The sequence below is a fragment of the Nerophis lumbriciformis genome, linkage group LG13, assembly GCF_033978685.3.
Source record: "Nerophis lumbriciformis linkage group LG13, RoL_Nlum_v2.1, whole genome shotgun sequence".
Classification (NCBI taxonomy): Eukaryota; Metazoa; Chordata; class Actinopteri; order Syngnathiformes; family Syngnathidae; genus Nerophis; species Nerophis lumbriciformis.
In genome coordinates, this window is record NC_084560.2 from 15341048 (window position 1) to 15413136 (window position 72089).

Consider the following 72089-nt stretch of genomic DNA (forward strand, 5'->3'; position numbering starts at 1 on the left):
TGAATGCTAAAAGCGTTATGGAGTTTTACGTTTTTTTACTGAATGAGACACCCAGAATGTACATGAAAATAAAGGATGTGGGATTTACGATATTAACTATGAAGGATAAAACACTGAATATTGACAACATATGAACGTCACACCCCCTCTCTATCTACATATATCTACATATATCAAGCGAAACGCAACAAAAATGCAACAAACAGCGAAATATGAACGTGAAGGGTTAAAAAAAACAAAAAAACACATACAATCTGATATATGTGATACATCACTAAGCTTTAGAACATGGGTGTCAAAATTTGGCCCACTGTGTAATTTCACTTGGCCCTTGAGGCGATATCAAATTAACGCAAGAACTGGCCCGCCGATTATATTCAGCGGCGGTGCCGCGGTAACACCGCATTCACTGCTAATTCTAATACTTGCCAACCCTCCTGGGAGACTCTCAAATTTCAGTGCCCCTCCCAAAAATCGTCACGTTCGCTTTTCGCCCAGCACAGCGAATGCTGGCCCAATCACATAATATGTGCGGCTTCAACACGCACACACACGTGAATGCAACGCATACTTGGCCAACAGCGATACAGGTTACACTGACGGTGCCCGTATAAATAACTTTAACACTGTTAGAAATATGCGCCACACTGTGAATCCACACCAAACAAGAATGACAAACACATTTTGGGAGAACATCCGCACAGTGACACAACATAAACACAACAAAACAAATACCCAGAATCCCATGCAGCCCTAACTCTCCCGGGCTGCAATATACACCCCCTACCTCCAATACCCCCCAAACCTGCCCGCCTCAACCGACGCACGGAGGGGGGGTTTGGTGGTAGGGGGTGTATATTGCAGACCGGATTCACAGTGTAGCGCATATTTCTAACAGTGTTAAAGTTATTTATACGGGCACCGTCAGTGTAACCTGTATCGCTGTTGCATTCACGTGTGTGTGCGGGCTGAAGTTGCACATTTTTTGTGATCGGGCCGGCACGTTGTTAGAAGGGATGAAAAGCAGACGTGACGACAGCTCGTGGAGGACGGTAAACGCAGTGCCTTTAAAGCTTTAAGGCACGCCTCCAAGACTGTGGTCCGGGTGGACGAGATATAATGACTGATGAACAACTTCGTTCGATAATGAAAGATGCTTCAGCTCAAAGCCTGAGCCCCAAGAAAATATGTCAGGTATCTGGCTTGGGCACATCAGATTAGATCAGTGTGTTGCAAACTGAGCAGTTTAAAGTCCTGAATGGTTTTATTCATTGTTATTTTATTTTCTAATTTATTAGCCTGTGGAAAAAGTTAATGTTGATATTTACCTCAGAAGGCTGCAAATAGAAAAGAGGCATTACATTTTTATCTAAATTGTATTTGATATGCCATTGATATTTTTTAATTATTATTATTATTATTTGAAACTCGATTTTGCATGTCACTATAAAGTTATACAAGCCTTGCTTGTTCAATATTCAATGCAAAACTTGTTTGGGTCCCTATTAAAAGGTTAATTTGTTCAACCTTGGCCCGCGGCTTTGTTCAGTTTTACATTTTGGCCCACTCTGTATTTGAGTTTGACACCCCTGCTTTAGAACTTTGCTGTAAAAATCTCCTTCCACGTCTGTCCCTGACATCCACATTTCAGGCTCTGGAAACACTCTGTGGAAACGCACCCCACCCACACTGCTTGGTGCCTCGTCTGAGCTGCTGTGACTTACATTACCATAGTAACTAATTAGATTACCATAGTAACTAATTAGATTACCATAGTAACTAGTATATCATGCAAAAGCGCAGATTCCAAGCATTGAAAGACTTAGTATAGTTGAAGACGTACAGTCATTAGAAAACATCACTGCACAATGCATCATAATGGCAGCTACACTTTACATCTTAAACATCTAAAAAAAAATTGGGGGAATGTCCGGCGGGCCAGATTGAAAAGCTCAACGGGCCGCATGCGGCCCCTAATTTGCCCAGGTCTGCCCTAAAGGGACATGGAGGGGAAAAATATGTTTAGCGAGATCTCGCAAAAAGTTTTTTTTCCTATGTCAGTGAACCGGAAGTAAAACAGACAAAGCGATGGAGGAGCCTCCCCATCATCCATGGGAGAAGTTTATTGATTTCTGTTTTGGTATTGGCCAAACATATAAAGACATCAAATCGTATGATGGTCCCACAACAGCACACAGATGATGGGTAGGCTACCGCATGCCCCCGCTCCTCCATCACTGTGTCTGTTATACTTCCGGTTCACTGACATAGGAAAAAAAAACTTTTGCGAGATCTCGCAAAAAGTATTGAGAGATCTCGCAAAACATCCATGTCCCTTTAGGGCAGTGATTCTTAACCTGGGTTCGATCGAACCCTAGGGGTTTGGTGAGTCGGCCTCAGGGGTTCGGCGGAGGTCAAAACACACCCGACTCATCGTGTAAATACCAACTTCTCCCTATCGGCGTAATACGGATACGGCAACAGCAGAAGTCAGACTGGTTTGCAAGTGTGTAATTTGTTGGGTGTTTATGCACTGTGTTGGTTTTGTTGTTTGAACAAGGTGATGTTCATGCACGGTTCATTTTGTGCACCAGTAAAAAAAACCTGATAACACTTTAGTATGGGGAACATATTCACCATTAATTAGTTGCTTATTAACATGCAAATTAGTAACATATTGGCTCTTAACTAGTCATTATTAAGTACTTATTAATGCCTTATTATAAGCCTAACCCTCTAACCCTGACCCGGACCCGTACCAAATAACTCTAAATTAAGTATTTGTTATTTAGAACATGTTCCCCATACTAAAGTGTTACCAAAAACATACAACTTTGTCTTGAATTTGAAAAAAAACAACATTTTTTTCACTAAAGAAGGGTTCGGTGAATGCGCATATGAAACTGGTGGGGTTCGGTACCTCCAACAAGGTTAAGAACCACTGCTTTAGGGGCTCTGTACATAAGTAATAACAATAAAAATAAATAATAATGAGTGAAGTAAGCTATATTTCATATGGTGAGATGAGTAAGATGATCTAGAAAATGAATGGATGGAAGAAATAAATTCAGAATGTTTATCATGGTTCTTCTTCTTTGTACTTTGTAAACACTAAGTTTGAAGAGTTTCTTGAAGTGCATCATATTAGTACATTGTTTCATTTCTTTGCTTAATCATTTAATTCCACATACTGATATACTGAAGGTTTTAAGTGTTGTACGTGCGTACAAATGTTTTAAATTAGATTTTCCTCTAAGATTATATTTCTCCTCTTTTTCTTGAGAAAAATTGTTGTACATAGTTGTCGTTGTGGCTTGTGCAGCCCTTTGAGACACTCGTGATATAGGGCTATATAAGTAAACATTGATTGATTGTTGGCTATCAGGTTATAGTTTGCTTTGTACCTGCACCTACTCAGTGGCCAAGTAGTTAGAGTGTCTGGTATGTTGTGAGTTCAAACCCCGGCCGGGTCATACCAATGACTATAAAAATGGGACCCATTACCTCCCTGCTTGGCACTCAGCATCAAGGGTTGGAATTAGGGGTTAAATCACCAAAAATGATTCCTGGGCGCGGCCACCGCTGCTGCTCACTGCTCTCCTCACCTCCCAGGGGGTGAACAAGGGGATGGGTCAAATGCAGAGGACAAATTTCACCGCACCTAGTGTGTGTGACAATCATTGGTACTTTAACTTTACTTTGTACATCATTTTATCTTTTTTCAATTTTACTAAATCATTGAACTTCAATATTTTTGACTCAATAAATAAAGTGTTTGTATGTTCTCTATACCCAACATTATGTATTATTGTAACTGATATTTTTTGTAACACAGTTAATGAATGAAGTGTACTTTTGTAGTTATTTCCCCATATTTCTACACAATAACTCAGATATGTAACACTAGTGAGCAGTAGAGAATATGAAGTGATTTTTGGTCGAGAACAGTGGTTCTTAATCTGGGTTTGATCGAACCCAAGCGGTTCGGTGAGTCGGCCTCAGGGGTTCGGCAGAGCCTCCGCCGCAGAGGTCAAGACACGCCCGACTCATCGTGTAAATAAAAACTTCTCCCTGTCGGCGTATTATGGATACCCGCAAACAATGTTCCCTCTAATTTTCCATATGCGTGAGAAAACGCAAAAACTCCTTGGGCATTCAGTGGAGCACATGTGCCAAACCTGACTAAATAACAAGTTCAATGTTTTTAATTGCCCTGCGATGAGGTGGCGACTTGTCCAGGGTGTACCCCGCCTTCCGCCCGATTGTAGCTGAGATAGGCTCCAGCGCCCCCCGACACCCCAAAAGGGAATAAGCGGTAGAAAATGGATGGATGGATGTTTGTAATTATTGTAATCAAATGACAGCAGTCATTTCCATGAGATTATTTTCTAATATAAGTGTTTTGGCCCACTTACAATGACTATAACATATTGTTTTTCATGAGCTGTGTACTAGTATTATATGTCTGGGTGGGGGGTCCTACTTTGGAAATAATCTGTACCCCTTTCAGATATCGCATTTAGTTCCCACTAAAACGTTCACATGTGGCACAATGTGTCATGACGCGGAGTCGAACCCACGTTTCCTCTGCAGCTTGAGCTGCAGGCACCTCTCTTAACCCCTCTGCTGGCAGCACACTCAGACAAGCTTCTGCTCGCGCTGAGCACAACACGCCCACACAGCAACAAGCCTGCAGACAATTAATTATCAGCGCACCTGGACTTGACGAGGGGGAGCATCATAAAGACCAGTTTATTGGTGTTGGAAGCCCCGGTAGCGCCACTGGTACTTGGAAGATCTTGGCTCCGTCACCACAACCCCCATATCTCTTGGTCTTCCGGCAGAATTTTGGCTTGGAGCACAACCTGCATGGCCAACTGTCTTGGGTCAGCATCTCATCCGGTCTACCACTCCACTACCACGACTCCCCAGGCCGATCTATCTCTGGTTCCAGCTTGCTACCATGACTTAGCCGAGGTCTTTAGCAAGGTACGTGCCATGGGACTACCCCCTCATAGACCTTATGATTGTGCCATCGAGTTGCTCCCTAACGCCACCTTGCCATCTAGCCGTCTATATAACTTGTCTCTTCCTGAGAAGGAAGCCATGAGAAACTACATCACCGAGGGCCTTGCCTCGGGCATCATTACACCATCCAAGTCTCCTGTGGCGGCGGGATTCTTTTTCGTGGCCAAGAAGGACGGATCCCTTCGTCCCTGCATTGACTACCGTCACCTTAACAACATCACCATTAAGAATAAGTACCCTCTTCCACTACTTAACTCATCTTTTGAACCGTTGGCACCTGCCACCATATTTACCAAACTGGATCTCCGTAACGCCTATCACCTGGTCCGGATCAAAGAAGGAGACGAGTGGAAGACTGCTTTCAACACTCATATGGGGCATTATGAGTACCGGGTGATGCCTTTTGGACTCACCAACGCACCTGCTGTTTTCCAAACGCTCGTCAACGACATCCTCCGGGACATGCTGGATCAATTCGTGGTGGTATACTTGGATGATATTCTAATTTTCTCCCGTAACCTCTCTGATCACCAGAAACATGTCCGACTTGTTCTGCAACGTTTATTGGAAAATTGTCTTTTTGTGAAGGCTGAAAAATGCTGCTTCCATTCTTCTTCGGTGGAGTTCCTGGGATTCGTGGTCGAAAGGGGTCACATAAAGCCTGACCCGAGGAAGGTGGAGGCCGTGGTAAAGTGGCCGCAACCTACTTCTAGGACTGAACTTCGGAGGTTCCTTGGTTTCGCCGGCTTCTACCGTCGGTTCATTCAAGACTTTAGTAGAGTTGCTGCTCCACTCCATTCGCTTACATCCACTAATATACCTTTTGCTTGGACTCTTGTAGCAAGGAAGGTCTTTGAGGAGTTAAAGGAGCGTTTTGTTTCTGCACCCATACTAGTTCACCCCGACCTAGACACTGCCTTTTTGGTGGAAGTTGACGCCTCAGACTCAGGGATTGGGGCTATTCTATCTCAACGATCCAAGAATGACAATTTGGTTCACCCTGTTGCCTTTTTCTCCAGGCGCCTGACACCAGCCGAACAGAACTATGATGCTGGGAACAGAGAGTTATTGGCGATCCATGAGGCCCTGGGGGAATGGAGACACTGGTTGGAAGGAGCTAAACACCAATTTCAGATTCTTACTGACCACAGCAACATTCGTGCTGCCAAGAGAATCAACAATCGCCAGGCAAGGTGGCAGCAGTTTTTCTCTCGCTTTGATTACGTGCTCTCTTTCAGACCAGGATCCAAGAACACTAAGGCTGACGCACTGTCTCGGTTATTCCTGAAGGAGTCCACCAGTCCGGCAGTGGCGGAACCCATCCTTCCTTCCACTCGCATCGTTGGGATGGTTACTTGGAAAGTGGAGGACCTGGTTAAGTCCGCGCTGCGTTCCAATCCAGGACCGGGAGGTGGACCTCCCAACAAACTGTTTGTCCATCGGGAGCTACGACCCAGGGTCCTGGATTGGGGACACTCCAGTTTGTTTTCATGCCATCCTGGTTTTCAACGAACACTGTCACTACTACGAAGACGTTTTTGGTAGCCATCCATGGCCAAGGACACTCGTGAGTTCATTGCTGCTTGTTCAACTTGTGCCCGTAGTAAGATGTCACATAGGCCTCCTGCTGGTCTTCTTCACCCTCTCACCATTCCTGCCCGTCCTTGGTCGCACATCGCCCTGGATTTTGTCACCGGATTTCCAGCCTCAAGAGGTAACACCACAATCCTTACTATTGTTGACCGTTTCTCTAAGGCAGCCCACTTTATTCCACTGCGAAAGTTACCTTCTGCCTCAGAAACTTCTGACCTCCTTACTCTTCACGTCGTTAAACAACATGGAATTCCGGTGGATATCGTTTCTGACTGAGGTCCTCAATTTACATCGCAAATATGGAGAGCCTTCTGCAAGGGTATCGGGGCCTCGGTCAGCCTCACATCAGGATACCATCCCCAGAGCAACGGGCAGGCTGCAAGAGCAAATCAAAGCTTGGAGACCATGCTCCGATGTGTCGCCAGTCATCAACCCACGTCCTGGAGCAAGTTTCTGCCATGGGTGGAGTTTTCTTATAACTCCTTGAAGAGCTCCGCTACCGGTATGTCCCCTTTTGAGTGCTCATTAGGTTATCAACCCCCTTTATTTCCCCAACAGGAACTGGAGATCGCTGTTCCTTCAACTAGAGCTCACATTAGACGGTGTCAGAGGGTGTGGAGAGCCGCCCGTGCTGTGTTGGAAAGAGCATCCGAGAAAATGTGTCGCAACGCCAACCGTCATCGCATTCCAGCCCCGTCTTATAAACCAGGACAACAAGTTATGCTTCTCACTAAGGACCTCAGTCTCCAGGTACCATCAAGAAAATTGGCTCCACGTTATGTTGGTCCGTTCTCCATCATTTCTATCATAAACCCTGTATCTGTCAAATTGGCTCTTCCACCCTCAGTCAAGCGGCACCCAGTGGTCCATGTGTCTCAGATTAAACCGGTAGCGGAGAGCGCTCTGTCCCCTCCTGCCCCTTTCCCCCCACCCTCGAGGTTCTTGGCGAACGGAGATCAGGTTTGGACGGTCAAGGAAATCCTCAGGGTCCGTCGACAAGGTAGGGGGCTCGTTTATCTGGTCGACTGGGAGGGATATGGGCCAGAGGACAGATCTTGGGTTCCTGCCTCCTATCTTGCCGATCCCTCTCTTCTGGAGGATTTCTACCGTGCCAATCCTGATGCTCCCCGGCGCTCGTCGGGGGCCTCGCATAAGGGGGGGGTACTGTCATGACACGGAGTCGAACCCACGTTTCCTCTGCAGCTGGAGCTGCAGGCACCTCTCAACCCCTCTGCTGGCAGCACACTCAGACAAGCTTCTGCTCGCGCTGAGCACAACACGCCCACACAGCAACAAGCCTGCAAACAATTAATTATCAGCGCACCTGGACTTGACGAGGGGGAGCAGCATAAAGACCAGCGGACCCGAGGAACCTTTGCCAGAACGTCGCTAACCTTCCAGTAAGCATCACGTCTGGCATCCCTTGTTTTCCCCGTGATTTCCTCGCCGTTGTTATGATCTCTCTCTCTCCGTGTTTTCCCTTGGTTCATGCCCTTTTGTATTTTCCACAGTGACTCTCCTGTCCTCCGTGATTATGCATTGTCACTCGACACCCATCCGGATTCCTGACTGCTCTCCCCGATCCACGACCTCCCTGCTCGGACCCAGACCACGCTGCCCTGCTCTTGCCCACGACCTTTTGCCTGTCCACGAACTGCCTCTTCGCCTTCCCCCTTGGATAACGACGAAAGATACAACCAACATTTGCTGACAACAACCCTTGGTAACATTTACATTATTAATATTACACATAGTCAACACTCATTCACTTTGAGTAGCATACACACGCCACGTATTCATCAAAGGTTTAAAATAAACCTTCTAAACCGCAGTCCTGCCCTGGTTGTCACCTCCTTCCCTTCTCTGTTACATAACAGTACGTTTTGGCCAACAACATGTCGAAACCAGACGACAGCGGCAAGTCCCAGGCCCAGATAGCCATATCTTCCGACCTAGCTATCCTTAGCTCCGTCGTTAGCGAACATCAGGTTCGGTTTACTGCCCTTGAGGATCATCTTGAGAGAGACTTCACCAGACTATATTCCAGGCTGGACAACTTGTGCCCCGGGGCCAGTCCTGGACCGGTGGTACCTCCGCGTGTTTCTCCAGTCCGTGAACCTGAACACAGCAATTTGGAACAAGAGCCCAGGATTGCCAGCCCTAAACCCTTTGAAGGGGACTTTGAACTTTGTAGGGGGTTTTTGGTACAATGTGACCTCATTTTTCGTCACCAGCCCTCCCGTTATTCATCCGACGGCGCTAAGATAGCATTTATATTTTCCCTACTTTCCGGCCCGGCTCTCAAGTGGGCTACAGCTGCAGTCGACAGGACCATTGGGCTTAACTCTGACTATTCTGCCTTCCGTGCTGAATTTCGGGCTGTTTTTGATCACCCCAAGGATGGGGGGGACGCGGCCGGACGTCTGCACTCCATTTCACAGGGATCACGCTCCGTGGCAGCCTACACCTTGGAGTTCCGGACTTTGGCGGCAGACAGCGGTTGGGATGACCGGGCGCTCCAAAGTGCATTCCGTCGCGGTCTTTCTGATGAAATCAAGGACGGTCTACTGAGGGACAGACCCACGTCCTGTAAAGACCTCATTGAACTGGCCCTCCAATTTGACATTCGACTTTGTGAACGAGCAGCTGAGCGAGGCCAGAGAGGTGCCTCTAGGAACCAAACACTGCCTATCTTCAAGACAGAAGGGGACCCGTACCGGTCCACAACTACTTCTATGGCAGCCCCGGAGCCCATGCAGTTGGGTAGGACACGGTTACCCATTGAAGAAAGGGAGAGAAGATACAGACAGCGCCTCTGCCTCTACTGCGGTCTAGCCGGACACGTCCGGTATAATTGTCCTGCAAGACCAAAAAGATCAGGCTCACCAGCAGAGGGGATCCTGGTGAGCCATACTTTATTTCCCCGTAAAGAAGATAATCCTGACATACTGCTACCCGCTACTTTGGCCTGGGACAAGAGGAGCATTCAAGTGAAGGCATTTGTGGACTCTGGAGCTGATGAGAGTTTGTTGGACTACATGTTCGCCCGACAGATGGGCATTCCACTGATATCCCTGGACAAGACGCTGCCTGCACAGGCTCTAGATGGCCGACCATTGGGCCCCATCAAGTACCGCACGGAGCCCCTTTCCATGACCATTTCTGGTAATCACAGAGAGATCATTAGTTTATTGGTGTTGGAAGCCCCGGTAGCTCCACTGGTACTTGGAAGATCTTGGCTCCGTCACCACAACCCCCATATCTCTTGGTCTTCCGGCAGAATTTTGGCTTGGAGCACAACCTGCATGGCCAACTGTCTTGGGTCAGCATCTCATCCAGTCTACCACTCCACTACCACGACTCCCCAGGCCGATCTATCTCTGGTTCCAGCTTGCTACCATGACTTAGCCGAGGTCTTCAGCAAGGTACGTGCCATGGGACTACCCCCTCATAGACCTTATGATTGTGCCATCGAGTTGCTCCCTAACACCACCTTGCCATCTAGCCGTCTATATAACTTGTCTCTTTCTGAGAAGGAAGCCATGAGAAACTACATCACCGAGGGCCTTGCCTCGGGCATCATTACACCATCCAAGTCTCCTCTGGCGGCGGGATTCTTTTTCGTGGCCAAGAAGGACGGATCCCTTCGTCCCTGCATTGACTACCGTCACCTTAACAACATCACCATTAAGAATAAGTACCCTCTTCCACTACTTAACTCATCTTTTGAACCGTTGGCACCTGCTACCATATTTACCAAACTGGATCTCTGTAACGCCTATCACCTGGTCCGGATCAAAGAAGGAGACGAGTGGAAGACTGCTTTCAACACTCATATGGGGCATTATGAGTACCGGGTGATGCCTTTTGGACTCACCAACGCACCTGCTGTTTTCCAAACGCTCGTCAACAACATCCTCCGGGACATGCTGGATCAATTCGTGGTGGTATGCTTGGATGATATTCTAATTTTCTCCCGTAACCTCTCTGATCACCAGAAACATGACCGACTTGTTCTGCAACGTTTATTGGAAAATTGTCTTTTTGTGAAGACTGAAAAATGCTGCTTCCATTCTTCTTCGGTGGAGTTCCTGGGATTCGTGGTCGAAAGGGGTCACATAAAGCCTGACCCGAGGAAGGTGGAGGCCGTGGTAAAGTGGCCGCAACCTACTTCTAGGACTGAACTTCGGAGGTTCCTTGGTTTCGCCGGCTTCTACCGTCGGTTCATTCAAGACTTTAGTAGAGTTGCTGCTCCACTCCATTCGCTTACATCCACTAATGTACCTTTTGCTTGGACTCTTGTGGCAAGGAAGGCCTTTGAGGAGTTAAAGGAGCGTTTTGTTTCTGCACCCATACTAGTTCACCCCGACCTAGACACGGCCTTTTTGGTGGAAGTTGACGCCTCAGACTCAGGGATTGGGGCTATTCTATCTCAACGATCCAAGAATGACAATTTGGTTTACCCTGTTGCCTTTTTCTCCAGGCACCTGACACCAGCCGAACAGAACTATGATGCTGGGAACAGAGAGTTATTGGCGATCCATGAGGCCCTGGGGGAATGGAGACACTGGTTGGAAGGAGCTAAACACCAATTTCAGATTCTTACTGACCACAGCAACATTCGTGCTGCCAAGAGAATCAACAATCGCCAGGCAAGGTGGCAGCAGTTTTTCTCTCGCTTTGATTACGTGCTCTCTTTCAGACCAGGATCCAAGAACACTAAGGCTGACGCACTGTCCCGGTTATTCCTGAAGGAGTCCACCAGTCCGGCAGTGGCGGAACGCATCCTTCCTTCTACTCGCATCGTTGGGATGGTTACTTGGAAAGTGGAGGACCTGGTTAAGTCCGCACTGCGTTCCAATCCAGGACCGGGAGGTGGACCTCCCAACAAACTGTTTGTCCATCGGGAGCTACGACCCAGGGTCCTGGATTGGGGACACTCCAGTTTGTTTTTATGCCATCCTGGTTTTCAACGAACACTATCACTACTACGAAGACGTTTTTGGTAGCCATCCATGGCCAAGGACACTCGTGAGTTCATTGCTGCTTGTTCAACTTGTGCCCGTAGTAAGATGTCACATAGGCCTCCTGCTGGTCTTCTTCACCCTCTCACCATTCCTGCCCGTCCTTGGTCGCACATCGCCCTGGATTTTTTCACCGGATTTCCAGCCTCAAGAGGTAACACCACAATCCTTACTATTGTTGACCGTTTCTCTAAGGCAGCCCACTTTATTCCACTGCGAAAGTTACCTTCTGCCTCAGAGACTTCTGACCTCCTCACTCTTCACGTCGTTAAACAACATGGAATTCCGGTGGATATCGTTTCTGACCGAGGTCCTCAGTTTACATCGCAAATATGGAGAGCCTTCTGCAAGGGTATCGGGGCCTCGGTCAGCCTCACATCAGGATACCATCCCCAGAGCAACGGGCAGGCTGAAAGAGCAAATCAAAGCTTGGAGACCATGCTCCGATGTGTCGCCAGTCATCAACCCACGTCCTGGAGCAAGTTTCTGCCATGGGTGGAGTTTTCTTATAACTCGAAGAGCTCCGCTACCGGTATGTCCCCTTTTGAGTGCTCATTAGGTTATCAACCCCCTTTATTTCCCCAACAGGAACTGGAGATCGCTGTTCCTTCAACTAGAGCCCACATTAGACGGTGTCAGAGGGTGTGGAGAGCCGCCCGTGCTGCGTTGGAAAGAGCATCCGAGAAAATGTGTCGCAACGCCAACCGTCATCGCATTCCAGCCCCGTCTTATAAACCAGAACAACAAGTTATGCTTCTCACTAAGGACCTCAGTCTCCAGGTACCATCAAGAAAATTGGCTCCACGTTATGTTGGTCCGTTCTCCATCATTTCTATCATAAACCCTGTATCTGTCAAATTGGCTCTTCCACCCTCAGTCAAGCGGCACCCAGTGGTCCATGTGTCTCAGATTAAACCGGTAGCGGAGAGCGCTCTGTCCCCTCCTGCCCCTGCCCCCCCACCCTCGAGGTTCTTGGCGAACGGAGATCAGGTTTGGACGGTCAAGGAAATCCTCAGGGTCCGTCGACAAGGTAGGGGGCTCGTTTATCTGGTCGACTGGGAGGGATATGGGCCAGAGGACAGATCTTGGGTTCCTGTCTCCTATCTTGCCGATCCCTCTCTTCTGGAGGATTTCTACCGTGCCAATCCTGATGCTCCCCGGCGCTCGTCGGGGGCCTCGCATAAGGGGGGAGGGTACTGTCATGACGCGGAGTCGAACCCACGTTTCCTCTGCAGCTGGAGCTGCAGGCACCTCACTTAACCCCTCTGCTGGCAGCACACTCAGACAAGCTTCTGCTCGCGCTGAGCACAACACGCCCACACAGCAACAAGCCTGCAAACAATGAATTATCAGCGCACCTGGACTTGACGAGGGGGAGCAGCATAAAGACCAGCGGACCCGAGGAACCTTTGCCAGAACGTCGCTAACCTTCCAGTAAGCATCACGTCTGGCATCCCTTGTTTCCCCCGTGATTTCCTCGCCCTTGTTATGATCTCTCTCCCTCCGTGTTTTCCCTTGGTTCATGCCCTTTTGTATTTTCCACAGTGACTCTACTGTCCTCCGTGATTGTGCATTGTCACTCGACACCCATCCGGATTCCTGACTGCTCTCCCCGATCCACGACCTCCCTGCTCGGACCCAGACCACGCTGCCCTGCTCTTGCCCACGACCTTTTGCCTGTCCACGAACTGCCTCTTCGCCTTCCCCCTTAGATAACGACGAAAGATACAACCAACATTTGCTGACAACAACCCTTGGTAACATTTACATTATTAATATTACACATAGTCAACACTCATTCACTTTGAGTAGCATACACACGCCACGTATTCATCAAAGGTTTAAAATAAACCTTCTAAACCGCAGTCCTGCCCTGGTTGTCGCCTCCTTCCCTTCTCTGTTACATAACACAATGAGATGTAAACATGCGATCATGTGTACATTCCTGTAACTTTCTGTTTGTAAAATATACCGTTATTAGTATTTCTTTAATATAATAACTAGGGCTGCAACAACTAATCGATTAAAATTGATTATAAAAATAGTTGGCAATTAATTTAGTCATCGATTCGTTGGATCTATGCTATGCGCATGCGCTGAGGATACGTTTTGTTTTTTTTGTTTGTTTGTTTTTTAACCTTTATTAATAAACTGCAACATTTACAAACAGCTGAGAAACAATAATCAAAATAATAGGGGTGTAACAGTACGTGTATTTGTATCGAACCGGTTTCGTTTCGGTGCGGAAGTGTACCGAACGAGTTTCCACACGGACATATTAAGTAGCGTACTGCACGTTTTGTAAACAATACTCAAAACGCCGGACATTTGAGGCATTTAAGAAACTCCGCCCTGACAGCTCCGCAAAAGAGGACATGTCCGGTGAAAAGAGTACGTATGGTCAGTCTATCCTAGCCCGTTAGCTGCTAGCATGCTAGCAAAAGAGGACTAGCAGCGATCGGTTTCACCGGACGTGAAACCGATCGCTGCTAGCATGCTAGCAGCTAACGGGCTCGGTCCTGACATAAGTCCTCTTTTCACCGGACATGTCCTCTTTTGCGGGGCTGTCGGGCAGTGTTTCTTAAATGCCTCAAATGTCCGGCATTTTGAGTTAGGGCTGCGTGTATTTTCAATGTACGTTCAGGGTTAAGAAGGGGTTAAAAACACAACAAATTGTGCGTGCAGCAGCATTCGTGAGGGAGGGGGAGAGACAGAGAGAGTTGTGATAAACGCGCATGCGTCGTCAGGCTCTGTTTTTTATCCATAGATTTATCACATTTAATTTTTTATTATCTATAGCAGGGGTGTCAAAAGTGTGCATTTTTGTGACATTTTCCTTGTTTTATTTGGCAAGCTGAAAGAACATGGCGCCAGTATGCTGTTTTTTTTTTCAATAAAATACTGGACAGATAGAAATGTAGTTTGTCTCTTTTATCAGATTATTAATCGATTAATCGTAGTAATAATCGACAGATTAATCGATTATCAAATTAATCGTTAGTTGCAGCCCTAATAATAACTTAGAGATCGCCAGGCCGATAGTATCGGCCGATAAATGCGTTAAAATGTAATATCGGAGTATCGTTTTTTTTATTATCGGTATCGTTTTTTTTTGTTTTTTTTAATTAAAATAAATAAAAAACACAAGATACACTTACAATTAGTGCACCAACCCAAAAAACCTTCCTCCCCCATTTACACTCATTCACACAAAAGGGTTGTTTCTTTCTGTTATTAATATTCTGGTTCCTACATTATATATCAATATATATCAATACAGTCTGCAAGGGATACAGTCCGTAAGCACACATGATTGTGCGTGCTGCTGGTCCACTAATAGTACTAACCTTTAACAGTTAATTTTACTCATTTTCATTAATTACTAGTTTCAATGTAACTGTTTTTATATTGTTTTACTTTCTTTTTTATTCAAGAAAATGTTTTTAATTGATTTATGTTATTTTTATTTTTTTATTTTTTTTAAAGTACCTTATCTTCACCATACCTGGTTGTCCAAATTAGGCATAATAATGTGTTAATTCCATGACTGTATATATCGGTTGATATCGGTATTGGTGATTAAAGAGTTGGACAATATCGGAATATCGGATATCGGCAAAAAGCCATTATCGGACATCCCTAATAATAACATCATTTTATGATTACGGTTCGGGTTCGATGAATATGAAACTGGTGGGGTTCGGTACCTCCAAAAAGGTTAAGAACCACTGGTCTAGAACATGTTTAGTTGTATTCATTATTGACGTGTTTCTTGCTACTTTATGTTGTATATTTTTGACATGAGATTTCCAGTTCAATTCATCATCAATCATTATATCTAGAAATGTGCTTCCATTCACTCTTTCAAGTTCTATTCCGTCTATTTGCTTTTGTAAACAGCTGAGGTCTTACCTTTAAGAAAATGGCCTTCAGGTCATGGGGGTCTGCTCTTTGGGTCGCTTGCACCTGTGACACACAAGGAGAGTCAGTATCGTTCAAGTAGCACGCAAAAATTTAAGTGGTCGGACCGGTTCTTATGTGACGATTTGGCTCTTTTCATTAGCTTAGACTTTTAGCAAAAACCACACAAATCAGCAACAACACGACCCTCCGATGGGCGGGAGAAGCAAAAACAACACGTCTTGACAGCCGCGTCAAGAAGCCTGCTGGAGCCCGGCTGAGACGCAACTATCCGGGATGTGCGGTGACGACGAGCAGGGGCAGACGCCCTGAAGCGCCGCGGGCTACGTGGAAGACCCACACGGCCGAGTGGGCGCCTTTTACAGGTTAATATCTGATAAGAAGTAGTGACGGAGTCACCTTGACCGCCATGCTGGGTGTGACGTCAGCTGTAAGGAAGTAGCGCAGGCGCCGAGTGGAGACATCCAAACTTCTTCCTCTCGATTCGAGGGCGGCAAGACGCCGAGAGTTCACACGGGAACACTGTCCTCCAGTGACGTCATCAAACCGCATGGACTCTTCTGGAAACCACGATGGGCAGTTTAAATGAGTGCCATCGAAAGTGGGAACGCGTATTGTTCGTTCAATAGATATGACGTCATTATTGTTTGGAGAGGCTGTTTAAAAAAAAAAGGTTTTTGAATTATTTATTTGACGACAACTTCTTGTACATAAACCTGAATGTATACATTTGGTGGGTGGGGTTTCTTACATACTTAGAGAGTCTGTTGGGGAGAGAAAAATAATACTTCTTTATTTATAAATTGCAACCTTTACAAACAATTGAGAAATAATAATAATCAAGAAAAACAGTACAAAACAGCGCCAAGGGGTTGTAAACTCAATAAAGTAACTAAAATAGAATGCAATATATGTGAATGTAATATATATATTTTTGTATCTATATATCCATCCATTTACTACCGCTTGTCCCTTTCGGGGTCGCGGGGGGGGGGGGGTGGAGCCTATCTCAGCTGCATTCGGGCGATAGGCGGGGTACACCCTGGACAAGTCGCCACCTCATCGCAGGGCCAACACAGATAGACAGACAACATTCACACTCACATTCACACACTAGGGACCATAAATACAATCTATTATATAGCATTATTCACATGTGAATAATGCTATATAATAGATTGTATTTATATTATTCACATGTGAATAATGCTATATAATAGATTGTATTTATATTATTCACATGTGAATAATGCTGTATAATAGACTGTATTTATGTTATTCACATGTGACTAATGCTGTATAATAGACTGTATTTATATTATTCACATGTGAATAATGCTGTATAATAGACTGTATTTATATTATTCACATGTGAATAATGCTGTATAATAGACTGTTTTTATATTATTCACATGTGAATAATGCTGTATAATAGATTGTATTTATATTATTCACATGTGAATAATGCTATATAATAGATTGTATTTATATTATTCACATTTGAATAATGCTGTATAATAGACTGTATTTATGTTATTCACATGTGACTAATGCTGTATAATAGACTGTATTCATATTATTCGCATGTGAATAATGCTGTATAATAGACTGTATTTATGTTATTCACATGTGAATAATGCTGTATAATAGACTGTATTTATATTATTCACATGTGAATAATGCTGTATAATAGACTGTATTTATATTATTCACATGTGAATAATGCTGTATAATAGACTGTATTTATATTATTCGCATGTGAATAATGCTGTATAATAGACTGTATTTATGTTATTCACGTGTGACTAATGCTGTATAGTAGACTGTATTTATATTATTCACATGTGAATAATGCTGTATAATAGACTGTATTTATATTATTCACATGTGACTAATGCTGTATAATAGACTGTATTTATATTATTCACATGTGAATAATGCTGTATAATAGACTGTATTCATATTATTCACATGTGAATAATGCTGTATAACAGATTGTATTTATATTATTCACATGTGAATAATGCTATATAATAGATTGTATTTATATTATTCACATGTGAATAATGCTGTATAATAGACTGTATTTATGTTATTCACATGTGACTAATGCTGTATAATAGACTGTATTTATATTGTTCGCATGTGAATAATGCTGTATAATGGACGGTATTTATATTATTCACATGTAAATAATGCTGTATAATAGACTGTATTTATATTATTCACATGTGAATAATGCTGTTTAATAGACTGTATTTATATTTTTCACATGTGAATAATGCTGTATAATAGACTGTATTTATATTATTCACATGTGAATAATGCTGTTTAATAGACTGTATTTATATTATTCACATGTGAATAATGCTGTATAATAGACTGTATTTATGTTATTCACATGTGACTAATGCTGTATAATAGACTGTATTTATGTTATTCACATGTAAAAAAATAATTGTGTTTATTGTTTATTGTGAGTGAACTGTGGTGCTGAATTTCCCCCAGGGATCAATAAAGTACTTTCTTTTCTATTCTATTCTATTCTATTCTATTCTATTCTATAGTGTGGCTAAACCTTAAAGGGTAGCTGCACTTTTTACGGAATTTTACCTCCCTATGTAAGACAAAAACACACGTTTTTCTTTTTTTAATGCATTGTAATTTGTGATATATGGCGTGTACAAGATGTACAGGGCTAACCCCAAGATCAAGCTCTCCACCAATGGTACAATGGTCAAGTTCTTAGAAAGGAGGAATGAGTCTTCGACAAAAAATACTTTTAAATTACAATCATTCTAGTTAGCCACACATCCATCTTACACAAATTTCCCTCATCGATAGCATTGGACTGGCCCGCATTGACTGATTGATTGAAACTTTTATTAGTAGATTGCACAGTACAGTACATATTCCGTACAATTGAACCCTAAATGGTAAAACCCGAATACGTTTTTCAACTTGTTTAAGTCGGGGTCCACGTAAATCAATTCATGGTGAACTCTCGTCGCTTCTTTGTCCTCGGGCTTGCCCCCACCCTCGGAAAACCTTGCCGTCTTTAGACTTGTCTGCTCTTTTATTCTAAATAAAGTGAATAATTATTTGCTCTGCAAACTTGTTCTATTTTCTTGCCTAACAGAATTGCCATTGTGACATCCAGTGGACACATTTAGAACAGCAGTTTTTTTCATTTAAAAATGCAGCTCAATTTTACACTTACCAAACTCATCTTGCGAGCCAGATTGAACCTGGCCGAATCAGTCCTGCGGTCCGTCTGTTTGACACCCAGCCATGCATTTTAGGTTAATCAAGGTTTATATTGTTTTTTTGTTTTGTTTTGTTTCTTGGTAAGAAAAAAAAAACTGCTTAAAAATAACTGCAATATATCAACGTTTTGTACCTTAATTGCTATGGTTACTATAATTGAGGAAACCTTTAGCATTGATGCACATGAGTGAGCATGCTCAGTAGCGTTGGGCAGCAAATTTTTCCAGAACACCGGCAGAAACTTGAGGGCCACTTTTTGTTTGTCACAGTCCTTCTCTCCCACACAACACCACCACTGTCAAGAGCCCAAAGACCAACCGCACAGATTTGGATTTGACAATAAAATCTCACAAAATATGGGTCTCAGATAAATAACTTACAAAATATACTTTAAAAGCCTGTTCATTGGTTACACTTATATTATTCTTTGTATAGTGTACTTACATATGAGCAGTTTTCTTTAGGAAACTTCAGCATGGAATGGATTTGTGTGTTGATGTTAAATGCGTATGATGCAATATTCAAAATTTAAACCTAAATAGTATTAATAAAATACAATAACACATCTCTTGAAGGCTGCATTTTATTTAGCAATGACATATTTTATCTTGATATCACTAAAGATTGTTTTGGTGAACATTTAAATAAACATTGAGGTGGATGGATGGGCAAAATATTGACTTAAAATCATAAGAAAAACGGCATTTGCCTAATTACAGATGACAGGAAAATTGCAATTGCAAAAACTAATATCATATATTGTGTACAGAATGTTATAAGCAAATTGCTTGACAACGCCGATAAGCAATGGCATCAACATCCATCAAATACATCCAAAATTGTCTTTCATTGCCTTAGTGCTTTATTTGTGGAATCAACCAGATGGAAAATAATGATGTGCCTCCAACCTTTCTTCTTCAATCATTCAATCAAAGTTTACTTGTAGTCCTTAATCATACATTTCTCAAAGGGCTGCAAAAGCCACAATGACATCCCACAGATCCCACATCAGAGCAAAAAACCCCTCAACCCAATGGATGCTGAGTGGATACGGTTAATAATGTGAGAGTCCAGTCCATAGTGGGGCCAGCGGGGGATCATCTTGCATGTAGACACTTTGGGGTGCAGAGACGTCACCGACTGATGCATACATGTAAAGCGACTTTGGGTACTTAGAAAAGCGCTATATAAATCCCAGGTATTATTATTATTATTATAAGGAGTGCTCACCCGGGGTCCCGACTTCCTGTGAGAGTCCAGTCCCTTGGGAGGCCAGCAGGGGATCATCTTGAATGGAGATAAGTCAGCAGAGACGTCACCAACTGATGCAACGATGAGTGGTCCACCCTGGGTCCCCACTTTGAACAGCTAGCGCGTCCTCTGTAAAGGCTGATCTGTGGTCACCTGGTAACCTCTCCACACAGGAGAGGGGGGCAGAGCAGAAATGAGAGACAGCAGATCAACTGGTCTAAAAAAAGGGTCTATTTAAGGGCTAGAGCAGTGTTTTTCAACCACTGTGCCGCGGCACACTAGTGTGCCGTGAGATGCAGTCTGGTGTGCCGTGGGAGATTATGTAATTTCACATATTTGGGTTAAAAGTATTTTTTGCCAACCACTAATTATAATCTGCAAATTATGTGCCGATGTTGAGTGTCGGTGCTGTCTAGAGCTCGGCAGCGTAACCGTGTAATACTCTTCCATATCAGTAGGTGGGAGCCGGTAATTAATTGCTTTGTAGATGTCAGGAACACATTGTGTGAGACGACAAGTGTTTGTCGTCGTATCTAATGCTTAAACCAAAAATAAACACAAGGTGAGTGCCCCTAAGAAAAGGCATTGTAGCTTAGAGAAGGCGATGCAGAACGAAACTAAAACCTAACTGGCTACAAAGTAAACAAAAACAGAATGCTGGACGACAGCAAAGACTTACTGTGGAGCAAAGACGGCATCCACAAAGTACATCCGAACATGACATGACAATCAACGATGTCCCCACAAAGAAGGATAAAAACAACTGGAATATTCTTTATCGCTAAAACAAAGTAGATGCGGGAAATATCGCTCAAAGGAAGACATGAAACTGCTACAGGAAAATACCAAAAAAATAGGAGCGTAAGACAAGAACTAAAACACCACACACAGGAAAACAGCAAAAAATGCAAAATAAGTCAGGGTGTGATGTGACAGGTGGTGACAGTACACCTACTTTGAGACAAGAGCTATAGTGATGCTTGGTTGGTTATGGTTTAAAGTCATATCCAAAAATTGCGACTTTTTACTGTCAACTGAGTTTCGTTTTTTAGTGATTTCTGCTGGTGGTGTGCCTCTGCATTTTTTCAACGCAAAAAATGTGCCTTTGCTCAAAAAAGGTTGAAAAACACTGGGCTAGAGTATACAAATTAGTTTTAAGATGGGACTTCAATGCTTCTGAGGTAGCATCTCTAACTGTTACCGGTAGAGCATTCCAGAGGAAACGCTCTTAAGCCCGCAGACTTTTTTTGGGCTCTGGGAATCACTAATAAGCCGGAGTTCTTTGAACGCAGATTTCTGGCCGGGACATATGGTACAATACAATCAGCAAGATAGGATGGAGCGAGACCGTTTTTATACGTAAGTAGTGAAACCTTAAAGTCGCATCTTAAGTGCACAGGAAGCCAGTGCAGGTGAGCCAGTATAGGTATATATCAGTGACGTGCGGTGAGGTTGATGGCTGGTGAGGCACTGACTTCATCACAGTCAGATTTACAAACATATGAACCCTAAAGAGTATCTTATTCACCATTTGATTGGCAGCAGTTAACAGGTTGTTTAAAAGCTCATACCAGCATTCTTCCCTGCTTGACACTCAGCATCAAGGGTTGGAATTGGGGGTTAAATCACCAAAAATGATTCCCGGGCGCGGTGCCGCGGCTGCCCACTGCTCCCCTCACCACCCAGGGGGTGATCAATGGGATGGGTCAAATGCAGAGGACAAATTTCACCACACCTAGTGTGTGTGTGACAATCATTGGTACTTTAACTTAACTTTAACTTTACACATACAAACTGTACCACACAAAAAATCACATTAAAAAACGTTATTATGGTCTTACCTTTACTTATAAATAAAGTCCATGCGCCGCTCCTGAACAAAAGCATTGACAAACTGTTTATAGAAGTCTTCCTTATCTTTCTTCAGTTTTAAAAGTCTCTCTGTCTCGATGGAGATCTTCCTTTAATTATTACCTCCTGCTTTGATTGAAAGTCCAGTTTAGAAAACTGTTTTATTTTAGATATGTAATCCTCCATGTTAAAAGTCCAGGCGAGAGGAAAAAATAAACGATCGCTAACTGTTGCTGCTTGTTGTCACTTATTCTGCAGCCGAGTAGTCGCAAGAATGATCTCTGGGATCACTAGCGCCCTCTACCACCAGGAGGCGGGATTACTGCGAGCCTCACGCAGTGCGTCTTCGCAGCCGTTTTATGATTGCTCAGCACAAGAAATACGTTACACACATACAATTGTTGACAAAATACACTGCACATTATATATCTCAGCTAACTAAACTCTGGAAATGTATAATATAATTCATATAGCAATACGGTCTCACTGCACAGGAGGCCAGCAGTTAGCCGAGTCATTGTGCAATCCATGGTGAGGCTCAACTGGCTGGTGACTCACCGCAAGTCTCTACTCATTATTTGAACGGCAAATGTGAAAATTCAGCGATTTTGAATAAAAATAATCTAAAACTGGTGAAGTTAAATGGAAAATAACTTTATAGTATAATCACTGGATACATATAACAATTTAATTTTTTTTTTTCTTTTTACATTTTTTTTCTATCCATGGTGGCACGTGAGGCCCCGCCTCACCTGCCTCCCCTGACTGCACGTCACTGGTATATATGTATATAGGTATATAAAGGTATATACAGTATAGGTATATATGTATATAGGTATATAAAGGTATATACAGTATAGGTATATATGTATATAGGTATATAAAGGTATATACTGTATAGGTATGTATGTATATAGGTATATAAAGGTATATACAGTATAGGTATGTATGTATATAGGTTTATAAAGGTATATACAGTATAGGCGTAATATGATCAAACTTTCTTGTTCTTGTCAGAAGTCTATCAGCCGCATTCTGTACCAACTGTAATCTTTTAATGCTAGACCAGTGTTTTTCAACCTTTTTTGAGCCAAGGCACATTTTTTCCATAAAATAAATACGGAGGCACACCACCAGCAGAAAAGGTTAAAAAATGAAACTCCACCAGGTTGTCGTGCCTTATTTTAAGTTTGTTGTTGTTTCCTGTGTGTAGTGCTTTAGTTCCTGTCTTGCGTTGTTATTTTGGTGACCCTTCCTGTTTTGTTGGTGTTCTCCTGTAGCAGCTTCACGCCTTCCTTTGAGTGCTATTGCCCGCACCTGCTTTGTTTTTGCAATCAAGACTATTTAAGTTGTGCGTACGCTATCCTTCTTTGTGGGGACATTGTTGATTGTCATGTCATGTACGGATGTGCTTCGTGGACGCCGTCTTTGCTCCACACGCTGTAAGTTTTTGCTGTCGTCCAGCATTCTGTTTTTGTTTACTTTGTAGCCAGTTCAGTTTTACTTTTTGTTTTACATAGCCTTCCCTATGCTTCAGTGCCTTTTCCTAGCGGGACTTGCCTTTTATTTGTTTTTGTTTTAAGCGTTACATACCTTTTTACCTCCACGCTGTCTCCCGCTGTGCTCTGCATATTGGGATCACGACAAGCCATCCTCGACGCGTTCCGACTTCTACAAAGCAATGAACTACCTGTGCCACCTACTGATATGGAGTATTACAAGATTACCCTGCCAAGCTCTACACAGTACAGGCACTAGAAAACGACGCATTACCGGTTATTATTATTATTTTTTGAACCAATTAGGTGAAGTTGCATAATTTCCCAAGACACACTAGTGTGCTAGACATAGGGAGACCCGAAAATAATATGTCTTGCTAAAATGTCAATAAACTTCTCAATCAATGTTCCAGTTATCGAGATGAGACGTAACGAACGCATGAATAATGATCTCAGTGTCACTGGTGGACAAAATGGGACGAATTTTAGCGATATTACAGCGATGAAAGAAAGCCGTTTTCGTAACACTCTGAATGTGTGATTCAAATGACAGAGTTGGGATACTTAGTTTAGTTTAATTGTTTTCTTGTCAAATGTAAAGGTGGTATTACTAAATAGGTGTCGGTGTCTAGCAGGACCGATAATCAGCATTTCCGTTTTCTTAGCGTTAAGATGCAAAAAAGTTGCTGGACATCCATTGTTTGATTTCATAGTGTATGGATCCACTTCCTCACATTCAGCTATTTCCTGACCTTCATCTTAACTGTCATATTAAATTACATAAATCCAGTGGCGGGCCGTGCGTTTTCCACCGAGACCTTCAGTCATGTCCGACTTCAATGACTACCTCTCAAAATACCATAAAGAATGTCCCCACATGACCATTGCTGGAGAAATACTATACAGAAACACATTTATGCACTACTGGGCATTGAATCACCACCAACAGTGTACAAAACGGGTTATTTTCTGGGGCATTTTAAAAATCAATAAACCCGCCTCAGCAATTAAAACATATCTTATGTGGTACTATCAAAATTAAAATTGCAAAAAACATATTAAACGTGAAAAAAATAAAGAAATAAAATATCTGAACCCACAATCTGTAGAAGCTTCCGGAGTTGGCTGACATCGTCTCACAAGATGTAGTTTCTCTTTAAATATCCTTCTTGAAAATGGCCTTGCAAATACATGTGTTGTCTTGTCTAATCATAAAAGATGCAGACGAGGCGTGTTGGCTGACTTCTTAAAGTTTACTCCACAAGGTGCTCATCAAAAACATCCCGCTGCCGGCATCACTAAACGCAGCGACTGCGCATGCTCTTCACTACTGTGGCATGCTGGGTATTGGAGTTCTTACGTTACCCAGCTCAGTGTTTTTCAACCACTGTGCCGTGAGATACAGTCTGGTGTGCCGTGGGAGATTATCTAATTTCACCTAATTGGGTTAAAAATATTTTTTGCACATAGGTATTTATAATTCACAAATAATGTGCCGTTGTTGAGTGTCTGTACTGTCTAGAGCTAGGCAGAGTATTGATTGAAACTTTTATTAGTAGATTGCACAGTACAGTACATATTCCGTACAATTGACCACTAAATGGTAACACCCCAATAAGTTTTTCAACTTGTACTTTTCACGTAAATCAATTCATGGTAAACGTGTAATACTCTTCCATATCAGTAAGTGGCAGCAGGTAGCTAATTGCTTTGTAGAATTCGGGAACACGTCCTGTCGTGATCACAATATGCAAACGACAGCGGGAGGCAGTGTGCAGGTAAAAAGGTGTCTAATTCTTAAACCAAATAGAAACAAAAGGCGAGTGCCGCTAAGAAAAGGCATTGACGCTTAGGCATGGCTATGCAAAACGAAACTAAAACTGAACTGGCTGCAAAGTAAACAAAACACAAAATGCTGGACGACAGCAAAGACTTACTGTGGGGCAAAGACGGCGTCCACAATGTACATACCAACATGACTTGACAATCAAAGATGTCCCCGCAAAGACGGATAAAAACAACTGAAATATTCTTGATTGCTAAAACAAAGCAGGTGTGAGGAATAGCGCTCAAGGAAGACATGTAACAGCAACAGGAAAATACCAACAAAACAAGAAAAGCCACCAAAATAGGAGCGCAAGACAAGAACTAAAACACTACACACAGGAAAACACCAAAAAAGTCCAAATAAGTTACGACGTGATTTGACAGGTGGTGACAGTACACCTACTTTGAGACAAGAGCTATAGTGATGCATGCTTGGTTATACTTCAAATTCATATCCAACAATTGCAAAAACAACGTTTTATTGTCAGTATCGGCTGCTGAGTTTCATTTTTTAATGATTTCTGCTTGTGGTGTTCCTCAGGATTTTTTCAATGAAAAAAATGTGCCTTGGTTTAAAAAAGGTTGAAAAACACTGACCTAGCTCAAAACGTCACAATATATATCTGCCTTAAGCCATGGAGAAGGCCTTACTGACAACAACTCGTGATCTGATTGGCTATCGCAACTGTCTGTCAAATGTTGGGTACAGCATGGCAACATAAGCTAGCTGAATTCTGATTGGATAAAAACAACAGCACTGGAAGGAGCATAATATAACATGAAGAGAATATGAATACTTTTAGATATTTAGGGAAAATAAATAAAAAATTACTTTTATCTTTAATTATGATCATGATTTCTGGTTGTTAGGCCAGCAGAGAAGGCCTTGCTGGCATTGACTAAATCATGTTGTCAAAAGGAAAAATGTTCCTGTTCATTTAAATAGTGTTCAGTAGTGCTTCCACCACTGTGCTGCTACATATATACACATAGTTTGGGCAGCTGTGATACAGCTCAGACACAATTTTTACTTGACATCACTGCAAATATTCCAGTAGTTGGAGCACACATATTTTGGAGCATGCATTGAAACTACACAATCACTGGTCACCTCCCAATAATTGTAAAATGCTTGATATTGGACTGTAATTGGATAAGTTCGTGCCGACATTGCAGCTGAGGTAAACTTACTGTGACTTCCGACATTTAAAGATGTCATTTATGTGTGCACCATAAGGCAGAAAAGCCGGGATGATAGTGTAGAATTTGATTTGATTTGATATATTTTTATTTCAAATATGGAAAAAAACAAGAGCAAGCCTGATCCAATACAGTACTATAGCCTCAACAGTAGGGCTGCGAATCTTTGGGTGTCCCACGATTCGATTCAATATCGATTCTTGGGGTCACGATTCGACTATAAATCGATTTTTTCGATTCAACGCGATTCTCGATTCAAAAACGATATTTTTCCGATTCAAAACAATTCTCTATTCATTCAATACATAGGATTTCAGCAGGATCTACCCCAGTCTGCTGACATGCAAGCAGAGTAGTAGATTTTTAATTTTAACTATTAAATGAACCAAAAATATGACTTATTTTATCTTTGTGGAAAATATTGGACACAGTGTGTTGTCAAGCTTATGAGATGCGATGCAAGTGTAAGCCACTGTGACACTATTGTTCTTTATTTTTAATTTTTATAAATGTCTAATGATAATGTCACTGAGGGATTTTTAATCACTGCTATGTTGAAATTGTAACTAATATTGATACTGTTGTTGATAATATTCATTTTTGTTTCACTACTTTTGGATTGTTCTGTGTCATGCTTGTGTCTCCTCTCAATTGCTCTGTTTATTGCTGTTCTTAGTGTTGCTGGGTCGGGTTTGGTTTTGGAACTGGATTGCATTGTTATGGTATTGCTGTGTATTGTTTTGTTGGATTGATTAATTTAAAAAAAAAAAAAAAAAAAAAAAAAGAATAAATAAAAATAAAATAAAATCGATTTTTAAAAAATGAGAATCGATACTGAATCGTACAACGCGAGAATCGCGATTTGAATTCGAATCGATTTTTTCCCACACCCCTACTTAACAGCCATTATAGCAAAATGAAAACAATGGAGAATAAAAAACAAAAAAAACAAAACAAAATGAACAATGGACTTTCTCACTTCTCTCTGAGCGCTTTGAGTGTCTAATAATAGAAAAGCGCTACATCAAAATCTAATTTATTATTATTATTGTAATTTTTTATTTTTTTTACATACTTGAAAAGGAGTGAAAAGAAGTTTACACTTATTTAATCCCACCCCTTTTCTTTAAATCATAAATTACTCTGAGCTAGAACTACCTGTTCACTCTATGTACAAACTTAATGAACTTGTTTAAACATAAGAATTGCCCATACTCACTAAAAAAACGTATATTACATTATTGCTTGGATTTACATTACATTTTGAAAGTAAACATTTATGGTCCAAGTTAACAAGAATGCAAATAATATTGATAATAAACTGACAGTTGAAAGTCGGACTTATACAGTCCTCTTGGTTATGTTAGTGATGTATATTATATTTATGTATTTTCCCTTGTTTAGCAAAATAGTTAAGCCAAAACAATTGAATTTGTTTTACCTGACTTATTTAAAAAACAGTGGAAGAAAAAAAAGCGAATAAAACTACATCCGGTTGTACAGGAAGACGTAACCCGGAAGTGCTGGTGATTGCGCGGTCTTTTAGGACAACACAGCTCCGCCACATTGGCCCACAACATTGTGCAGAAATGGCGGGTGAGTATCTGACAGCGCCGCGGCATTAGCTCCTGTTAAAGACGGCTTGGCTATAAGCCCACTTAAACGCGGACCTACTTGTGCGTCTCATAAAGTACGGCGAGTTGAATTGACGACATATTGTAGCACAAAGTAGGCGACGACGGGCCTGTGTATTGGTTAGCAGCATGCTAGCCAGCTGTCACAACATGCTGTACGTTCATCATGTGTGGGGATATAATCAATGTTTCGTATGAAAATACCCTGTAAGAGAAGTACTGCTAGATTATTGTTGCATGTGATACTTAATGCAATACTGTGTCATAGCCTGCCCTTAAGTTAGTGATTGTGCACTCCTAGAATGTGCAATTGTAAGACTGCATTGAGGGTATAGTCTAATACTACCTCATGTACTCTTATTTGTTGTCATGCATTGTGATAAATACTCAATCTTGCGAGCATATTATATCCAGTGCTACTTCAATCGCAAGATCAACATTGTGCTTTTAATTTCCCTCCAAAAATGTTTCGTTGCTTTGGAAAGCTTGAGCTTTGTCTTCTGTGATTGCAGTACTCAGTGTGTGGCTACAATCAAACCATTAGTCTACTGCATGGGTGTCAAATTCTGGCCCGCCGTGTAATTTCATTTGGCCCTTGAGGCAATATCAAATTAACATTAGAGCTGGCCCGCTGGTATTATACAGCACATTCACCGCTAATACTCATACTTGCCAACCCTCCCGATTTTCAGTGCCCCTCTCGAAAGTCTCCCGGGGCAACCATTCTCCCGAATTTCTCCCGATTTCCACCCGGACAACAATATTGGAGGCGTTCCTTTAAAGGCACTGCCTTTAGCGTCCTCTACAACCTGTCATCACGTCCGCTTTTCCTCCTTACAAACAGTGTGCCGGCCCAGTCACATGATATATGCGGCTTCTACACACACACAAGTGAATGCATCATACTTGGTCAACAGCCATACAGGTTACACTGAGGGTGGCCGTATAAACAACTTTAACACTGTTACAAATATGCGCCACACTGTGAACCCACACCAAACAAGAATGACAAACACATTTCGGGAGAACGTCCACACCGTAACACAACATAAACACAACAGAACAAATACCCAGAACCCCTTGCAGCACTAACTCTTGCGGGACGCTACAATATTCACCCCCCCCCCCCCCCCCCCCCCCCCGCTACCACCAAACCCCGCCCACTAAGTTCATGTTGATATTTACCTCAGAAGGCTGCAAATAGAAATTAGGCATTCAATCTTTTATTAAAATTGTATTTAATATACCATAGATGTTTTTTCGTTTGTTTTTTGAAAGTTGATTTTACACTATTAAGTTATATAAGCGTTACTTGTTCCATATTCAGTGTTAAAGCAAATCAGTGTAGCGAACTGAGCAATAATTAACGTTTTATTCATGCATTTTCTCTTGCTACTTCAAGGCTTGAATGTTTGATTCATTCATTATTGTTATTTTATTTTCAAATTATTAGTAGTCTGTGGAGAAAGTTTATTTTGATATTTACCTCAGAAGGCTGCAAATAGAAAAGAGGCATTCAATTTTTATTTACATTTTATTTGATATGCCATTGATATTTTTTTATTATTATTATTATGATTTGAATCTGGATTTTGCATGTCACTATAAAAATATATAAGCCTTGCTTGTTCAATATTCAATGCAAAACTTGTTTGGGTCCCTATTAAAAGGTTAATTTGTTCAACCTTGGCCCGCGGCTTTGTTCAGTTTTACATTTTGGCCCACTCTGTATTTGAGTTTGACACCCCTGGGCTACTGTATGAAAACTGGTTTATAATGATCAATGTTGATTGTTTTCTCAGCAATAAATAACATGGAGAAGAAGCTGGCTGAATATAAGTGTGACACCAATGATGCTGTTTGCTTAAAGCTAAGTATGTCTTCTGTGTTTATCCTCAATTATTTCTACTGTAAATTAACACACACACACACGGATGTGTATATATATATGTGTGTATTTATACATACGTGTGTATATATGCATACGTAACATGTTTGTGTGTGTATATATACATACATACGTGTGTGTACTGTATATACGGGCATACATACATACATGTGTATGTATGTATATATACATATGCATGTGTATAGGTGTGTGTATCCATATGTATGTGTGTGTGTGTGTGTGTGCGTGTGTGTATCTACAAATACATATGAATGTATATATGTGTGTGTATACATACATATGAGTGTGTACCGGTATATGTGTATGTATCTACACGTATATATGAGTGTGTATGTGTGTGTATCTACACATACATATGAATGTGTATATCTATACATACATATGAATGTGTATATGTGTGTGTATCTATATATACATATGAATTTGTATATGTGTGTGTATCTATATATACATATGAATGTGTATATGTGTGTATCTATACATATGAATGTGTATGTGTTTGTATCTATACATACATATGAATGTGTATACCGGTATGTGTGTGTATCTATACATACATATGTGTGTATCTATACATATCAGAATCAGAAATACTTTATTAATCCCCGAGGGGAAATTAAAATGTAGGTGTATATGTGTGTGTATCTATACATACATAAGAATGGGTATATGTGTGTATCTATACATACATATGTATGTGTATGTATCTGTACATACATATATGTGTGTGTATCTATACATACGTGTGTGTATATGTGTTTGTATCTATACATATATACGTGTATATGTGTGTGTATCTATACATACATACAGTATGTGTGTGTATCTATACATACATACATATGCATGTGTATATATGTGTGTATCTATACAGATATATGCATGTGTATACAGTCGCGATCAAAAGTTTACATTCACTTGTAAAGAACATAATGTCATGGCTATCTTGAGTTTCCAATACTTTCTACAACTCTCATTTTTTTGTGATAGAGTGATTGGAGCACATACTTGTTGGTCACAAAAAACATTCATGAAGTTTGGTTATTTTATGAATTCATTATGTGTCTACTGAAAATGTGAGCAAATGTGCTGGGTCAAAAGTATACATACAGCAATGTTAATAATTGCTTACATGTCCCTTGGCAAGTTTCACTGCAATTAGGCGCTTTTGGTAGCCATCCACAAGCGTCTGCTTGTATTTTTGACCACTCCTCTTGACAAAATTGGTGCAGTTCAGCTAAATGTGTTGGTTTTCTGTCATGGACTTGTTTCTAAAGCATTGTCCACACGTTTAAGTCAAGACTTTGGGAAGGCCATTCTAAACCTTCATTCTAGCCTGATTTAGCCATTCCTTTACCACTTTTGAGGTGTGTTTTTGGGTCATTGTCCTGTTGGAACACCCAACTGCGCCCAAAACCCAACCTCCGGGCTGATGATTTTAGTTTGTCCTGAAGAATTTGGAGGTAATCCTCCTTTTTCATTGTCCCATTTAAAGCACCAGTTCTATTGGCAGCAAAACAGGCCCAGAGCATAATACTGCCACCACCATGCTTGACGATAGTAATGGTGTTCCTGGGCTAAAAGGCCTCATTTTCCTCCAAACATATTGCTGGGTATTGTGGCCAAACAGTTAAATTTTTGTTTCATCCGACCACAGAACTTTCCTCCAGAAGGTCTTGTCTTTGTCCATGTGATGTCAGATGAAACACAAATTGAGCTGTTTGGCCACAATACCCAGCAATAAGTTTGGAGGAGAAAAGGTGAGGCCTTTAAACCCAGGAACACCATTCCTACTGTCAAGCATGGTGGTAGTATTATGCTCTGGGCCTGTTTTGCTGCCAATGAAACTGGTGCTTTAAATGGGACAATGAAAAAGGAGGATTACCTCCAAATTCTTCAGGACAAGCTAAAATCATCAGCCCGGAGGTTGGTTCTTGGGCGCAGTTGGGTGTTCCAACAGGACAATGACCCCAAACTAGGGCTGGGCGATATATCAATATGCGCGATATATCGCGGGTTTGTCTCTGTGCAATATAGAAAATGGCTATATTATGATATTCGTGTATGCGTTCTCACGCAGTTGCTTTTAGCTGCGGGCATTACGTTACAGGCTCTCCTCGCTCTTTTCCGTCTCTCCTTCTCACAGACAGCAAGCGCAGCTTCTACACACGTCACATACTGTCACGTCATATGTCACATACGTATACGCCCTCGCGCAGCAAAGAGGTAGCAGCATAGCTAACGTTAGCTGTGATGCTAACGGTAATACGAGAGAAAGAAGGTGTGAATCTGGTAACAAATGAAGAAATAATTAATTCCCCCAAAAAACAGCAGGGGGTCCATCGTCTGGCGGTGGTTTGGCTTCAAGTGGGAATATGTCGAACAGACAACTGTAATTTGTCAAGTGTGGGGCGAATGCGTTGCTATAAAAAGTAGCATTACTGCTAATATGTAGCATCATTTGAAAAGTCACCTGCTAGAGAATGAAGAGTGCTTACTCCGCATGTCAACATATCTGTTCGGTGCCACACTTCCACACCATCAAAATGCAGAGGCAAACATTTCCAGATCAACACCGTATGAAAAAAATAGTGATTTTTCTTTTAGTTGTGATTTCCTTCTCTGCATGAAAGTTTTAAAGTAGCATATATTAATGCAGTATGAAGAAGAATGTTTTAATGTAGACTCATAGAATCATCATACTGCTGTGATTATATGCATCAAGTGTTCATTCAAGGCTAAGGCAAAATATCGAGATATATATCGTGTATCGCGATATGGCCTTAAAATATCGCGATATTAAAAAAAGGCCATATCGCCCAGCCCTACCCCAAACACATCAAAAGTGAAAAAGGAATGCTAAATCAACCTAGAATTAAGGTTTTAGAATGGCCTTCCCAAAGTCCTGACTTAAACGTGTGGACAATGCTGAAGAAACAAGTCCATGTCAGAAAACCAACACATTTAGCTGAACTCCACCAATTTTGTCAAGAGGAGTGGTCAAAAATTCAAGCAGAAGCTTGTGGATGGCTACCAAAAGCGCCCTATTGCAGTGAAACTTGCCAAGGGACATATAAGCAAATATTAACATTGCTGTATGTATACTTTTGATCCAGCAGATTTGCTCACATTTTCAATAGAACCATAATAAATTCATAAAAGAACCAAACTTCATGAATGTTTTTTGTGACCAACAAGTACCGGTATGTGCTCAAATCACTCTACCACAAAAAAAGAGTTGTGGAAAGTGGTATAATTTATTCAATAATAATATCAACTTGTCAGCTTTTTGTCATTACATGATGCCGTTATCTATCTCTATTTCTACATTTTGATAGAAGAGGCCATTTTAAAAACTTTTTTTTTTTTTAAAGTTATGTACATTTATATGTACATGTAGGCGATGTATCGGGACAGATCCATTAAGAGATTGAGCAGAAATTTGTCGTATAGGAATTAACTATACACAATAAAACATTAACAAAATGCTTTGTCACATGAATGGTTTTTAAAGTACCGGTAATACCTTTGTGACATTAAAAAAACAGAAGTCACGTAAAAAAACATGGTGTTTACTTTTTGATATCAATATAAAACACAAAGCAGTTTGGCTAATGAAGATGAAGTCAAATAAACAAGCGTTGTTCCTCTCCAACAACGCCTCCTAGGGGTTCAGTGCAACAGTTTGGCCAACAAAAATAAAGAGTGACACCTCTCACATCGAATACACAATCTTCACAGCCACCGTTCAGTTCGATTGAGATGACAAAATATTTGAGCTAGTATTGATATTATTTGAACGCTGACCAAGTTTGCAGTTAAATAAAGGAGTGAACATCCCAGTAAACAAACTAAAGACTTTATAAACAAGTTGTGACATCATTCACGACACATCACCTGCTGCATGTTTCCTCATCTCATTAACTCTGTCATAGCAGCTGATGGACGCTGTACTGAGAAAATGAAAGCGACATCAAATAGTTTTCTCCTTCGCTGTATACTTTTGGTGGGGGACAAGTGTCTCCAATATTGTCCACACTTGTCGCCATCTAAACACAGCAGTGTGCTCTTAAAACGAGGAAAAATTACGTTAAACCAAGCGCTTGGCTCCGTTTACTCCGAGGTGAAATCTCCGGGGCGAAGTCTGTGTAGCTTGTCCGCCATGATTATCAAGCCAAACGACGCTACTGCGCATGCGCCTGACTTCGTGTTGCCTAAAATGCATTAATACATGACGTTTTTTTCTGTAATTAAAAAATTAGAAGTTATTACTAACCATCTGAAGTTTTATCGCAAATTATTATTATACCGTTTATGGTTACATCCCTCGTCCATTAACAAGTAAAAAGTCAAGGGCGGTCACGACATATTTCTTGCCGCAGATGTTGGTCAATATTTTAGGGCAAGACGGTAAATGAGGGCGGTCGCGGTTGTCGTGGTTAAATTCGAGCCCTGTATATGTACAGTATGTATGTATGTATATATATATATGTATGTATGTATTAGGTATGTCCCGATCCGATATTTGGATCGGATCGGCCGCCGATATTTGCCAAAAAATGCGTATCGGCAAGGCATGGGAAAATGCCGATCCAGATCCAGTTTAAAAAAAAAACTCTGGTCCATGTTTTCCAACGCACCGATTTAAATAATACATTCCACTTTTCTGCTGCTCCCTAATATCTGTTCCGCATTTTCCAGCACACCTTCAACACATCCACAGGTCTGTGGATTCTCACGCAGTTGATTTTAGCTGCTGGCATTACACGACAGGCTCTTCTCACTCTTTCCTGTCTCCCCTTCTCACAGACAGCGAGCGCAGCTTCTTACACACGTCACATACTGTCACGTCATACGTCACATACGTATACGCCCTCTCCCAGCAGAGAGGTAGCAGCATGGCTAACGTTAGCTGTGATGCTAGCGCAGCCGCTAAGGTGCGCGCCTGTGCAATTGCGCACTGCTCAAGCGTCTTCTGCGCACGGCAAATCTATGCCACGCACAAAATCAAATAAAAAAATAAGCGCATAGCAATTTTCGACACACAGACACGACAGAGAAAACAGTTTTTGTCATCATTGTTCAAATATTGTAACGTCTGTCGAGACGCTTATCTCCATTCGGTGCCACACGTCCACACCATCAAAATGCCGAGGCATACATTTCCAGATCAACCCCGTATGAAAAAAATAGTGATTTTTTTAGTTGTGATTTCCTTCTCTGCATGAAAGTTTAAAAGTAGCATATATTAATGCAGTATGAAGAAGAATGTTTTAATGTAGACACATAGAATCATCATACTGCTGTGATTATATGCATCAAGTGTTCATTCAAGGCTAAGGCAAAATATCGAGATATGTATTGTGTATCGCGATATGGCCTTAAAATATCGCAATATTAAAAAAAGGCCATATTGCCCAGCCCTAGTTCAATGATGCCATTTCTGTTTGTCATGTATAATTTTGTCTATTTTGTGTTTATCCTTGAATAAACAGGTCAGTTTCTTGTTACCAACTATTGTGTATTATTAAAACTCCCCTAATTCAGCTGGCTAGTTGTTATCAAGAGTACTAAAACCCTTTTCAACATGATTCTGACAACTAAGTAGGCTAAATAACTTTAAACGTTAATACATGCTCTGATAGGCCAGTATCGGTCAGTATCGGTATCTGATCGGAAGTGCAAAAACCTGGATCGGGACATCCCTAGTATGTATGTGTGTGTGTGCGTATATGCATATGTAATCATGTTTTGCCATTAGCGTTTAATCACACTCTTGTTGACTTGCAGTTCGCTTTCCAGAAGATGTTGAAGATGATGGCACTACATTTCACCCAGAGTATAGCCACCAGCTTTTTGGCGATGAGTACGTTTTTCCCCACTCGTTACATCTAAGCCATTATCCAGCGTACAAGTTGCTTCTTTTTCCTGTTTCCTTCCAAAGTCTATGTTGTAGTTAATTATGCCAGTAAGCACTGTACCTCACTGTCAGAGAGGCACCTGTGTCCTATCATGCTCGAAGATATTGCTATAACAAATCAGTCCAAACTAGCATCCCTTATTCTTCCACTTGCTGCAATCAGCTTAAATGGAAATAGCTAATTGGGGCATTAATTACTTACAGCTAGCATAATTGTTAGGAAAGACTCATCAAAAAATTGCATAGTTCTGAATACAAGCATGCATTGTCAGGGCTGTCAGACTGGAATAACAATACCACAAAGAAATTGACAACATTTTTTTGGGAGAAATTGTACAAAATAAGAAATGCAATCATGCATATTCAAAGACTCCTACAATTATGATTTACTAAATTGCTTTCTACAATGAAATGCATTTTTATTTATTTATTTTTTTACAATTTTTAGCAAAGTCTATGATAACTAAAATATTTTTCGCCCACAGTGAGGTGGCTTTTGGATACAAAGGTCTTCAGATACAGCTTTTTTACACAGCTGGAAACTTGACCACCCTCTTCAAAGTTAAATATTCATCCAAAGTCACTGACACATTTGACTGTGTGGAGGTAAGAATCAATTGCACTGTATCTTTCTACACCAAAGCCCTCAGTAAAGATTGAAACAGATTCACATTGTTATTGTTGCATAGATTAACGCCTGTCTCCCATTCATTTTGGTATTCTTTTATTCAGCTGATAGAAATCCAAGGAATGCTATGATTTAAGTAATTTTTGTGTGTGCAATAACATACAGTTAAGTCCCAGTTTTATTTGGTTAATGCACAAATTTGGGTTTGCCTTGACATTTTTCCTCATACATTATTTATATCTATAGTAAAATTACTATTTGAAGTTTGTTTCAACTGCATGTGCCAGTCGTCAGCAATACTGGAGTTGCTTAAGGCGGGGTACAAACACTTTGCCTCAAATTATGTTTCACAGGCTACATTGACAGATTAGTGTCAAGTTGTCAACAAACTGATAAATAACACAACTAAAAAGTACTAAAAAGGGACTAATGCCATTTAGAAGAAAGATGAATGACAACATACAGGACTTTTATTTACAAGTTAGATTGCAATTAAAAAAATCATAATGATTGCGAACGATAGGCAAAATTCCCAAAAAAAGTAAATTTCCCCTTTTAACGGTGGCAACAAACTGGTTGATTAACATCAACTTTGTTTAGTTTAGCAGAAACTTGGTTGTACAAACCCAACAGTGAGGCCTTAAAAGGGAACTGCACTTTTTGGGGGGGAATTTTGCCTATTGTTCACAATCATTATTAAAGACATGACGACGGATGGATTTTTAAAATGCATTCTAAATATTAAATAAACATAAATAAAAGTCTGCATACAGTGCAGCCAACGGGAAGTTCTCCATTCCGACCATAAAGCCAATAAATAACCATCCAAAAAGCACCAATAATACTCCATTTACATTTCGGGACTTGAATATTAGCCAAGCATTAGTGATTTTGTTATTATAAGTGCTAACGCAGACAAACTATTTATAGCGGCGACATGATCACTACCGTGTGTGTCTGTGTTCACATCATCCAGTGGTCTGCTGCTTCCTTGCTCCTTGGAAGTTTATTCTAGATCATACATCATGCCTCTCACCTGAAAAGTAGATGGCTGAGAATATAATCCGACAAATTGGTACAATTTGACAGCCATTTAGGACCCCGAAACTGCAAAAATAACACAAAGAGACGCCCACATTCTTCATCTAAATGGGAATATATGAACATCCTAACAGTCGGCATCCTAATGACAGCAGACATTGCACAGTAAGTGATATTGTATTATGCTTGTTGGCTCTTAATAAGTATGCAATGAGTAATAATCAGTTGTGAAGAAGAAGAAAAAAATTGATGCGCTGCGTTTGCTTAAAATGATCAAAATACGTAAATATTAAATGTTGTTAGAAATGTGCCCGTTACTACATTACATATATACTTACAGTATGTATGTAAATGTTTGGATGTTTTCTTAAGGGCTTTATAGGCAGAATTGAGAGGCTCCCATATACTCCATTGTAAGCAGACTTTTGATCGGTTTTATTTAATATTTAGAATGCATTTAAAAAATAACATCCATTGTCATGTCTCTCATAATGATTGTGAACGATCGACAAAATTCCAAAATAAGTGCAGTTCCCCTTTAAGAGGCCCACAAGAATCCAGGGTGTCCTGAGGGGGGAAAAAATGTTTTGAAAATAACTTTTATAACAATGAAATAGATATTCTAGTGTAAAAATTAAAACACAATATAAATTACACAAGAATTTTCAATAACACAAACACTTTTTGATTATAAATATAAAATATCCTTCCAAAGAATATGACCTGAGCACTCAAAACTAAAACCAGGTCATTTGGTGACAAATTCAAGCAAGTCAAGCCAAATGGAGTTGTGCAATTCTGCAAGCGTCATCTATGAAAATGACCATTATTTTGCAGCATATCAGCTCTTTCAGAAAGGCTACGCAAGCTTTCTGTACTTGTGGCTTCTTCAACTGTGGAAAACAGCCGACGCACGAAAAACCGGTTCTCCACAAAGATTGGTACCTTCTGTACATGCGGGTCAAAAATAGTAGAAACAAGGATCTGACAAAGTGTACATTTACTACAATACTACGTCACACAGCAAATTCACGTTGCTTAGTTAATCTGCGGTACATATTCATTTCCACATAGCTGAGGTAGGCTCCAGCACCCCCCGCGACCCCAAAAGAGACAAGCGGTAGAAAATGGATGGATGGATGGATAGTCTGCTCTCAAAGGGTATTCAAAAGTCTACTGTCAAGGAGCTGGTGAGCTTCAGCATGGTCTTTCTCTACCTAAATGACACACCAACTACTTACCTGGCACGCATTATACGGTGTATTTAGTCTATTTTGCTGTGTGAATGGATTATTTTGATAACATTGACTTTGTGGGAAACTTTATAAATGCCAATAAAACACATTCCTGCTTTTATTACTGTTTCACTTACTTTGCTCATATATTGAGAAGGGTTAAGTGTTCTTTAAAGATTCTTAGACTATAAAGGAAAAAGTCTGCATTTGTTTTTTGCAACACTACTGCAATTTGCACCAGGATACAGTACTCCGTAACTTCTAAGTCTTCCCTTCAAGTCATTGTGACCTAAGTAGGTTGGAACCAGGGGCATAACGTCTTAATCCGACAAGATCTGAGTCTTTGTAAGGCAGTTACCGGTATAATAACTTTAGAATATATAAGAACTCTTGACTCCTACAGGCATGAGCAACACAGTCAACTGTCAGCCTTCGTATCGCCCCTGGAAAACTGTTTTCCGTTATTTTCGTGCCAACTTTGAAGCCACAGATGAAGTTCTAGGTGAAGCGTGATGGCTGTCCCACTCTGTGTGCTGCACCACTCCATTTCCAGGGTTGACCCTGGGGCACTCCCAGCGTTAAGGGTTTGAGTGCAGCTGGTGTCAGGATGGGGAGCATGAGGAGTAGGAGAGTTCAGGCTGCGTGTAGACTGCCAGGCTGCAGTGCAGCTGGTGACAAAATAGAGTTAGAAATTAAGCAGCTGCAACATCGGTACGATTCTCTAATCAAAAATGCGCTTTTCTCACCGCCACTGGCCTCTGATGTAGGCCTTTTGTGCGGAGCAGCAGGAGTAGATGCAGGAGGCCAACTGCAATTTTCAACTTAACCTTCATCTATAGGTGTGTCAATTTGCTGCGTCTTAAAAATATAAAGGCTTTTGCTGGAATAAGAGTTAAAAGCTTCAAGTTTTCAGAGTAGTAAAGCCTCTACGGTAAATGGAGATGAAATAATACAAAACCACAAATTAGATTATTTGTATCCCTTTTATGCTTATTGTTTTGGAATTAAAGACATCAAGAATGTTCTTAGGGTACATTGTTAAGTTATATTCATGCCAAACCATGGCGTCTATTCTGTAAGGACGGGCAATTTATTGTCTAGTATGTAGACGAGTGGCTGAAATAAAGAGGCTTGTTTGTCCAAGGCCTTTTAAGCATGCTCCTTGTTTCTTAGAAATGTGAATGAACAATTACAATGCTGAAGAGGCATTCAGCTGCAGGTGCATTACCTCCAGTTTGATATTAGCTGATGTCTGAAAGGGGTGAAATCAGCAGTATTTTGTATTAGCCTTTTGTACTGCATTTTACTCTGACCTTCTTCATTTCCCAGTTTTAAATGCTTAGCAGCCAGGGTCTCTGTGGCGACATAATGCCCATCACACATGTAAATGGTGTGAAAGGGCTGCTTAGCAAAGTGTTCTCATGTCAATCCTTGTGGAAATGGATACAATGCAAACATCACAGCTGAACTAACCACGCGTTGTGCTGAGTAAAAAGTCCGAGGGGAGCGCCCCTTTGTCTCTGAGACCCTTTGAAAATGCGGGGCCCAATTCATTTGATTGGGTTCACTTGGCAGGATTAGAGGAGAAGCCTCTATTATGGACGGCCAAAGGCTTGTTAAGTTGAGATCAATTCATCAGGTTTAATTTCCCGGTGAGTGGCAGAAATGCGTTATTGTGGCAACTTCATCACATATTCATGATTTAACATGAGGGGTAAATGTACACATTTAAGTGGTCTTTTCAGTGGGATGGGGCTGCTCAGGCCTCTGCTCAGCTGACAGTTTTAATTGCCTAATGGTTTCCTTTTCATTGGCACACACACAGTGCTTAGAATTATTGTCTTATTTTTACAAACTACTGTATTTTAGATATTTATTAGGGCTGTCAAAAATAACAAGTTAACTCATGTGATTAGTCACAAATTGTCGCATTAACCATGTTACATATGGTTAGAGATTAATCACACAATTTATTTTGACTGTACAGGCTCCTTTACCTTAACTTGGGCTGGTTACCTGAAAGGCAGCCAGGATGTTATACGGTTAGCGATCAGGTCAATGCATAGGTCAGTGCAAAGATGACTAAGGAGACTCCGACTGGTGTGCTCGTTGGCAAATTTCACTTCAGAATACACCCTGACTACACTCTAGAAAAAACGTTTACCAAGTTTTGAGGAACTAAATGACAAGAATTGAAGTCACACATTTATAAAATATTTTTGTATGACTTTCTGACAGTTAAATTGCTTTTTTAAGTTGTTTAAATTATGCAGGCAAGTATTAACCTGTGATTAATCATAATAAATCCAACTTCAAAACTTTGATTCATCTGATTTAAAAATGTAATTGACAGAACTAATTTATTGTCTATGAAAATACCTGGGAATTTTCAAATATTGGACCCTGTTTGACGTTGTCCGTCATTCTTCTGATCCCGTTTGTATTCTCTCTGATAAATTCACCTTCCAGCCAGATAATATCGACGTAAAGATCCGGGAAATTGTCCCTGCTGGGTTCACCTGCAACACAGATGACTTCATAACGTTACTGGAGAAGGAGGCCAATTTCAGGCCATTTGGCACTCAGTTGCATACATACATGGTCCATAATGAGGAAGCGGGAGAGCTCACATACCAGATTCATAAGGTGCCAATGTTCACCACTGCCCTGACACTTTTGGTTTATAGTTGGAAAGTACTTCAGTGTGTAAACTTCTATTTACTTTTTAATTGTACCCGCTGTAGGCTGACTTGAGCTGCCCGGGATTCCGAGAGTACCACGAGCGCCTACAGACCTTCCTCATGTGGTTCATCGAGACTGCCAGCTTCATCGACGTAGATGACGATCGTTGGGACTTCTTTCTTGTGTGCGTCTCTTTGTGTGACAACCCTGTGCACCCTCCCTACTCTAAACTATCCCTAAAGCCTATATTGTGTCATTGAAAAACAAAGCCCCCTTTGAGGCGCTTGTGGCCAATTACTCGGCCAGTTTGATTATATTTCCTCCCGTAGGATAATTGTTGATCAGGCAAGAGCTTCCTTTGTGCCAAAAGCCCTTTTGTAATTTTTTAGGGGCACGGGCTGAATTGAATGCTGTTGTCTTTTGAAACATTGAACAATGTCTTAACAGTAAAAAGAGCCTCTGCCAGTGTTTCCTTTTACGTTGGCACCTATTAATACTGACAATGGGCAAAATGGACTGAAGTGATTTTTGAGGAGCTCAGTCCCTCTTTCAGGCCCTTCTCTTCCTCTAAGTTGCAGTACTCCAATTAAGTGCATAATGTATTCAGGTTGCAGCAGGTGTACTGATCAGGCCTGGCTGCTCTAACTTGCTGGCGTCGTGGAAGTGGGAGAGAGAACATAGAAGCTAAAATGGACACTGCGTGCGTGTGTGCCTGTAATTGACCTGTTTGCCTTTTGTGTTTTGTCTGCAGATTTGAAAAGTACAAAAAAGATGGTGAGACCCTCTACGCGACTATTGGCTACATGACAGTTTATAATTACTACGTGTACCCAGACAAAACCCGGCCACGTGTAAGGTAATTGGCGGGGCAGCCAAAGCTGTCCCAGTCTTTTGTATGTTAAATAGTAGACGGAAATTACACATTTCTTTATCTTTTTCAACCCAAATTACTGGCTTAGATTGCCAACCATTCAACTAGATTTAGTTTTGTAATGAAACCAGGGTGATTTGAGTCTGAAAACAACTTCATAAATAAGCATTTGATGTGACTGAGTTCAAATGCAAACTCAAATCAACTCAAATGATGTTCCTGCTCAAATGCTACAGAGCTACTACTCATGAGTCAAAAATAAGTTTGATTTATTTTGTCACGAAAATAAATTTGTTTCTTTATTGTCTTTTTGTTCATTATTTGTTCTTTTACCAAACAGCCAAATGCTGATATTGCCTCCATTCCAAGGAGAAGGTCATGGAGCACACATTCTTGAAGCAGTGCACAGATTTTATTGTGGCATGCCCAAAGTTCAAGACATTACAGGTGAGTGATTTAATATTCCCTCGATTGTGGGCTATACAGTGCAACTTAATATAAGCCGCAGCCACTTAATTGTTGGACTAATTTTATTTTGTACTTATATTGGCCGCCGCACAAGTCTATAGGACGCTGGTGTACACATTGAAACATGAAATATTTCCCCAAGCCTTGTGTTCATTTTCAAATGTAACAAAGTACATGCCTGTAACATGGCATATAGTGGCCTGCTGGAGAGGTCACTGAGCGCGTTCTTCAGCCTTCTCCCACTGAAGCCTTCTTTGGAGCGCTTTGATATGGACGGACTGACTGGCGTTAGCTTGCTAATTAGCTTAGATGCTAACATGTAAACAACAGACATTAACATGTTTTTGGTTTTGGGGCTGCATCATGTGCATTTTGTCTGTTTTTTTCTCATGATTAGGTTGAGTCCATAATTCTCCAAATGGCTGAATTAATTATTATGTGAAATCATTCAGTGGCCTAGTGGTTAGAGTGTCCGCCCTGGGATTGGTAGGTTGTGAGTTCAAACCCCGGCCGAGTCATACCAAAGACTAAAAATGGGACCCATTACCTCCCTGCTTGGCACTCAGCATTAAAGGCCTACTGAAATGCGATTTTCTTATTTAAACGGGGATAGCAGGTCCATTCTATGTGTCATACTTGGTCATTTCGTGATATTGCCATATTTTTGCTGTAAGGATTTAGTAGAGAACATCGACGATAAAGTTTGCAACTTTTGGTCGCTGATAAAAAAGCCTTGCCTGTACCAGAAGTAGCAGATGATATGCGCGTGACGTCACAGGTTGTGGAGCTCCTCACATCTGCACATTGTTTACAATCATGGCCACTAGCAGCGAGAGCGATTCGGACCGAGAAAGCGACAATTTCCCCATTAATTTGAGCGAGGATGAAAGATTCGTGGATGAGGAAAGTGAGAGTGAAGTGGGAGCGATTCAGATAGGGAAGATGCTGTGAGAGGCGGGTGGGACCCGATATTCAGCTGGGAATGACTAAAACAGTAAATAAACACAAGACACTCTATTAGCCACAACACAACCAGGCTTATATTTAATATGCCACAAATGAATCCCGCATAACAAACACCTCCTCCTCCCGTCCATATAACCCGCCAATACAACTCAAACACCTGCACAACACACTCAATCTCACAGCCCAAAGTACCGTTCACCTCCCCAAAGTTCATACAGCACATATATTTCCCCAAAGTTACGTACGTGACATGCACATAGCGGCACGCACGTACGGGCAAGCGATCAAATGTTTGGAAGCTGCAGCTGCATGCGTACTCACGGTACCGTGTCTGCGTATCCAACTCAAAGTCCTCCTGGTAAGAGTCTCTGTTGTCCCAGTTCTCCACAGGCCAATGGTAAAGCTTGACTGTCATTTTTTGGGAATGTAAACAATGAAACACCGGCTGTGTTATCCGGCACAACAGTCAAGGGGTGCATTCTACGGCGGGGGTGCGTTATCCGGCACAACACCTGCCGCAATACACCGCTTCCCACCTACAGCTTTCTTCTTTGCTGTCTCCATTGTTCATTGAACAAATTGCAAAAGATTCACCAACACAGATGTCCAGAATACTGTGGAATTTTGCGATGAAAACAGACGACTTAATAGCTGGCCACCATGCTGTCCCAAAATGTCCTCTACAATCCGTGACGTCACGCGCAGACGTCATCATACCGAGACGTTTTCAGCAGGATATTTCGCGCGAAATTTAAAATTGCACTTTAGTAAGCTAACCCGGCCGTATTGGCATGTGTTGCAATGTTAAGATTTCATCATTGATATATAAACTATCAGACTGCGTGGTCGGTAGTAGTGGGTTTCAGTAGGCCTTTAAGGGTTGGAATTGGGGGTTAAATCACCAAAATGATTTCCGGGCGCAGCCACCGCTGCTACCCACTTCTCCCCTAACCTCCCAGGGGGTGATCAAGGGTGATGGGTCAAAAATGCAGAGAATAATTTCGCCACACCTGGTGTGTGTGACAATCATTGGCCCTTTAACTTTTTAAATTAATGTGAACAATTTTATTTTTTCAGGGTAGATTTATTGGTGGCAAGTGAAGCCTGGGAAAATGTATAAATTAGCAACAGGGTTAAAGGCTTAGGGAAAAAGCGGCTTATAGTCCGGCAATTACGGTACATTAACTTGGCTACATTTGTTTGCTGTAACAAGGTGGTAACACCTCCACAATATGAAAAGAGGTGCAGTTCTGCATTGCAAAAGAAACCCACAATTAATATTCATTACCGGTACTAATAACAGATTATCCTTGCAAAGCTATATTTTAGACAAAGCACTCGTACTTGATGTGAATAGATTATGCAGTTGTATTTGAAGTGCTATAAGGGTTAAAAGGTTTGTAAAATCCACAGTTCGGATCTTATCACAGTTTTTCAGTTTGATGTACATTGTACATATCATATACAGGTAAAAGCCAGTAAATTAGAATATTTTGAAAAACTTGATTTATTTCAGTAATTGCATTCAAAAGGTGTAACTTGTACATTATATTTATTCATTGCACACAGACTGATGCATTCGAATGTTTATTTCATTTAATTTTGATGATTTGAAGTGGCAACAAATGAAAATCCAAAATTCCGTGTGTCACAAAATTAGAATATTACTTAAGGCTACCGTATTTTCCGCACTATAAGGCGCACCGGATTATTAGCCGCACCTTCTATGAATTACATATTTCATAATTTTGTCCACCAATAAGCCGCCCCGGACTATAAGCCGCGCCTACGCTGCGCTAAAGTGAATGTCAAAAAAACGCTGCGCTAAAGTGAATGTCAAAAAAACAGTCAGATAGTTCAGTCAAACTTTAATAATATATTGAAAACCAGCGTTCTAACAACTCTGTCCCAAAATGTACGCAAATGTGCAATCACAAACATAGTAAAATTCAAAATGGTGTAGAGCAATAAATAGCAACATAATGTTGCTCGAACGTTAATGTCACAACACACAAAATAAACATAGCGCTCACCTTCTGAAGTTATTCTTCATTCGTAAATCCTTCGAATTCTTCGTCTTCGGTGTCCGAATTGAAAAGTTGCGCAAGCGTGGGATCCAAAAATGGCCGGCTCCGCCTCGTCGAAGTCATCGGATTCAGTGTCGCTGTTGTTGTGCAGCAGTTCTGTGAATCCTGCCTTCCGGAAAGCTCGGACCACAGTTGTGACCGAAACTATCTGCCCAGGCATTTACGATCCACTGGCAGATGTTGGCGTATGTCGACCGGCGCTATCTGCCCGTCTTAGTGAAGGTGTGTTCGCCTTCGGAGCTGTGTGAAAAAAGCCACCCGGCCTCTTCGCGTAAACTTCCCTTAACCACTCGCTCATCTTTTCTTCATCCATCCATCCCTTCGAGTTAGCTTTTATGATGACGCCGGCTGGAAAGGTCTCTTTTGGCAAGGTCTTCCTTTTGAATATCACCCTGGGTGGAAGTTAGCATGGCAAGCTAGAACCACAGTGAAGGATGACTTCTCATTCCCTGTGGTGCGAATATTCACCGTACGTGCTCCCGTTCCACAGTGCAGTTCACAGGAATATCAGTTGCTGTGAAATACGGTAGTAATCCGTGTGCGGATGGAGAGATTGCGTCTTTTTATGAACCGGATCCTTGTCGCGTAGTAGGAGCCATTTTGTGGTCTTTACAGATGTAAACAGGAAATGAAACGTACGGTGATATCCGCGCGTTTTTTCTTCTTCTTCCGGGGGCGGGTGAAGCGCTTCCTGTTCTATGGGGGCGGGTGCTTTCCTTGGCGGTTGCTTGCGTAGAAGAAGAAGCGCTTCCTGTTCTACCGGGAAAAAAGATGGCGGCTGTTTACCGAAGTTGCGAGACCGAAACTTTATGAAAATGAATCGTAATAAAGCGCACCGGGTTATAAGGCGCACTGTCAGCTTTTGAGAAAAATTGTGGTTTTTAGGTGCGCCTTATAGTGCGGAAAATACGGTAATACAAAAAAGGGATTTTTAGAAATGTTGGCCAACTGAAAAGTATGAAAATTAAAAATATGAGCATGTACAATACTCAATACTTGGTTGGAGCTCCTTTTGCCTCAATTACTGCGTTAATGTGGCGTGGCATGGAGTCGATGAGTTTCTGGCACTGCTCAGGTGTTATGAGAGCCCAGGTTGCTCTGATAGTGGCCTTCAACTCTTCTGCGTTTTTGGGTCTGGCATTCTGCATCTTCCTTTTCACAATACCCCACAGATTTTCTATGGGGCTAAGGTCAGGGGAGTTGGCGGGCCAATTTAGAACAGAAATACCATGGTCCGTAAACCAGGCACGGGTAGATTTTGCGCTGTGTGCAGGCGCCAAGTCCTGTTGGAACTTGAAATCTCCATCTCCATAGAGCAGGTCAGCAGCAGGAAGCATGAAGTGCTCTAAAACTTGCTGGTAGACGGCTGCGTTGACCCTGGATCTCAGGAAACAGAGTGGACCGACACCAGCAGATGACATGGCACCCCAAACCATCACTGATGGTGGAAACTTTACACTAGACTTCAGGCAACGTGGATCCTGTGCCTCTCCTGTCTTCCTCCAGACTCTGGGACCTCGATTTCCAAAGGAAATGCAAAATTTGCATGGTTGGGTGATGGTTTGGGGTGCCATGTCATCTGCTGGTGTCGGTCCACTCTGTTTCCTGAGATCCAGGGTCAACGCAGCCATCTACCAGCAAGTTTTAGAGCACTTCATGCTTCCTGCTGCTGACCTGCTCTATGGAGATGGAGATTTCAAGTTCCAACAGGACTTGGCGCCTGCACACAGCGCAAAATCTACCCGTGCCTGGTTTACGGACCATGGTATTTCTGTTCTAAATTGACCCGCCAACTCCCCTGACCTTAGCCCCATAGAAAATCTGTGGGGTATTGTGAAAAGGAAGATGCAGAATGCCAGACCCAAAAACGCAGAAGAGTTGAAGGCCACTATCAGAGCAACCTGGGCTCTCATAACACCTGAGCAGTGCCAGAAACTCATCGACTCCATGCCACGCCACATTAACGCAGTAATTGAGGCAAAAGGAGCTCCAACCAAGTATTGAGTATTGTACATGCTCATATTTTTCATTTTCATACTTTTCAGTTGGCCAACATTTCTAAAAATCCCTTTTTTGTATTAGCCTTAAGTAATATTCTAATTTTGTGACACACGGAATTTTGGATTTTCATTTGTTGCCACTTCAAATCATCAAAATTAAATGAAATAAACATTTGAATGCATCAGTCTGTGTGCAATGAATAAATATAATGTACAAGTTACACCTTTTGAATGCAATTACTGAAATAAATCAAGTTTTTCAAAATATTCTAATTTACTGGCTTTTACCTGTATATCATATATCCCAATAATCCACCATTCCTATTCTTTTGATCACTTAAGTTATGTACAGTGGTACCTCAATTTACAGTACTAGCACTTTGCATTCCATAACCAAGCTCGTAACGTAAACCACTCTTATTTCAAAGCAGCCCTGTCCATTAAAATGCATTGTGCTTGGTTCTCCCCCAAATACCACAATTTTGTAAAAAGCCTTTTTTTTATAAATAAAAGAAAACTTTTAGATCAATACTGTTTCAAGATATTTACAATAGCATGTACCGTATTTTTCGGAGTATAAGTCGCACCTGCCGAAAATGCATAATAAAGAAGGAAAAATACATATATAAGTCGCACTGGAGTATAAGTCGCATTTTTTGGGGAAATGTATTTGATAAAACCCAAAACCAAGAATATATATTTGAAAGGCAATTTAAAATAAATAAAGAATAGTGAACAACAGGCTGAATAAGTGTACGTTATATGCGGCATAAATAACCAACTGAGAACGTGCCTGGTATGTTAACCTAACATATTATGGTAAGAGTCATTCAAATAACTATAACATATTGAACATGCTATACGTTTACCAAACAATCTGTCACTCCTAATCGCTAAATCCCATGAAATCTTATACGTCTAGTGAATGAGCTAAATAATATTTGATATTTTACGGTAATGTGTTAATAATTTCACACATAAGTCTCTCCTGAGTATAAGTCGCACCCCCGCCCAAACTATGAAAAAAAAATGCGACTTAGAGTCCGAAAAATACGGTACTGCAAACAATTAACAGTAATTTTTTGTAATATAATATTGTATAGCATTTACCTTGGGAAGCGTGCTAATGCTACTTCATTGTTACTAAGTACGCTTATTATCCCCTTTTATTATACGATACTGGTTTTAATAGAGCTGGTTGCGTGTTTCTCTCGTGACTTTTGGCAACACCAGCTGCGTTTCCATTACCCCTGGAAATGTGCAAAACCTAAAAATATCGCAATAAGAAACTGGTAAAGGAAACACTCATATTTCGAAAAACCTCTCAAATATCGCTAAAATATTTTTAACCTAGCATGTGGTGACATTCAGACGTTTCGATATTTAAGTGTGTCGCAAAAGCATGATGGAAACGCTTTTTTTTTGGCATTTACACGGCACCTAAACATCAGACATGATGTGTCCGTGAATTTCTCGTTCACAGTTCTCTCCCAAAAATTCCTTATTTGTAGCCGCTGCCATCCGCAAGGACGTTGCCTTTTGAGCGATCACCCGCTGCCTTCGTCTTCTATTGACAATCAAAGCAACAGCAGTGGCTACAATTGTTACCACAGCTCCAAAACTATGGAATTGCAAAGCTTCCATCTTCCTCAAAGTGGAGTCTTGCAGGAAGAAATTTGTATAAGAGTTACGGCTCATAACGCAAAACACCCTTTAATATTTCCAATTTCTTGTGGGATGAATCGGAGAAGTCACTTCCGTTTGACAACATAACAAGCGATGTTTGACTGTCAACAAAGCTATTGTTCGACCATCATGTTTGTTGAGTCCGGACTAGACAAAACAAATTGAATTCTTCTAAGTGTTTTTATGGATACATTTTTATCGTTTGTGGTCGCTTGCACGGAGGCTCTCCTCGCGTGACAGACTTACTCTGCAGCGGGGCTTTATACACCATTTAGTCTGCAGGTAGGTCTTATTTATAATGGTTTCTCTCTCTGATTTGGTCGTCTGCTTCTCCTTCTTAACACTAATTTTTTTAAATTCTGATAGTTGGAGGACAGATGTTGACCTTTGGGCTGCGCATAAATGTGCGCCTCAACTGTCTAATCAAAACACGTTTGTTTCTTGTTTAAATAAACGTGTAACAATACATAAAATCTTTGTCGCTCTAAAAGTCCCTGTTACAAATATTACTTCAACCAGTATTAAAAATGCTTGTGAATCAAGGTATGCTCACAATTTAAAGCATAACAAAAAGTCAAGAGACAAATTGGCACCACTGTGTAGTTACAGAGCTGCCAACGTTTGGTGTTTGAATTCCCGTAGATCTCCTTCCATGCACTTTTGTCTAATATACACAGCATTGCACATCTAATATTACTATAATGATGAACAAAGGTGTTGTAGGCCAATTATCTGTGGTCATTTTTTGGGCTAAACAAAGAGCAACAATCTTTATGTAAACAGTCGTACAGGTAAAACTCAAAATAGAATATTGTGCGAAAGTCCATTCATGTCAACAATTCAACTTCAAATGTAAAACTAATATCTGATTTAAAGTCCATCCATCCATTTTCTACCGCTTATTCCCTTTGGGGCTCATTACATGCAAAGTAAGATATAACAAGCCTTTATTTCTGATAATTCTGATGACTATGGATTACAGTTTTTGAAAACGCCAAATGTTCTGAGATTTTCAATTCAAGGTTTTCATAAACTCTAAGCCATAATCGTCAAATTTATGTCATAAAAAGGCTTGAACTATCTTGAGTTGCATGTTAAGAGCCTATGTAACATATTAGTTTCACTTTGTATTTATTGGAATTAACAAACCTTTCAAATTTCTATAGTTTCCCCTGTATATTTTTTAATTTCTTCTTGCATAGATGGGCAGTTCAAACACTTGAGTGGAGGAAATGTGCACTTTAAAAATACCCATATGTTAATTTCTGCTTTGGAGTTGTATTTTCTGACAGTTTGAGTTATTAAATGTGTCCTGGTTGGTGTCTGGATGAGTGCGGGTTAGACAAAAAGGAATGTACACACTTCAAGCGAGACAGATAGATTTGTTTTGGCATGTTTTTTTATTTTGATAAAGTGATTGTTGATCGACCACCTTACCTTCATCCTTTCAACATCCGAGCAAAATCGTTTTTGTGTGGATAAAAAAAAAACTTTTTTTTTTATCCACACAAAAACATCACAATCCAGGAGATTCATAACTTCAGTAGGGATGTCAGTGGACAAGGGACTATATATGGGAGACTTTTGGATATTTTTTTAATGTCTGCCAAAGAGCTCCCATACAGCTGACCTACACTTTACAATGCCATGGACACATCCTCTGTTTTTTTGTTGTTATTTTTTTTGTTGTTGTTTTTTTTTTAATCCACTTGCCAAGTCTCCAACACAAATGTCTTCAGAACTTTTGCTTCTTCTTTGCCTTATGTTGCGCAATGCATATGCATATGACATACACACACGCGCTCCAAACTGAGTAGTAAAAAGAAAAAACGCTCCGAACAGTGTCACATCAACCGTACGGTTTTGTATTTTTTCAAATGCCCTTTCATTTCTAAAGTAAACTGTGTTGAAGAATATATGGTTCAGCCATAAAAGCGTGAATTGATTAGTCACCACAGAGACGGTATCCAATGGGGAGAGTTAATTTGGTGAAGTGGGATGTACAGCGGCCTGCTGTGGCTTTATTGAAACGCACTCGATCGAAGTTGTTGACATAGTGATGACGAGAGAAGTGATTAATTAAATACTAAATAGGTATCCCAGATTTCTTTATTTGTCCAACACGATTAAATGTATTAGATGAAAATGCTTGACCTTCACTGACCAACCATCAGGACAGGTTTCAGTAATTATTTGCTGACTGTAATTTACCTGTTTCCAGCTGAAGATCCTTCTGAGAATTATGTGAAGCTGAGGGACTACGTGCTGGTCAAGCTTTGTCAGGACTTGTCGCCCTTTGCTGAAGACAAACTCCACCTTGGCCTGTCTGCTGAAATGGTGGAAGAGGCACAAACAAAACTCAAAATCAACAAGGTGCTGTATAAGGCTCTCAAGTCATTGTTGCCAATATTTTATACTTAAGTGTTCTATCAATGATTGCTAGATTATTCCCTTACAGTAGTAAATGTCAGAAAATGTCTAAACTTCCAAAAATATTGAATTAACATTTAGCAGATGCTCATGGCTTCCTCTCACCTTTTTTTGTTATTAGTTGTTTGTGTCTCTTGAGGGACTGACATATTGGGAACTGACTGTTTTGTCGAACAATTCGTATGATACATATACAAAGCCCGTTTCGATATGAGTTGGGAAATTGTGTTAGATGTAAATATAAACGGAATACAATGATTTGCAAATCATTTTCAACCCATATTCAGTTGAATATGCTACAAAGACAACATATTTGATGTTCAAACTGATAAACTTTTTTTTTTTTGCAAATAATCATTAACTTTAGAATTTGATGCCAGCAACACGTGACAAAGAAGTTGGGAAAGGTGGCAATCAATACTGATAAAGTTGAGGAATGCTCATCAAACACTTATTTGGAACATCCCACAGGTGAACAGGCAAATTGGGAACAGGTGGGTGCCATGATTGGGTATAAAAGTAGATTCCATGAAATGCTCAGTCATTCACAAACAAGGATGGGGCGAGGGTCACCACTTTGTCAACAAATGCGTGAGCAAATTGTTGAACAGTTTATAAGAAAAACCTTTCTCAACCAGCTATTGCAAGGAATTTAGGGATTTCACTATCTACGGTCCGTAATATCATCAAAGGGTTCAGAGAATCTGGAGAAATCACTGCACGTAAGCAGCTAAGCCCGTGATCTTTGATCCCTCAGGCTGTACTGCATCAACAAGCGACATCAGCGTGTAAAGGATATCACCACATGGGCTCAGGAACACTTCAGAAACTCACTGTCAGTAACTACAGTTGGTCGCTACATCTGTAAGTGCAAGTTGAAACTCTCCTATGCAAGGCGAAAACTGTTTATCAACAACACCCAGAAACGCCGTCGGCTTCGCTGGGCCTGAGCTCATCTAAGATGGACTGATACAAAGTGGAAAAGTGTTCTGTGGTCTGACGAGTCCACATTTCAAATTGTTTTTGGAAACTGTGGACGTCGTGTCCTCCGGACCAAAGAGGAAAAGAACCATCCGGATTGTTATAGGCGCAAAGTTGAAAAGCCAGCATCTGTGATGGTATGGGGGTGTATTAGTGCCCAAGACATGGGTAACTTACACATCTGTGAAGGCACCATTAATGCTGAAAGGTACATATAGGTTTTGGAGCAACATATGCTGCCATCCAAGCAACGTTACCATGGACGCCCCTGCTTATTTCAGCAAGACAATGCCAAGCCACGTGTTACATCAACGTGGCTTCATAGTAAAAGAGTGTGGGTACTAGACTGGCCTGCCTGTAGTCCAGAACTGTCTCCCATTGAAAATGTGTGGCGCATTATGAAGCCTAAAATACCACAACGGAGACCCCCGGACTGTTGAACAACTTAAGCTGTACATCAAGCAAGAATGGGAAAGAATTCCACCTGAGAAGCTTAAAAAATGTGTTTCCTCAGTTCCCAAACGTTTACTGAGTGTTGTTAAAAGGAAAGGCCATGTAACACAGTGGTGAACATGCCCTTTCCCAACTACTTTGGCACGTGTTGCAGCCATGAAATTCTAAGTTAATTATTATTTGCAAAAAAAAAAAAAAAGTTTATGAGTTTGAACACCAAATATCTTGTCTTTGTAGTGCATTCAATTGAATATGGGTTGAAAAGGATTTGCAAATCATTGTATTCCGTTTATATTTACATCTAACACAATTTCCCAACTCATATGGAAACGGGGTTTGTACTTTCATGAATAATTGGGAATGCCGGTGGAATACATTGTGGTTATCCACAAACATGCATTTGTATATAACATGTATTTATTTGGCAGAGAATACTTGAGAGTATTTTTTCTCAGTATAATCTTTATTCCAAGAAGTAAAGGGGAACAAATAATTCACAATTGAACCTTAAAATCCTTATTTGAACATAAAACTTTGAGTTGGTTAATAACTTAAGTAAAATGCACATGACAGCTTCAACTGCGCAACCACAAAATCATGTATTTTAAATTGTAATTTATGTAACTTCAGCCCAGATTAGTGCATAAGGATTTAACCCATCTTGCCGTGTTTACATTTTATTTGTACTGCAGCCCAACATAAGTCAGCCTAATATAAATGTCATTGAAAAAAAACATTCGGAATTGCACTAATTTCGAGTTTAAATCACTGTTACCTCTACAGAAACATGCAAGGAGAGTGTACGAAATACTCCGTCTGAGAGCAACAGACATGAGTGATGAAGAAAAAGCAAGAGAGTACCGCTTGGAGGTGAAAAAGAGGCTGTTTGGGCCATACAGGGTGAGTTTTTAGAAGTTGGTTTGTATGAGGAAAATAGTCTAAATACTCTGTAAATTTAAGAAGCGCCTCTGCCATCACTGTGCTCTCATTATTGATTACATGTCTGACAGGGATAATCATTAACGTGTATTTAAAGCACTTTGTCAACAAGCTTCTCCTAAGCTTAATTGCTTAGGAGAAGCCTATTATAAAGTGGATGAGTACAACGGCATGCTAACATAGCCTCCCAGATCCCATTTGCTTGTGATATTTTCTTTTTGAGCTGCTCAATGCTGCTGTGCATACCAAGCATTAGAGATTCAGCTGTCAGTGGAGAAACCGCACGTTTCCAAAGAGGCAGAGTCGGACGTGGAAGAGGTCCCATGTGTTAAATCGTCAGGGCGAGATCTGCTTGCCAGATGCTGCCATTTTTTCTTCCCTGAGGAGATTTAGCATGTCGTTAGCTAAATGGTGAAGGCCGCTGTTTTGTGAACGTGAGAGGATTATACTGCTCTGCTCTAAGCGAGCGTATTTTACATATCCCTAGAGACCTTGTCTGCATGCATGTTTACGCATGCACCTTTTGTAACAGTTTTTCAGTCCAAAGCTTTCACATCACTTTCCCAATAACCCGGAAAGAAAAAAAGTATAAGAAGTAAAGTTTCGCAAACAATGGAGAGCCACCGATTACAGCGTCTTGTGCAAGGTCAACCGACGACACAACATCTGCGTTTAACAGAAGTTAATACAAATAATAACAGAATAAATTAACAAATTAATGAGATGGTTTGACAAAAACAGACTATCTTTGAATTTCAGTAAAACTAAAATAATGCTTTTCAGTAACAGAAGAGAAATTCAAACAAAAATTAAAAAATAGACGGAGTAGATGTTAAAAGAGTTTTGAAAAAATATATTTTTGGGTGTAATAATCAGGCATGTGAAATGTCTGCAAAATCTGCGTTTTTAAACATGTATTTTCTCTTCAAAATCTAAAATAAATATATCAAAAAATAGGATCCAAACTAAATTTGTTGAACGCTCACCTCGCCCGCAGGTACTCACAATTCCTCTTTCCCAAACACAGAACTAAATTGCAGGACAGGGAGGCGATCAAGGACGCCGAAACAAGTTTGCCAGTTAGCTTACTTGCCTGCGTTCACTCTCCGAGCCACAATGTTGACAGCTTTCTACTTTGCTGATAATCATATTTGGATGATCACAATTTGGAAACTTTTAGTTCCGAACCATTTGTCCTTGTAGCGCATTTATTAGTTGCCAGCGAGAAGGTATATTTTTGATGTGACGGATGTAGACCGAGGTCAAAACATGATGCATGGCTATGGGATAGAGTTGCCAATTGGGAAACGTTTTGTGAGTTTTTGCATGGAGATTATAGAATTTTACATGACATTTTCAATGATGGTAATGTTAGTAAATTATCTACTAAAAAGACCTAAAACTTCTCTGGTACATTACATTGGATAGGTAAGTGTAAAAAAAAAAAACAGCCAAAAGAGGTTGGTAGATGGGAATAAATGGAATGGTAAAATGTAGTGTAGAAATGCACTCATTTGCAGAAAATGTCAACTTGATTTTCAGAAATGTTCTTTCAGGGCTTGCGTGGTAGCATTTTGTGCTGATAAAAGTTTCCCTTATTTTTTCCTCAAAGTGTGCTCGCATGCCTGAATAATAGATGAGAAAATTACCAGTAACTGGCAATCTTATCAACAGTGATTAAAGTAAAAATATGTTCTGGACAAAAATCACTCTATTCTCTACTGCTCGCCAGTGTTATCATATCGGAGTTATTGTGCAGAAATATAGGGGAATAACTACAAAAGTACATTTATACGCTTACCATGTTACAAAAAAGAAAGTTAAAAAAATACATAGTGATACATGCAGTGATTACAAATACATTCGAAGCAGCCACCAAAGTTGACATACCGGTACTGCACACGAAAGTAAAAATTTCTCTGATTGTTGGTCCAAAACTAATACATTTTTTGTCAAAATGAGGGTGAGAAACATTTATTTGGTCGTTCTGTGTGTGTTTTTTTTGTTTTTTTACATGTATTGCGCCGTCGGGTGCGTGTTAGAGTGCCTGCTGGTTACTAAACACTGCAGGAATGTAGCAGCAGAGTGCATCAAATATGCCCACAAGATTAAACTTTCACTCAAAAAATCATGTTTTATTGTAACTTTATGAGGTGGTGCATGTTTAGAATTATATCTAGACCTATTATTTTGGTTTGATTCATCAGAAAAACTGACGTCAAAACGTAGCCTTGGGTAATATATTGATTTTATCTATGAATTCAAGTTTTTTGTTGTAGACAATTTAAAAAATCCAAAATGTATGTTTTTCTTCTCTTGCTCTTGCATATTTTTTGCCCTCATGAGCTTCCGTAGACCTCGCCTGCCCCGTTACTTTTTTAGCGGAGATCCACAAGGCTAGCAAATCATGGATAATGCTAATGAGAGCGAGACGTTTGTTCCAAAGAAAACAAAAGTGTTGCCAGTGCTTTAGATTTGCGGCAACAGGCGCGGAACAAATTACTTCACGCTGCAAAGTTTCTTTACAAAGGGCAGGAGCACAATAAACTTATTCCAGCATCTGAAACGGCAGGCGAGTGGTGGAAATGCAACTCTTCATAAGGCTGTGATAGTGATACATGTGCAATGAACTGTACATTGTCTTTAAAATTAGTACACACTAACAAGGAGCCCAGGAAAAGCCTGTTTATCCACTTACAGTACTAAAACCATCTCAATGTTTTACTTGATTATTTTTTTGCATATAGTGTACAATTCTACATTTTTATTTACAGTAGTATTTTATTCAAAACAGAAGTTTTAAGTTTGCTCTTTATTCGTCTGATATTTATTACTATTTAATGATAATTCATTATTATTCCGTATCTTTATTGATTTATTGGCATGCAGTGTGCAATGCTACATTTTTATTTACAGAAGTATTTTTTTCAAGACAGAAGTTGTAAGTTTGCACTTTATTAATCTCAATGTTGGAGATAATTATTTATTTGCATGCAATGTGCAATGCTACATTTTGTCTACAGAAGTATTTTATTCAAGCAGAAGTATTGCCTAAAATTATTGCATAAAAAGTACAATTGAAATCTGGTCTGAAAATAACATTATACACATTTGAATTTTGCTAAGAGTAAGACGCAGTGTCAAGTCAATCTACAAGTTTTGATCAAATAAAGGCAAAACTTGTTTTGAACTACCTCTGTAATTTTTATGCAGTGATGTATTAAAAAAAAAATTGGGGGGGAAAAATTGGAAATTAGGCCATATCACCTAGGCCAGGGGTCGGCAACCCGCGGCTCTAGAGCCGCATGCGGCTCTTTAGCGCCGCCTTAGTGGCTCTCTGGAGCTTTTTCAAAAATGTATGAAAAATTGTTTTAATATGGTTTCCGTAGAAGGACAAACATGACGCAAACCTCCCTAATTGTTATAAAGCACACTGTTTATATTAAACATGCCTCACTGATTCGAGTATTTGGCGGTCCTTGAACTCACCGTAGTTTGTTTACATATATAACTTTCTCCGACTTGCTAGGACGTGTTTTATGCCACTTCTTTTTCTGTCTCGTTTTGTCCACCAAACTTTTAACGTTGTGCATGAATGCACAAAGGTGAGTTTTGTTGATGTTATTGACTTGTGTGGAGTGCTAATCAGACATATTTGGTCACTGCATGACTGCCAGCTAACCGATGCTAACATGCTATTTCGGCTAGCTATATGTACATATTGCATCATTATGCCTCGTTTGTAGGTATATTTGAGGTAATTTAGTTTCCTTTAAGTCATCTTAATTCAATTTATATCTCATGACACACTATCTGTATGTAATATGGCTTTTAATTTTTTGCGGCTCCAGACAGATTTGTTTTTGTATTTTTAGTCCAATATGGCTCTTTCAACATTTTGGGTTGCCGACCCCTGACCTAGGCCTATCAAAACAACAGAAATTGCATGATTCTAGGCACAGCCACACACGTCCTTGGTAGCAATAATGGCGCCTGTTGTTTAATTGGCCATACTCTCTTTAACATGACTCTGCTTGTGACCACGAGGAACATGCTTTAACAGTATCATGCTTCAAACCCTGCTTCAAAAAGCTGTGCACTACACAACCTGCTCATTGTAACCATTACTCCGGACTTCTTAATTTTAATTAAAAAAAAATCAGCACAAATTGTTATATTCATTTTTGATTATTGCTGTAGTGGTAAGGGATAATGTACTAATTCACCTTTTTTTTTTAAACGAACAATGGCACAATTAGTATTGCTAAATAGTTAATGTAACTTGATGGGCTTGTGGGTAAATACCCTCATGGATAGTGAACACGTCCTATTTCTGTTGAGCAGAAGAATCAGAGAGAGCTGACAAAGATGAAGAAGTGCCTGCGGCCGGAGGAGCTAGAGTCCCACTTGGGTCAGATGGACACTCCGACACAGCACGAAGAGCTGGAGAAGAGCTACCAGGTGGTTGTGGAAGACTACCGCAGAATCATCGAGAGGCTGGCAGCGCATGCCTGATGAGAGAGACCGCTGGCCAAGAGCCTGCCCTCTAATCCATGTGCTCCATCTGTACAAAACCCTGAACTATCGCTGTGACCAAGGAGAGACATTTAAAAGGTCAAATGAAACCACAGAATGGTGTTTGCAGTGGAAAGGGCAAGTTTTTTTCTACGAGCTTGTGTTGGTACACTGGAGGAATAATGCAGCTGGGGTAGGGCGACACTTCCTGTTTGTCCAACATTTTCCCACAAGTCATGTTTATAGATGTTTTTTTTCTTGAACATTTCCCATTCTCCCACTGTTTTGCAGCACTTCAAATAAAAATGTTATTTGTAGGGGGCGAGCGTTGGGTATTTCTTCACAAATACGTTTTTGCCCAGAAGTTTTATTTTAGTATCTAAAGCTATTTTTAATACGGTGTAATCCCTTGAGAAATAATGCCAAGAAAACTGCTCAATTTATCCGAGGTAAATAGATGTAATTTGTTTTCCGAATGTAAGGGAGCCTCCTGCATGGCTGATTAATGCATTTTCCAGCATGGGTTTCCCATAATGTACCTGCGAGAAATGTCATCTTGTTCAGGCACCCTCTCCTGGTAAATGCAACTTCTAATTGCCACTGATGTGGAGGGCTTCTATGTGCTAATGATTATCATGGTGTTCAATTGAAAACCTTTGTATCCCTACACCTCCTCTGGGCGTGCAGATCAGCGCGATGAATACCTATCATACTTTGATACTTTAGCACATTGTCACCAAATGAAGACTGCCAGGTCAATTTTCAATTTTTCCCCCACCCTTTCCACTTGTAACAAGACAAAACCTTGGAACTCTTCACATGTGTAATATGGCTTGATTGAAGCCACTTGTGTACACAAGGGCCTCATCTCGCTCTAGTTCATTTTTTTCTGCTGCAAATGCATATTTTGCATTGCACTCAGTTTCGCCAACTGACCTGCTGGTGCATAGTGGCTTTTTTATCTGGTAAGCTTTCCAATTTTGGTGGGTGTACATTACGGTTAACATTGTTCTGGTTGGAAGTATTTTTAATTAATTGTATTCCATATCCAGTGGGCCAACTCGATTGCTGCTAATGAAGTGGAGACTTTGTGTCACGGATAGGTAAGCTGCAATCCCCCTTCTTTATCACACCAACACAAATGTTTTTCCCCCCATCAGTTAGCGGAATACTTCCTGGTTTATAGAAGATGGTGGATGATTTTGTTGGTGTCACATATACTCCAATATTAAAACGTGTAATAATTGTGCAATGTCTTTCAGTGTTTCACAAGAATTGCTGTAAATGTATTTTGCATTTGTCTATGCGCCACCTATATTTTTGGCATACCTGGACTGCTAACTGCCGTTATATCTCCTCTGGGAGATTATGTATTCGCCAGGGTTTGTCAGTTAGCAAGATAACTCGGTTATGGTCGGGTTTTCATGAAAATTTAAGGAAATTCAATAAGAAAACAAGTGATTTTATTTTGGGGGCGATCTCGACCATTGCTACTATAAATAAATGATAAATGGGTTATACTTGTATAGCGCTTTTCTACCTTCAAGGTACTCAAAGCGCTTTGACAGTATTTCCACATTCACCCATTCACACACACATTCACACACTGATGGCGGGAGCTGCCATGCAAGGCGCTAACCAGCAGCCATCAGGAGCAAGGGTGAAGTGTCTTGCTCAAGGACACAACGGACGTGACTCTATATGTGACTTTATGTTTACATTATGAGGCTCAAGTTGTCGGTGTGTTTATACCGCGGCCTCCACCCAAAGAGATAAATAGAGTGGACGACTGACATGAGGGTTCACTTTGTTCATTTAATTCTGCTATAGAATAAACATGCCCAAGTGTTGAGACTATGGATGTCCGATAATGGCTTTTTGCCGATATTCCGATATTGTCCAACTCTTTAATTACTGATATCAACCGATACCGATATCAACCGATATATGCAGTCGTGGAATTAACACATTATTATGCCTAATTTGGACAACCAGGTATGGTGAAGATAAGGTACTTTTTAACTTTTTTTTTATAAAATAAGATAAATAAATTAAAAACATTTTCTTGAATAAAAAAGAAAGTAGAACAATATAAAAACAGTTACATAGAAACTAGTAATTAATGAAAATTAGTAAATTTAAGTGTTAAAGGTTAGTACTATTAGTGGACCAGCAGCACGCACAATCATGTGTGCTTACGGACTGTATCCCTTGCAGACTGTATTGATATATATTGATATATAATGTAGGAACCAGAATATTAATAACAGAAAGAAACAACCCTTTTGTGTGAATGAGTGTAAATGGGGGAGGGAGGTTTTTTGGGTTGGTGCACTAACTGTAAGTATATCTTGTGTTTTTTATGTTGATTTAATAAAAAAAACCGATACCGATAATTAAAAACAACGATACCGATAATTTCCGATATTACATTTTAACGCATTTATCGGCCGATATTATCGGACATCTCTAGTTGAGACCAATGCAAAGACTGAACAAACCACCAACGTGGCTTTTTAAATTTTTTTATTTACCCTTCAATTAATACCCGCACCAGGATTTTAGGTGTTTGTTTGTTAGTGAGCAACATAACTCAAAGTTAAGGGTGGATTTTCATGAATATTCCAGCAAATGTCAGAAATGGTATAAGATATTGGGGGGGGGGATCAAAATAATTTCTTTGATAAGTGACCTTATATTTACGTTACGAGGCTCAAATTCCCTGCTTGTGTATGCTAGTGGCCCCACCTCTATCCACAGAGACAAGTAGAGCAGTTGACTGACAGGAGTGTTCGCTACCTTTAGTTCCAGTGTTGAACAACCTGGCCCAAGTGTTGAGACAGAGGCAAAGACTGAACCATTTTGCAGCCTGTTTAAACTAAAACAAACACGTACCGACATGGCTATTTTATTATTCCTTTGATCAATCACCTCTGCCAGGAATGTAATTAGAAACAAACATCCGTCCATCCTTTTGCTACCGCTCGTCCCTTACGGGGTCAAAAAAACAACTGGTGATAAGATTTTGGTACTGATCCAGATATCCGTAAGGATTCCGTTTCTCTCTGTGCTTTGAGTGCTTTTCTAGTTACCTACTCTGTCAAATTAAATGCTTTAAGAAGTCATTAGAATAACTGAACTGGTGGTTGTTTTTGCATAATACCATCCACATATGATGTTGCATTTTAACAATATACAGTACAGTCCAAACGTTTGGACACACCCTCTCATTTCAATGCATTTTCTTTATTTTCATGACTATTTACATTGTAGATTGTCACATCAAAACTATGAATGAACACATGTTAAGTACATTATTATTATTTATATATATGTATTATTATGCATTGTATTATTTATTATTTACTGTTATTTATTATGTATTTTATTATTTATAAATATGTATATTATTGTTATTATTATTATACATTGTTAAGTACTTAACAAAAATAGGTGAAATAACTGAAAACATGTTTTATATTCTAGTTTCTTCAAAATAGCCACCCTTTGTTTTGATTACTGCTTTGCACACTCTTGGCATTCTCTCTTCACTTCACCTGTGAAGTGAAAACCATTTCAGGTGACTACCTCTTGAAGCTCATGGAGAGAATGCCAAGTGTGTGTAAAAAAGTAATCAGAGCACAGGGTGGCTATTTTGAAGAAACTAGAATATAAAACATGTTTTCACCTTTTTTTGTTAAGTACATAACTCCACATGTGTTCATTCATAGTTGTGATGTGACAATCTACAATGTAAATAGTCATGGAAATAAAGAAAACACATGGAATGAAGAGAAGGTGTGTCCAAACTTTTGGCCTGTACTGTACATACATTTAAATAGATATATATTTTTCTTATAAAATCACAAAATTTTGAAGCATGATATTCAGCAGGTCCATACACTTATCTTTTTATCTGTAGTCGATCAGCCACTTAGGTGCAGAGAAGGCAGCGTGCTTCCTTGTGGAGAGGAGGCCATTATAGGGTATCCAGCAGTGGGCCCTCAATCGCTGTGCTTTTGTTCACAAGCAACACAGACCGTCTATTATGTTGTGGAAGGTGGATTTATGTGCGAAACTTCCATTAAGTCAGACTTTTTTTCTTCTTCTTCATATTCTGAAGAAAAAAAACCCCATGCATGTTTGCAGTCTTTGTCCTTTGTGTTTCACCATGTTTTAATCATACCAGCAATGGCTGTCAGATATTGGCAGTGAGGCTCAATTCCATTATTGTTTGAATAGAAGCAAAAGAGCTGAGCTAGACTGGAATATTTAGTTTCACCTGCGGTATTTTGGCCTCATGGCGCCTCCAAAATCTCTTCACTGAAGCAGACAGTCAGGACTTTGGACTGGAGCCCAGTTGCACTGACAAGACTCGCTGAATATGATACCTGTGCAGGGCAGCGGCGTCTTAGTTGCCAGGTTCCCAGGAGAGACCGGGTCTAGAAAGACTACGCACCCACCCTATGTAATGCTTCTCTTATCATGTTCCTTTTTTCTTTTGTGCTCCTCAGATAGAGCCACATTCCCCTTGGCGGGGCACTGACCCGCTCCCCTTTCACCCTTTAGCGGCCCCTTTTTAAGATAATGTTTGATGCGCTGACAGGCAGAACCTAAACAGTGTAAAAGAAACCAAGTTTGACATCTTTTATTGCGTGTCAGAGAGCAGAGTTTGAGCCTTTCGGGATCCTCTCAGATGGACCAAAGATAAAGGCATTTGTCAAGTGAAGGATGTGAGGGTGAAAGTGAAGCGGCGGTCTGTAATCTCCAATAAACGCACAAGAAGGATTTCAAACAAATGTCTAATGTAGGCCAAGATTGATCGGTTCTTTTGTAAGGGATTTCTAGAAACGTACAGTATGAGCCCCTCTTGGCCAAATCAATGGGGATTTTTTTCAATATGAAATACATTAAAATCCGAGAGTCAGAAAGAGTCGCATCCATGTGCTGGATTGACCTGTAATATGTTTAAGTTTCCCTTAACAAAATATTCTGTTGGAGAGTCAAGCTTCACTGGTAAACTTTTACAACTGTGAAACATTAAGTAGGAGTTTAACTGTTAAACAAATTAAAAAACAAACTGCTGCTAACGTTAAAACGTAAAGATGCTAACGTAGAAAAAAGGCACAATTAAACTTTGGATCTCCTTCAGAGTAGGGTTGTCCTGATACCATTATTTTGGTACCGGTACCAAAATGTATTTCGATACTTTTCTAAATAAAGGGGACCACACAAATTGCATCATTGGCTTTATTTGAACAAAAAATCTTACGGTACATTAAATGTATGTTTCTTATTGCAATTTTGTCCTTAAATAAAATAGTAAACATACTAGACAACTTGTCTTTTAGTAGTAAGTAAACAAACAAAGGCTCCTAATTAGTCTACTGACGTATGCAGTAACATATTGTGTCATTTATCTACCTATTATTTTGTCAACATTATTAAGGACAAGTGGTAGAAAATGAATTATTAATCTTGTTAATTTACTGTTAATATCTGCTTATTTTCTCTTAACATGTTCTATCTACACTTCTGTTAAAATGTAATAATCACTTCTTCTCTTCTTTGATACTTTACATTAGTTTTGGATGATTCCACATATTTAGGCAAGGCAACTTTATTTGTATAGCACTTTTCATACACAAGGCAGACTCAAAGTGCTTCACAGACAACAAAGTGAAATGAAAATAAAAGCAAAATTAAAATGCAGACAATAAAAATAAAAACAGTGCGGACGTTAAAAGATTTAGCTGAAAGCTAAGGTGAACATAAAAGTTTTCAGTTTAGTTTTAAAAGTAGTCAGAGTTGGGGAAAGTCTGACATCTTCAGGAAGTTTATTCCAGCTATTTGTTGCGTAGTGACTGAATGATGCTCTCCCTTGATTTGAGTTTACTCTGGGAACCGCTAACAGATTGGTCTCAGAAGATCTTAGTGATCTAGACGGCTTATATAGTGGGAGCATATCAGTGATATACTTCGGCCCTAGACCATGTAGTGATTTATATGTGAGCAGGAGGATTTTGAAATCAATTGTCTGATGTACAGGGAGCCAATGTAAGGATTTAAGAATTGGTGTAATGTGCTCACATTTTTTGGTCTTTGTTAGAACTCTAGCAGCAGCGTTCTGAACAAGCTGTAGCTGCCTGACAGTTTTTTTGGGAAGACCTGCAAGGAGACCATTACAATAGTCTAGCCTACTGGTAATAAAGGCATGTACAAGTTTTTCTAAGTCTTGAGCTGACATGAGCCCTCTAAGTCTTGTTACATTTTTGAGGTGATAGTAGGCCGATTTTGTTACTGATTTGATGTGACTGTTGAAATGTAAATCAGAATCTAAAATAACCCCAAGATTTTTGGCTTTATTTGAGGTTTTCGGGGACAGTGATTGAAGGTGTTGGATGACTTTAAACCTTTTTTTTAGCATCAAATACAATTATCTCAGTTTTATCTTCATTTAGTTGTAGGAAATTTTGGCACATCCAGTGTTTGACTTGCTCAATGCACTGGCACAGAAGATCTGTGGGGCGATAGTCATTTGGTGATAGCGCTAAATTGATTTGGGTGTCATCGTCATTATTTTGCATGATTTGTCGTAGTGGGAGCATATAGATGTTAAATAAAGTCGGCCCCAAGATTGAACTTTGGGGGACTCCACACGTTACGTTGGTTGGTTCTGATACAAAGTCACCAATGGAAACAAAATAGTTCCTATCTTGTAGATATGACATGAACCAGCTTAAAACTGTGCCTGAGATCCCCACCCAGTTTTCCAACCTGTCTAAAAGTATTGAGTGGTCGACAGTGTCAAATGCAGCACTGAGGTCCAATAGCATTAAAACTGAAGTTTTGCCAGTCTGTGTTTAGACGGATGTCATTCATAACTTTAAGAAAGGCCGTCTCTGTGCTATGAAGAGGTTGAAATCCTGACTGGAAGTTGTTGTGGCAGCCAGTAGAAGCCAATAAGTGATTTAGTTGTTGGAGGATAACTTTCTCAATTATTTTACTTATGAATGGTAGATTTGAAATTGGTCTGTAGTTGTTGATAACAGGCATCTAGGCTCCGTTTTTTTAGAAGAGGTTTAATGACTGCAGTTTTGAAAGCCTTCGGGAAATTGCCCGATTGAATAGAATTATTAACTATTTGCAATACCTCTGTTGATAGGCAGTCAAAAACATTCTTAAAGAAGTTGGTAGGTAAAACATCAAGGCAGCAGGTGGATGACTTTAGAACTGTCACCGTTTCCACTAGAGTTTTAGAGTCTATGGCATTAAAGCTTGCCATCATTGCTGTGTTACTTTTGCCTAAATGGGGTGGTGATCCAACTTTTTTGCTTGAGATATTGATGGGGCGTCTGATGCCTTCAATTTTATCAGTATAAAAGAATGCAAGCTCTTTGCATTCCTGCGTGGAATGGAGTTCGGCTGGTATTTGTGTTGGGGGGTTGGTCAGTCTGTCAACGGTTGCGAATAGGGTTTTGGCCTTATTAGTGTTGCTGTTTATGATATTGGAGAAGAATGTTTCTCTATCACTTTTTAAGACTAAATTGTAGGCCTGGAGGATCTCTTTATAGATGTCATGGTGAATATGAAGTTTTGTATTCCGCCAGATTCGTTCAGCCTTCCTGCACTCTCTTCTCTGGGCTGTTACAACAGCAGATTTTCTCCAGGGTGCCTTTTGCTTACCAGAAATCGTTTTAACTGTAACAGGTGCAATGATATCTATGATATTCACAATTTTGGAATTAGAGTTGCTTACAAGATCATCAGCATGACATGGGTTTAAAGGTGGTAGTGAGGAGATGGAGTTTTTAAAGAGTACATTAGCATGTTCATTTATGTACCGCTTTTTGACATTCTTTGATTCTGTTTGTGTGTCCGGAATTACAGAAATATTAAAGAAAACACAGAAATTATCAGACAATGAAGGATCAATCACAAGAACATCAGAAACATTGAGACCTTTTGTGATAATCAGGTCCAGAGTGTGTCCCTTACAATATCTCACATGTTGAGACAGTTCAAATGTGTCTAAAATAGTAAAAAGTTATTTTGCTCCCTTGTCATTAAAATCGTCAATATGAAAATTTAAATCACCAGTTATAACCAGACAGTCAAAGTCAGTGGAGATGCTAGACAATAATTCAGTAAAATCATCGAAAAAATTTGCAGAATATTTAGGTGGCCTGTAGATAATTAACAAGAGAATTTTGGGAGAGCATTTCATCACAGCACACCGGTATTCAAATGATGTGAAATCACCAAGTGACATCTGTTTCCCCTGAAACATGTTTTTAAATATAGCAGCAACCCCTCCACCTCTTTTCCCCGATCAATGAAGTTATAGTTGGGGGGTGCTGTCTCGATCAGAATGCTTGCACTGTTATTTTGTTCCAGCCATGTTTCAGTTAAAAACATAAAGTCAAGTTGAGAAGTGGTAATAAAATCATTGACTAAAAATGATTTGTTATTCAGAGACCTGACATTGAGCAGACCCATCCTGATGGTGTTATTGACAGGCTTCGAGGTTGGCTTTGATTTGGAGAGAATAGGAATGAGATTGTTTCGGTTAGCAGGGTGGCTAAGTTTTCCAATGTTTACTCTCTTGGTAGTCACAACAGGAATGTAGAAGGTGCCATGATTTGATGTAGGCAACCTTGGGTCCAGCTGATAATGTGGTCTACTGCTGAACCCTTTTCTGTATCAGAGTATCAGAATTAGGTATCGATCTGATACCAAGTAGTTACAGGATCATACAATGGTCATAATTTAAGTCCTCATTTGTCCAGGGACATATTTTCTGAGTTTATAAACATAATATACATTTTAAAAAAAGGAAACAAGATTTTGTTATTGTAAAAAATATTAATGTAATCATAGTATCTAGTATCGACTGGATACGCTCCTGTACTTGGTATCATTGCAGTGGATGTTAGGTGTAGATCCACCCATGGCATTTGTTTACATTGTGTCGCGGGTGAGCTATTGTATCCTCCTACGGTGTGTAGTGAAGCATGTTTAGCTCTTCCTCGTCTTGTAAGAAACTTACTTTATTTGTCGCCATGGAGGCCAGGATTAGTGATTTAAGAAGCAGCTAAAACACTGCAGACTGCGGCTGGACATTAGCTGCTAGCTAGCTAGCCATGTCTTAAAGCACCTCTTCCTGAGGGTGTTTCAGTGTTATAACTTCACCTTTATCTTTACTTTTTACACCGAAATGCGTCCATTCTCCCTTTTCTGTCTACACACTGTGTCTGCTTGTAAGTACTCTGTGTGTGTGCGCTGCCCAACATGCTCCTCTGCTCGTAAAACCAGCGATGTCATAACGTGACAATGTGCCGTCATGCCCGTTTAATAAAAGGGGGGGCGGGGACCGGTATAGTACCGAATATGATTCATTGGTATCGCGGTACTAAACTGGTACTGGTATACCATACAACCCTAGTTGTAACACAATTAATAGGTTGAAATTGGAGTTGGAGTGAATGCTCTTATCTCAACATCCACGCACTGAATCCTCAACTTTGAGTCAGTGTGTGGTACTAACCTACTAGTTAGTAGACTAGTTAAACAGCACACGGTAAACTTTAATCTGCACATTAACCGCCTCCTTGTCTTGCTGTTTTGCTTCCAAATGACCTTCCCCGTACTGCGGAGTATTAATCTCTTAAATGAGCCGTGCCGCAGTCAGATGACCGTGTGCTTGGCTAGATGTACTCCTCAATTAAAAACGTCTCATTAGGCTATAATTGGTGCTATCTAAGGCCCGGAGCGAGCCGCACGGGAGGGGAAGCGAGAAGCCAGTCTGATGCTATCAGGCTAGTGGAGACAGGAAACCGCTACGTAATCTCGTCAGCTCGGAGATGGCGGCTGCGATCAAACCAGGCGGACTGTAACCGGCTGACGTTTTCGGCACTGCGGTTTTGATCCGGCCTAGAATCTGAACGCGACAGTGGGCTCGTTCTCTGTGAAGCCCCATGGGAGAGGGAGGGGTGGCCTGGTAGAACAAGACCAGAAATATGTCAGGACAGGTCGCCTTTTTAACTGATTTTTTTCAGGAATTGAAGTCCAGCCAGGAATGACCTTGTGCTTGTGTAATGATCTTAGTCTCACATGACTTACAAGAAGTGTAATGATCTTAGTCTCACATGACTTACAAGAAGTGATAAAAATGGCATGTGGGCAAACAAGCAGGGAACATTATCCTTTTTATACCAAAACCCTAAAGTAAACCATGTGGAAGAGTGATCTCTTTTTAGTCCTCTGACAGCATCCCTAAATAGGCTGTAAATGTATTTTGTTAAGCCCACCAGAACAGTAATGCATGCAATATATGTGCATGTGACTTACAGTGTGCAGGAAGCGCCGATGCTCGGTCAACACCAAGCACACATTAAAAAAAAACTCCTGCTGACACAATCTTTGTCACTCACAATTTTTCCAGTTTCTTACCAGCTTACTAAGTAAATACACGTGCAGACACACAATGACATTCGCCAGATGCTCCGTGCTAATTAAGGCCAAGTATTCCCTGTTGTGCAGGCAGTGTGAGAACCCTTAAATGCACCGCTGTCCGGGTGGAGTCACAGATGTGAAAGCTTCAATACAACAAATGATTATTAATATTATTCAGAGCAGTAGAATGCATTTGAGTTTCTAGACATTTTAATTCTTGTGAAGTTCTTTGTAATTTTTTGACTGACAGTAATCTGTTTCCTGAGAATCTAGTGGGACTCTTCGATTCGCTGGAACATTTTTTTACTTTTCTGCTCGCCACAGTTTTCTACTCGCTCATTGTAGGAATTGAAAATCAATTCACTGTGCTTTTAAACGTGAAAGTTCGCGTCGCACAGGAGTGTCAAACTGGTTTTGACTGTTTGCCCTCAGAGGGCCACTTCTAACAGTGTATGATATTCTTACACAATTGCCTATGCATTTGATGATTTGTTTTTTTATGTACAATGTAAAAAAAAAAGTGTAGATTTTACAGTAAAAGACAGGTCAGTCGCAAACATTTTACCGTAAAATATAGTGTTTTTTTCAGCATGTTACTGTAAATGGGGGAAAAAAACAGTACCGCTGTTTTTCATGGTACAAAACTGGCAGCTCAGTTGATAGAATGTTACTGTAAATATAAAACTGCATTTTTACAGTAAAATTCTGGCAATTTAGCTGCCAGATTTTACCGTAAAAACGACAACTGTAAAATATTTGCGTGTACTATATATATATATATATATATATATATATATATATATATATATATATATATATAAATACAGTAAAAAAAACTGGCAGCTCAGTTGCCAGCATTTTATGGTCAAAAAACAGTGGTACTGTTTTTTCATGTACAGTAAAATGCTGTAAAACCACAGTCAATTCGCTGTAAAATCTATTTATAGAATTTGACAATTTGATGAATAACTTGCATTAAAATCATAAGTCAAGCAGATAAAAAATATTTATTTCTAATTTAACAAAAACATTGTTTGAATGATTGATCATTTATTTGTTACATTATAATATTTATGCATTGAGTACATGTATTTTTTCTGTCAAAATGGAAAAAACGAATACATTTAGTAAAAAAAATATAAAGTACTTTAATGATGCATATTATTTCCAGGCTTTCAGGGCCAAATAAAATGATGTGGCGGGCCAGATCTGACAACTGTGGCTTAGCAGGTTTGAAAAAAGACGTTCTTTATTTTTCTCCCACCATTGCACCAATAAAAACCACTCAAAGAGGTAATTGTACAAAATGCTGAGCCCTAGTTTTTGAAGTGATTTGGTGGCATTTTGTCTTTCAGTGATGAAAAAGTGCTTATTCACACAGTCATGCTGAATGTGTCTGCAAGTCGTTGCTCTCATGGCCTACTTATATCCTCGTCTGTGTGGGAGTCCAGTTAAAAAAAACATGGTCGAAGCTATCCTTATTGCCGCAGATTCCTAAAAACACGAGAGATACTGTCATATGAACAATATATGACTAGCTTTCTTGCATACCATACTTAAAAAAAAAAAAAAAAAAAAAAAAAAAGCAGAACACTTCTTTTCTATGGACGGGGCTGTTTTTATAACACTGACAATATAAATAGAACAAAATCAAAAGTCTACTGCACAGGACGCTGGTTCTCAGGAAAATAAAAATAAAAACAGTGGAAGGAGTAGTCTGGCCCTTCAGTATTTAGCTTTCTGGAAATGTGGCCCCCAAAACACTTTAATTGAAAATGTATGGTGTATATGGTATATCAGGGGTGTCAAACTTGTTTTCAATGAGGGCCACGTCACAGTTATGGCTGCCAGCAGAGGGCCACTTGTAACAGAGGGAATATATGAATTTACCTATGCATCTGATTATATTTATATATATGTATATATATATATATATATAAGTATATGTGTGTGTGTGTGTGTGTGTGTGTATATATATATATATGTATGTATGTGTGTATATATATATATATATATATATATATGTATGTAAATGAATCAGAATCAGCTTTATTGTCATTACGCAAGGTAACGAGATTGAGGCCATTCCATACAGTGCGATGTGTGCATGCTAGAAAAACAATGTGCAAATATATAAAAATATAAAAAATGTAGAAGTGCAATGAATATGGTGTGAAATGAATATATACATGAAAAAAAAACAAAAAAAAACAGGGTGGTTGGTGGAATGGGTTATTGCACCGAAGAGAAGGCAGTTATGAGGGACAATGGGGCAGTCCGTTCAGGATGGTTATGGCCCTGGGGAAGAAGCTGTTCTTTAGCCTGTTTGTTTTGGTTTTAATGCACCTGTAGCGCTTCCCAGAGGGCAGCAGGTGGAACAGGTCAGAGCCAGGGTGGGTGCTGTCCTTGATGATGGCACTGGCTCTGTTGAGGCAGCGGGAGGTGTAGATGTCCGCCAGAGAGGGGAGAGGGCGGCCGATGATCTTCTGAGCCGTCTTGACCACTCTTTGCAGCCTCTCCCTGTCTGCTGCAGTGCAGCTGCCGTACCATACCGTAATACAGTAGGTCAGCAGGCTCTCGATGGACGAGCGGTAGAAGGTCAGCAGCAGGTCAGGCTTCAGGTTGTACTTCCCGAGGACTCTAAGGAAGTGTAGCCGCTGCTGAGCCTTCTTGATGATTGATGTGGTGTTGACTGTCCAGGAGAAGTCATTAGAGATGTGGACTCCAA

At 40.3% G+C, this 72089-nt stretch overlaps 2 protein-coding genes across 2 annotated transcripts in view; one reads left to right on the forward strand and one right to left on the reverse strand.

Moving 5' to 3' along the window:
- The window catches only part of LOC133613814 (electrogenic aspartate/glutamate antiporter SLC25A12, mitochondrial-like), a 73596-nt gene extending 57511 nt beyond the window's left edge, over window positions 1-16085 (reverse strand). Inside the window, exons 1-2 of the mRNA XM_061971629.2 lie at window positions 15966-16085; window positions 15558-15611 (exon numbers count right to left, since the gene is read on the reverse strand). Coding sequence (XP_061827613.1) covers window positions 15558-15611; window positions 15966-15977 — 66 coding nt within the window. The 5' untranslated portion in view covers window positions 15978-16085. The remainder of the gene's footprint in view (window positions 1-15557; window positions 15612-15965) is intronic.
- An 11882-nt stretch (window positions 16086-27967) lies between these two features.
- On the forward strand, window positions 27968-59223 carry hat1 (histone acetyltransferase 1). The gene is made up of 11 exons (XM_061971620.2): window positions 27968-28057; window positions 29898-29969; window positions 35795-35870; window positions 36410-36530; window positions 41298-41474; window positions 41573-41694; window positions 42262-42366; window positions 42722-42828; window positions 51810-51961; window positions 54236-54352; window positions 58736-59223. The coding sequence occupies exons 1-11, from the start codon at window positions 28051-28053 to the stop codon at window positions 58904-58906; spliced, it is 1227 nt and encodes a 408-aa protein (XP_061827604.2). The 5' UTR covers window positions 27968-28050; the 3' UTR covers window positions 58907-59223.
- Window positions 59224-72089: the final 12866 nt, after the last annotated feature.

What these genes read in the sequence shown, in the direction of transcription:
- hat1 (XM_061971620.2), top strand. An exon ending in ACACATTTGACTGTGTGGAG is followed by an intron (nt 36,531 to 41,297) that starts GTAAGAATCAAT and finishes TTCACCTTCCAG; the next exon opens with CCAGATAATATCGACGTAAA. An exon ending in CGTTGGGACTTCTTTCTTGT is followed by an intron (nt 41,695 to 42,261) that starts GTGCGTCTCTTT and finishes TTTTGTCTGCAG; the next exon opens with ATTTGAAAAGTACAAAAAAG.